Source organism: Myotis myotis, unplaced genomic scaffold, assembly GCF_014108235.1.
Source record: "Myotis myotis isolate mMyoMyo1 unplaced genomic scaffold, mMyoMyo1.p scaffold_m19_p_10, whole genome shotgun sequence".
Taxonomy (NCBI): Eukaryota; Metazoa; Chordata; class Mammalia; order Chiroptera; family Vespertilionidae; genus Myotis; species Myotis myotis.
The window spans coordinates 57,049-125,798 of NW_023416314.1; the positions used below are offsets into that span (position 1 = coordinate 57,049).

The 68,750-nt window shown below is 56.2% G+C and overlaps 3 protein-coding genes across 10 annotated transcripts in view; all 3 read left to right on the top strand.

The window, feature by feature from the left end:
• The first annotated feature begins 3,290 nt into the window (after positions 1–3,290).
• THY1 (Thy-1 cell surface antigen) lies at positions 3,291–8,455 on the top strand. The gene is made up of 4 exons (XM_036323998.1): positions 3,291–3,393; positions 5,624–5,684; positions 6,346–6,675; positions 7,364–8,455. Exons 2-4 carry the CDS (start codon positions 5,648–5,650, stop codon positions 7,474–7,476), a joined length of 480 nt encoding a protein of 159 aa, XP_036179891.1. The 5' UTR covers positions 3,291–3,393; positions 5,624–5,647; the 3' UTR covers positions 7,477–8,455.
• Positions 8,456–28,040: 19,585 nt separating this feature from the next.
• On the top strand, positions 28,041–57,811 carry USP2 (ubiquitin specific peptidase 2). Of its 8 annotated transcripts, none has more exons than XM_036324000.1 (13): positions 28,042–28,180; positions 37,077–37,894; positions 52,650–52,700; positions 53,027–53,150; positions 53,593–53,704; positions 53,813–53,923; positions 54,096–54,160; positions 54,323–54,426; positions 54,512–54,592; positions 54,687–54,765; positions 54,965–55,072; positions 55,462–55,582; positions 56,032–57,811. In XM_036324000.1, exons 2-13 carry the CDS (start codon positions 37,118–37,120, stop codon positions 56,117–56,119), a joined length of 1,821 nt encoding a protein of 606 aa, XP_036179893.1. In that variant the 5' UTR covers positions 28,042–28,180; positions 37,077–37,117; the 3' UTR covers positions 56,120–57,811. The 8 variants fall into 8 exon arrangements, with proteins under 8 accessions (XP_036179899.1, XP_036179893.1, XP_036179896.1 ...); XM_036324002.1 differs by lacking the exon at positions 28,042–28,180 and adding an exon at positions 28,585–29,245 and having other exon boundaries at positions 53,051–53,150; XM_036323999.1 differs by lacking the exon at positions 28,042–28,180 and adding an exon at positions 28,587–29,245.
• Positions 57,812–66,693: 8,882 nt separating this feature from the next.
• The window catches only part of LOC118664181 (membrane frizzled-related protein), a 5,758-nt gene continuing 3,701 nt past the window's right edge, over positions 66,694–68,750 (top strand). Inside the window, exons 1-5 of the mRNA XM_036324010.1 lie at positions 66,694–66,747; positions 66,870–67,449; positions 67,584–67,797; positions 68,414–68,544; positions 68,671–68,750. The exon at positions 68,671–68,750 is cut by the window's right edge and continues 46 nt beyond it. Of these exons, the coding sequence (XP_036179903.1) occupies positions 66,694–66,747; positions 66,870–67,449; positions 67,584–67,797; positions 68,414–68,544; positions 68,671–68,750 (1,059 nt within the window). The remainder of the gene's footprint in view (positions 66,748–66,869; positions 67,450–67,583; positions 67,798–68,413; positions 68,545–68,670) is intronic.

The window sequence follows — 68,750 nt, forward strand, 5'->3', positions numbered from 1 at the left end:
CCTGATGTAAAATCTCTGTCATCAGTGATGCAGCAGCAAAAGTCCCACTGATAATAGCAAACGGCGTCAGAAAGTTTTCTGTCGGACTATCAGTGTACATGTATACATTAAACAATAAATGTATTGCCCTGATTGGTTTGGCTCAGTGGATACAGCGTCGGCCTGCGGACTGAAGGGTCCCGGGTTCGATTCCGGTCAAGGGCATGTACCTTGGTTGTGGGCACATTCCCTTGTGCAGGAGGCAGCTGATCGATGTTTCGCTCTCATCGATGTTTCTAACTCTCTATCCCTCTCCCTTCCTCTCTGTAAAAAAATCAATAAAATATATTTTTAAAAAATAAATAAATAAATGTATTTGTCATCATCATATACTGTGTTTTTGTCACTCAAATGAATTTTATTATTTCTTCAAGGCTCTTCACATACGAACACATTAAGAGATCTCAAGTAGGCATAACATGTTCTCAAAAAATTAGGGTTGGCACACAGAAGAATTTTGAGTCAGAGATTTTGCTGGTTTTGGCACGCACTCACAGAAAGGCTGCCCACCCCTACCTAGGAGGTCACAATTCAATTTCCGATCAGGGCATATACCCACATTCTGGGCTCCATCCCATGTGGGGCCTGCAGGAGGCAGCCAATGATTTCCTCTCATCATTGATGTTTCTATTTCTTTCTCCCTCTCCCTTACTCTCTGAAATTAATAAAAATATTTTTTAAATAAAAAAGAAAAGAATGATGGGATGACTTGTCACCTCTGTGGTTTTACGAAGAACAATCTGATGAAATCAGTGAATGAGAAGAGGGAATAACAGGTAAATTCCCTCAGTCACCCTCAAGGAGCCAGCATTTGAGTGGAGTTCTGATCCCAGGCGCCTCCAGCTGGAGCAACCACACATGGTGGGAGAAGAAAGGTCAGGGATCAACAAACAGCCCGGGTCTGCCAGGACAGTCTGCCTTGGGTTGGCACCTTTCACCCTGCCTGCCTTCAGCATCTCCCTCCTGTCCCATCAGGAAACGGGAGTTTTATTCTCCTCCTCCTCCACCCTGTGCTCCCAGGCCGTCTCATTTGATGAGCCATGAATGCGATCGGACACATGACTGCCTCTCCCTCTGGAGTCCCCGCTCCCCTCCCTGCCTGGAGGCCAGCGCTTGGGGACCCGGAATGTGGGGCAGGTTCTCAGAACTTATCAAAATAGCACAGCCAGGCCTCCTGCCAGCGACACTCAGAGAGGGGCTGTGAAGCGGGAACAGCGCCTGGGGTCTCGGGGGATCGGAGCCCCATCAGCTTTTGTAGTTGATGGGCCTCTGGGAAGCCCATGTCCTGCCAAAGCGAAAACAGGAACTGTCTCCAGCGCCGATCTGTGTGCGCATGTGAAGTGAATGTTCTTAGCCCGGCCTGTGTGGCTCAGTGGTTGAGCGACTATGAACCAGGAGGTCAGGGTTTGATTCCTGACCAGGGCACATGCCCGGGTTGCGGGATTGATTGGCAGGAGGCAGCCGGTCCTGATTCTCTCTCATTATTGATGTTCCTATCTCTCTCTCCCTCTCCCTTCCTCTCTGAAATCAATAAAAATATATGTTTTTAAAAAGGAGTGAGAGAATGGTCTGATAGCAGACCAGTGCCCTGCGGTCCCAGACTCCACGCTGCTGTGAGTCAGCTCTGCTGAGAGAGGGGGCAGGGCAGCGGCATTAACTGCCCCCAGAGCTGCTGCTGTTTACCAGGGCGGTGGCGGGGCTGGACCCCACGAGGCTCCTTCCAGTTAGAGCCCATCACGCTGAGTGCCGGGGCCATCGAAGCCCGGGGTGGGGAGGAGAGTCCCGCTGCCAGCCCAGGGCCGGCTTCCAGAAGGGCCATTACAGTAATGGGCGTGCAGTGGGGTGCGGGCCGCTACGGAGAAATGGGAGAGGAGGAGGCAGGCAGATGGGGGGGCACGGCGGGCCCACAGGCTGTCCTGACCAGAACTCACAAAGTGGCCATGAGAATGCAAATCAGTAAAAGGATCCTTCGTTCAAAAAGTTCCCTCACCTGTGGGAGGCGGCCAAGTGGTCAGCGCTGGCTGTAAACAGGAAAAGCCCAGCCCTCACCAGTTCGGCTCAGTGGCTAGAGCGTCCGCCTATGGACCAAAGGCTCCCGGGTTCGGTTCTGGTCAAGGGCACGAACCTCAGGTTGCAGGCTCCTCCCCGCCCCCGCCCTGGTCAGGGGCATGCAGGAGGCAACCAACTGATGTGTCTCTCACATCGATATTTCTCTCTGTCTCTCCCTCTCTCCCCCACTCTCTCTAAATCTCAATGGGAAAATATCCTCGGGCACGGATTTCTTAAAACATGTTTTTAAAGGAAAAGCACCAAGAGCTTCTGGTGCCATCGGATGGGAGGCGCCCAGGACAGGCGCCCCGGGAGGTGAAAAGCTCGATCCCGCTCCTCCCCGCCCGCAGCTCCACAGTGTTCCCCCCACTAGGCTGGGCCTTGAGAATTGGGGTTCGCCAGCCCAGGTAGACTGGCAACTCTCCCACTTCCTAGCCATGAAATGGGGTGAACCCAGCAGACTGTTGGGGGGGGGGGGTGCCCAGCACAGTGCTTGATGGAGAACAGCAATCCTGCCCTGGTCTGGAGACCAAGCACACAGGGTACTCAGGGACTTGTGGGGGGGAAGAAAGAAGGGGGCAGGAACCTTCTAGAAGGTTCTAGATTTCTGGGAGTTGCCAGCCCAGGAACTGAGCCGGTGCCCCAGAGGAGCCAGCCCCTGAAGGCTGGGTGTTAGGATGGGGGAGTGGGGTGAGGGCTGGGACCTGGGAAAACGGGGTGCAGTGCTGCCCTGCTCCCCAAGGGCCGCTCCAGGGTGGGAAACACCCTGCCATCTTCCTTTGGAAAAAGCCTGTCAAATTCCAACTCCAAAACCTCTCGGGGAGCCTCCCTAGCAGCTAAGCTCGGGCTGAAAGGAAGCAACAAGGTGAGGCCGCTGCCCAAGGGGGCCGCGCGGGCCTCCGCCTCCGCCCCTCACCCCTCGGTTCCCCGCAGGTTCGGAGCCCGGGCTGGAGACGCGGGGTGCGCAGTAAAGGGGAGCCATCGCCCTGGTGTCTGGGCGGCGGCCGGTGCTCCCCAGCCTCACCCCCACCAGGCCCGTCAGCCACGGGTGAGGCCCGCGCGCACACGGCCACCCGCCCCGCCAACGCTGGCCGCCACCCCCTCCCCCTCCCCCTCCCCTCGCCCTCCCCCTCCCCCTCCCAGTCCCGCTCCCCTCGGCCTCTGATTGGCCGCCCCTCCAGCTCCTCCTCTCCGCCCCCACCCCCACCCGGGGAAAACTGCGGCCACCGGGCGGGCGCAGCAGCGGGCGGCGTCTCTCGCGCGCAAAGAGCAGGAGGCCGGCTGCAGCGGCGGCGGACCGAGCAGGTGGGAGCCCGACCCTGGGTGGGACCCGCTGCGGGGACTGGGCACCCGGTGCAGGGACAGGGCACGTGCCGCGCGAGCCCCCGCAGCCCGAGGCGAGGCTGGGAAGGAGCTGCGCGGCGCACGGGGAGGTGGGGAGGGTCGGCGTCCCCGGAGGGGGCGCGGGCAGACGCAGCCTTCGAGCTGGGGTCCCGCCGTGCCTGACTCCCAGGAAGGCCTCCGGCTTTCACCCGCGGGGGAGGGGGCGGTGGCCCCTGGAGCCGGGATGCTGGAGGGCCACCGGGAGGAAGGGCCCAAGGACACCTTGGGCTCCGCTCTCCGCCCAGAGGATCCGAGCCGCGCTCGCAAAGGCCGGGGTGGGAGGTGGGGGGGGGGGGGGGCGAGGGCGTTAAAATCGGGGAAAGGGACCAAGGTGCCGAACGGGAGAAGCTGCCCTGCGACCTCGGGCGGGCATCCGAGTGACGGGGAGCCGCAGTGCCGCGGCGGGCGGGCGGGGCTGGGTGGAAGGAAAGCGCTGGAAAGCGGTGAGGGGGGAAGGGAGAGCTCCGTGGGGGGCGGGGGGGATGAACGAAGGAACAGAAATCAGTGCGGGCGCGGAGAGGGGGTGGCAGAGCCTCGCGGGGGCTGGTCCGCTGAGAGCCGGGCGGAGGAAGTGAGGACAGGCTGCGCCCCTCCCGCCCCAACCCTCCCTGTGGCCCCACCACCCCGCACCCCACCCGCCTCCCCTTCTTGTTCTCGCCGCTGCTTCAGCTGCTGGGTCCCCAAGCTCGCGCCTCTCCCCATGGCTCGGTGTCCGCGAGCCAGATGCCACCTTCCGCAGCACCTCCGGGTCCCTCTCGACGTGGCTCCGCAGCCGCGGGACCCCAGCCTCGCCAGCCGCAGGGCGCCGCGCGGGGGCCCTCGACTCTGCGAACCACGCGCGTGCACGGGGCAGGGCCGCGCGCATTGCAGGCCCCTCCCGAGGCCGCTCCCTGGCGCGCAGGTGCACAGCTGGGTGCCTGCTGAGTCGCCTGCCTTGCCAGCCAGGATTGCAAATATAAAATATATTTTTAAAAAGGCAGGGCGGAGAGCCTAGGCCTCAGACCCCTGAAGCCGGGCTGGAAAACAGGCCCGGGAGTCCTGCGGGGAGAATGGGACATCTGGGAACCTCTTGGTTCCCAGGGGAGCAGCGCCCGCCCCGTCGGAGCAAACGCCTTAGCTGTGAGCCAAGTGTGGTGCTAGCTGGGCGCACGTAGCCGCATGGCCACCGGCCACCGGGGAGAGGGCGGCGGTGTGCCTGTCACTCACGAAGGAGCATCGAGCCCGACATGTGTCATGTTCCTTCATGACATCACACCCGCTGGGTAGCGGACCCAGAGGCGGCCATTCCTTGAGCATCTGGGGAGCACTGCCCGGGAGTGTTTGCACGTTGAGGATTTCCTTCTGAATGGGAACTAGGAAGTCCCCGGGTGAGCAGTTTCTGTCTTAAACCCTTTTCGGTCCAACCTGGAGGCTGACTCGACAGACCAGGCGCTAGGAGCAGGTCCAACGTCGAGGCTGAGGTCGACACTGCAAACCGGTTCAACAGTCAATCCCGTCAATTAATTTGGACCAGACTGTTTGAATCCCAAAAATAAAATTGGACCGCAGAAGGTTGGGTTTCAAGATGAAGAGCTGTTTGGAGCCAGGGCTGGGGCAGCGGCACAGTCCCTTGCACGGAAGGATTGCTGGTTCCATTCCGGGCAAGCACGTGCCTTGGTTGCAGGTCCCTCCTGGCCCGGACACATACAGGAGGCAGTCCATGTCTCTCTCTCTCCCCCTCCCCCTTCCCTCCCCCTCCCTCCCTCCCTCCCCCTTGCAACGTCCTGGAGGTCGGTGGAACAGCAGTGTAAATGAACTGTGCACTTGAAGTGGTTAAGATGGTGGATGGTGTGCTATGTGTACTTCACCACAATTACAAAGTAGGCGTCCCTGCCTTCCTGGAGGGAAAGGATATGCTAGAATGAGAATCATTCGCTGAGAGCCGCCCTAGCGAGTATTCAGCACAAACTCACGTCACAGGGCCTGTCCCCTCCCCCTGCTCTCCCTGAGGAAGGTGGGCACTTGGCATCAAGGGAAGGAGGGTGCGGGGGGGGGGGGGGGGGTGCGGTTTTGGGAAGGCTCTGCCAGCGCCTGATGGCCTGCGTCGCAGGGTCCCCAGCCCCCGTGGCACACCGGCCTCATCTCTTGGCTGACACCCTGTTCCCACCCGCAGATCCTGAACCAAGCCCTCGGCACCATGAACCCCGCCCTCAGTATCGCTCTCCTGCTGACAGGTACTGGGCAAGGGGTGGCTCGGGTTCGAGCATCCTGGCTTCCTTCCTTTGAGAAGCTAGCTTTTTCCTCCTGGCCTGGGAAGGTGGGGACGACTACGGAGGGAGGGCTCTTCTGTTTTTAAAATATATTTTTATTGATGTCAGAGAGAGAGGGAGGGAGAGAGAAATCCATGAGGAGAGAGAACCATGGATGGGCTGCCTCCTGCACAACCACACCAGGGATCAAGCCCACAACCAGGGCCTGTGCCCTGACTGGGAATCGAACCCATGACCTCTTGGTTCCTGGGTCCAAGCGCAACTGCTGAGCCACGTTGATGGGGCAGAAAGGTGCTTTTTCATCCCTACGTCAGCGGAGCCACCTGGTTGGCCTGGCGGCCTGGGGTGGTTTGGGAAACAGTTCACAGAGCCCACCCCGCATGGAGTGGGAATCTCCACGGGGAACCAGGAACCTGCGTCACCTCCCCAGGGTGTCCGGCCCCTGGGGCACGCAGTGGGACCAAGCCTGGGGGCCTGAGGGGGGCTAGGCTCGCAAGGGGTGTGGAGGGGTGCTCAGAAGGCACCCCCTGTGCCCCTGGCCGGGCCCACTCTGCTGTGAGTGTGGAGGGAGGCTTCCTGTGGGGCAGCCCCCACCCCCCGGCTCAGAGGGGGCGCTCTGGGGCAGGCTTGCAGGTGGCCGGCGGCCAGAAGGTGACCAGCCTCACGGCCTGCCTGGAGGACCAGAGCCTGCGCCTGGACTGCCGCCACGAGAACACCACAACCGTGCCCATGCAGTTCGAGTTCAGCCTGACCCGCGACGCCAAGAAGCACGTGCTGTTCGGCACCATCCCTGAGCACACGTACCGCTCCCGCACCAACCTGACCAACCGGAGCACCCTCAAGGTCCTCTACCTGTCCGGCTTCTCCTCCAGGGACGAGGGGCTGTACACCTGCGAGCTGTACCTTCCCGGCCAGCCCCCCAGCTTCTCCAACAGGAACGTCTCTGTGCTCAGAGGTGAGCAAGCCCCTGAGGAGGCCCGGTGAGCCGGGGAGGCTGCAGGGCGAGCAGGAGCAGGCAGCGTCTTAACCTCTCCCCTTCCTGTGCCCTGGGGAATCCCTGCCTTCAGAGAATGGAGGGGGGTGGGGGGGTCAGGGGTCAGTCAGACAGGCCTCCCTCTCCCCACCTGGAAAACGGGGTTGACCCTCACCCACAGTTTTGTCTGTATTTTTGTTAATTCTCACCCGAGGATATTTCCATTGATATTAGGGAGAGAGAAGGAAAGACAGACAGAAATATCAATGTGAGAGAAACACATCAGACTGGTTGCCTCCTGCACGATCCCTGACCAGGGCCCCAGGCGGGGGAGGAGCCTGCAGCTGAGGTACATGCCCTTGACCAGAATCGAACCGGGACCCTTGGGTCTGCAGGCCAACGCTCTATCCACTGAGCCACAGTGGCTAGTCACCCCAGTTTTCCTGTGAGGACACTGAGTAGAGATTGGGTATGATGTTTGTTCAAGGACTCAGGACCCTGCGCATGGGAAAGGTGGTTGGTTCTGCTGGACCAGGTTGGCCCTGGTTCCGGCCGAGAGCCTCATGGTGCCAGCCTCCCCGGGGAGCCGGGCCATCTCCCCGCAGGAGGCGGCCTGGGCCCTGCTCCTCATGCCTGCTCTGCCCTCTCCCCATCTCTTCTCTCCCCACAGACAAGCTGGTCAAGTGCAGGGGCGTCGGCCTGCTGGCCCAGGACGCCTCATGGCTGCTGCTGCTGCTGCTCTCCCTGCCTCTCCTGCAGGCCATGGATTTTGTCTCCCTGTGACCTGTGACCTGTGGCCTGTCCAGACAGCTTCCTCCTCGGGGTCAGCTGACCCCTCCCCCAATCCCTTACATGCCTGGGGGAAATGGGGACCCCACCCTCACAAGGAGTCCCGTGCTGCATGCCATCATCTACCCACTCCCCATGCCCCCCAGCGCCTTCCACCCTCCACACACCACTGGCCTCTCGTCCTTGCTCCTGAGCTGCTGCTGCTTCTGTGTTTTATTCAGGGTTTCCTTCCTTTTCTTGGGGAGTTTGTGAAAATGGAAGCCAGGTTGGGGCCTGATGGAGAGTGAGGACAGGGGAGGGGCTGTGGGGCGGAGGGGTACCTGTGGGGGGGTCATCCCTGCCCCGGGGACCAGAGCCTGGGAGGGGGGTGTGCTTGGGTGCAGAGCCCCCTCAGCAGTCCCGCCCGGATGCGAGGAGAGTGCTAGGGGCACCCTCCCCGCAGCCTGAAGCTGTTCTCTTCCCACCTCGTCCAGTGGAGGCTCAGACCCTGCCCAGCAGCAGTGCTGACAGGGTGGGAGGGGGTGAAGGGAGAGCCCCTCCCCACTCCCCACTCCCCCTTCCCTCCTAAGCACTCTAAGAAGGGGCCTGCTGCCTCTCGCTGCCTCCCCAGCAGCAGAGCGGGCTGCTGTCCCAGCCCCTAAGAATCCCGGATGCTGACCTGGAGGCAGTGAGGGGCCAGGGGAGCCCAGAGCCACGGGATCTGGCCCCAGTGTTTCTCCAGGAGGCAGAGGCGTTTCCTGCCCTCCCAGCCCCAGCTGGTGCCTGAGCCTCACCCCCTGCCCCACAGCCTGCTGTGGGGTTGGGGGGCGGCCAGGGGGGTGCCTGGGGCTGGCCCTGAGAAATGGATTTCCCTGACACCCAGCTCCCCATCTGCCTGGCAGCTCTGCCTCATCCTGTGACTGCATCGTGCCACCCCCGCTTATGACATCTCATTGAGGAAAAAGAAAGTTGCACAATAAACAAACCTCTGGAATCTGTGGTCCCCGCTCTGCTCCCTCCACCCCCAGGCAGCCCGCCCTGGCCCCGGAGGTCTGACCTGCCCCCAGGGGTGCACTGAAGCTGGAGCCGCTCTAACCAACGGGACACCTTTGCCCATATGATGGGCCTTCCCTCTGCTGACTCACCTGCCCACGCATGCCCCTGGCCCTGAAACACGCCAGCAAGGCTTGGAGGTGGAGCCCACTTTTCCTTCTCACATCTGGTTCTCTGAAATGCCCCTCCAGTTACGCCCGCTGCGGGAGGGCATGTGCTGGGCAAGGGGAGGAGCAGGAGTGGGCCCAGTAGGTGCTGCCCATCGCCAGGGGGAGGGCAGCATCTCTCCCGCCCTCCTAGGCCTGGAAAGGGAGGGGGGGGTGCCGGAGCCCCTCAGCTCCCTCCCCCAAGAGGCCATGTGCAGGCTGAACAGCACCCATGTCCTGGCACAGGTGCTAGGACAGGGTCGCACCGGGTTCCAGGTTCCCCTAGCTGGCAGCCTGAGGCACCCCCCACCGCCTTCCCTGCTGGGGCAGGAACCTGGGGGAGGTGGTGCAAAGACCAGAGGCCCACTCACTCCTTGTTCAGCTCTGGGTAAAATGGTTCCTCTGAGCATTTGTTAAAAGGCCCAGTATCTAGCCCGGCCAGTGTGGCTCAGTGGCTGAGCATCGACCTATGAACCAGGTCACGGTTCGATTCCTGGTCAGGGCACAGGCCCAGTGTGGGCGTGCAGGAGGCAGGTAATCAATGGTTCTCTCTCATCATGGATGTTTCTATCTCTCCCTCTCCTTTCCTCTCTGAAATCAATAAAAAATATAAAAAATAAAATATATTAAAAAGATAGGCTTTAAAAAATTAGTATTCAACACGACTAAACTGGACACTTAAAAATGGTTAAGATAGTAAATTTTCCATGTGTTTTTACCACAATAAAATAAGTGGAAAGTCAAATTCATAGAAACAGCAACAGGGCTGGTGGCCGGGGCAGGTCGGGGGCGGGGATGGAGTGGGAGCCACCGTTGAGGGCACAGCGTTCCCGTTCTGCAAGCTGAGAGGAGTCTGGACAGACTCGCAGTGACAGTGACCCCGACGGTGTGTGCACGGCCGCGCTGCACTCGGCGTCATGTGTGTGCTGCGCCCGGCTGCACGCTTCCTCAGGGCAGCAGCCAGGGCGCACGGAGCTCATCCACCACACAGAGTGGGGGCTGCCAGCGCAGAGTGCGACCTCAGGACGTGCTATGGAAAGGCACACGCAGGGCCCTCTGCCAGGCCCCGCGCTCCCCAGGGGATAAGGCAGGAGGAGGCGTTAACACGAGAGACAGACTCCACTACTTTTTTAAAAAATATATATTTATTGACTTTTAGAGATGGAGCAAGATAGAAACATCAATGATGAGAGAGAATCAATAACCAGCTGCCTCTTGCACGCCCTCTACTGGGAGTGGAGCCTGCAATCCGGGCATGTGCCCTGGACCAGAATCGAACCCAGAGCCCCTCAGGCCGACCCTCTATTCACTGAGCCAACCCGGCCAGGGCTAGAATTCACCATGACCTCAGAGGCCCTGTGGGCCCTGGCTTTCCTCTCCACTGACACCTTGTCCATGCCCTCCCTGGGCCCACAGTGTGCGCCCTGACCTCCCTGTGCTGGGGCCGCTCCTGCTGCTCGTCGGGGGCACTTCTTCCCACCTTTCAGGCCCCGCTCCCCTCCGTGGGCCCATGGCTCTCCCTCGCACGCTCTCCTATTGCCTCCGACATGTGAATGACCCGAATATGCAATCATCTGATTTACGTATTGGTTTCCTGGCATGCTATTGAGGAAGAACAATAGAAGCAAGAAATCAGGAGGAGCCCTAGCCGGTTTGCTCAGTGGATAGAGCGTCTGCCTGAGGACTGAAGGGCCCCAGGTTCAATTCCCAGTCAGGGCACATGCCCGGGTTGTGGGCTGGATCCCCAGTGGGGGGCGTGCAGGAGGCAGCCAATCAATGATTCTCTCTCATCATTGATGTTTCTCTCTCTCCCTCTCCCTTCCTCTCTGAAATCAATAAACATATATTTTTAAAAAATCAGGAGGATATTGCAGTAGTCCAAGAGATGATGGTCATCTAGAAAGAAAATGTGGCAGCAAAAGCAGAGAGAAGTGGTGGCTTTGAGATCTAGAGCATTAGAGCTGAGAGGACTGGTGAGATCGGAATACGGCCTATGGATTTACCAATATCAGTTCCCCAGTTTTGATATTATGCTACAGCTATGTGAGATGTTACTACTGAGGGAACCTGGGGGAAGTATACACAGGATCTCTTTTTGCTATTTTTGAACTGCCTGTAAATCTGTTATTTTTAAACTAGAGGCCTGGTGCACAAAAATTTGTGCACTCGGTGGGGAGGGGGGTCCCTCAGCCCGGCCTGTGCCCTCTCGCAGTCTGGGACCCCTTGGGAGATAACAACCTGCTGGCTTAGGCACGATCCCGGGTGGCAGAGGGCAGGCCCAATCCCTAGGTGCAGCCCCTGGTCGGCTCAGAGCAGGGCCGAATGGGGAGTTGGGGCGCCGCCCCCTGTCATGCACAGAGCAGGGCCCATCAGGGGGGTTGGGGCTCCGTACCCTGTCACGCACAGAGCAGGGTCGATCAGGGGGTTGGGGCGCCGCACCTGTCACACACAGAGCCGCAGGGCGATCAGGGGGTTGGGGAGCTCCCCCCTGTCAGGCACAGAGCAGGGCTGATCAGGGGGTTGGGGCGCCTTCCCCTGTCACGAACAGAGCAGGGCAGATAGGGAGGTTGTGGCCCCGCTCCCTGTCACACACAGAGCTGCAGGGCAATCAGGGGGTTTGGGCGCTGCCCCCGTCACACTGATCCTGGTGCCGGGAGGCCTCTCAGCTCCGCTGATCCCAGTGCTGGGAGGCCTCACAGCTCCGCTGATCCTGGTGCTGGGAGGCATATTACCCTTTTACTATATAGGATAGAGGCCTGGTGCACGGGTGGGGGCCGGCTGGTTTGCCCTGAAGGGTGTCCTGGATCAGGGTGGGGGTCCCCACTGGGGTGCCTGGCTAGCCTGGGTGAGGGGATGATGGCTGTTTGCAGCTGGTCACAGACCCTTCAGAGTGGGGGTCCCCACTGGGGTGCCTGGCCAGCCTGGGTGAGGGGATGATGGCTGTTTGCAGCTGGTCACAGACCCTTCAGGGTGGGGGGTCCCCACTGGGGTGCCTGGCCAGTCTGGGTGAGGGGCTGAGGGCTGTTTTCAGGCTGGCGGGTGACTGAAGCTCCCAACTGCTCCTTTTTTTCTTTTTTCTTTTTTTATTCTGGGCCAGCTTTAGCTCTGGCTCCAGCTCTGAGGCCTCAGCTGCTGAAAGCAGGTATCTGGTTTGTTTGGGTTCTATAATCGAAACACTGTATCAACTCCAGCTCTGAGATCCCGACGGGCTGAAAGCAGGTTTCTGGGGTTTTGTTTAGTTTCTATATTTGTAACAATGTTTCAAACTGCAAGCTCAGAGGCCGGCAAGGCAGGCGGGGAACGTTGGTTTCCTCCATCACTGAAGCAAGCAAGCCTCATGTTAGTTTCAAGCTGCCTGGCTGCCGGCCACCATCTTGGCTGGCAGTTAATTTGCATATCTCACTGATTAGCCAATGGGAAGGGTAGCGGATGTACGTTAATTACCATGTTTCTCTTTTATTAGATAGGATGAGTTTTTGTTGTTGTTGTTAATCCTTACCTGAGGATATTTTTTCCATTGATTTTTTTAGAGATTGTAAGGGAGGGAAGGTGAAAGAGAGAGAGACATCAATGTGAGAAACACATCAATTTGCCTCCCACATGTGCCCCAACCAAGTGTTTTTTAATTCTCAACAATCCTCCCCCCAAAAAAAGCCAAGTATGAACTCCAGAGGGAGGGGGAAAAAGAATTCCAGTAGCACATTACATGGCTTACCTGTGAATAATATTTATATAGTCATCTACTTATATAAAAACCATGGGTGATGTTCGTCACATACAGATGAACAGTGACCGAGCAGAAGGAAGTCAGTCCTGGGAGCGTGGAGGTAGAACTTTCTAAAGTGTGCACCTCAGTGGGTGAACCTGAGTGGGGCGCTGAAAGGCTTAGAAAAGACAGACAAGAGACTGAAAGCCGGGTCTTGGTGGGACGCTGCTTCTCTGAGAGACAGTGACCACGCCCACAGCCGTGCCTTTAGTTTATAGCAGATGCTACGAGGCAAAGTAAGGGCGTGACCAAGATGTTTACAACATTCTCCTGGGTTTCAATCCTACTCAACTACATGCACCTGAACTCTATCAAGCCCACATAACTCAGGCACGTGGGGCCACGTGTTCCAACCATAGGTTCAAGCTTACAACTACAGCTGTTGGCTATAATTGTGCTGGGAGGGCCCTGCCCTCCAAGCTGGGACTTGCATGTGGCAGTGAGAGGACTGTGCCCTCTCATCAGTCCAAGGCTTGAACGTGTCCAAAACACTGTAGCAGCTCCCCACAACAAAGTTTTAATTCTGCTTCTTTGTTACTAATGTTGTGGCCCCACTCCATAACAAAGAAACAAAGGAAAATTTCCCCATCGAATTTCTGAATAGTATTACTCCTTCGGGAATTCCCTGTCATAAATTAAAATTGAAAGTGGGTGCAATCATCATGCTATTGAGAAATCTCAATAGTAAATGGGGTCTTTGTAATGGTACCACATTTATTATCAAAAGATTATGACCTAACATTATCGAAGCTGAAGTATTAACAGGATCTGCAGTGGGAGAGGCTGTTCTGATTCCAAGAATTAATTTGTCCCCATCTGACACTGGCCTCCCATTTAAATTGATTCGACGATGGTTTCCCGTGATGCCAGCATTTGTGAGGACTATTAATAAATCACAAGGACAAATTCTAGACAAAGTAGGCATATTCCTACCTGAACCCATTTTTGCACATGGTCAGTTATATGTTGCTTTCTCTCCAGTTTGAAGAGCATGTGATGTTACAGTTAAAGTTCCAAGTACTTCATCACAAGGGAAATTAGTCAAGCACTCTGAAAGTGTTTTCACTCTTAATGCGGTGTACAGGGAGATATTAGAATAAGTTGAATCACTGTTGTTTTTATATCAGGTTTTGGCATTTTTATATCATGCCTCTGTTATATACATTTTACTAATTTCCTTTCATCTCTCACACTTCTATTATAGAGAAAGGGCAAATAGCAATATTAAAATATCTCTGCTAATTAATTCCCTTTTTTAAAAATATATATTTTATTGATTTTTTACAGAGAGGAAGGGAGAGGGATAGAGAGTTAGAAACATCGAATAGAGAGAAACATCGATCAGCTGCCTCCTGCACACTCCCCACTGGGAATGTGCCGGCAACCAAGGTACATGCCTTTGACCGGAATCAAACCCGGGACCCTTGAGTTTGCAGGCCAATGCTCTATCCCGGTTCGATTCTGGTCAAGGGCATGTACCTTTGTTGCTGGCACATCCCCTGTGGGGAGTGTGCAGGAGGCAGCTGATCGGTGTTTCTTTCTCATCGATGTTTCTAACTCTCTATCCCTCTCCCTTCCTCTCTGTAAAAAATCAATAAAATATATATTTTTTAAAAAGGGAATTAATTAGCAGAGATATTTTAATATTGTTATTTGCCCTTTCTCTATAATAGAAGTATGAGAGATGAAAGGAAATTAGTAAAATGTATATGAAAATAAATATATAAATGTATTAATAAACAGTACCAAAAGGATATAACAACAACAGAGGCATGATATAAAAACAACAAAAACATGATATGAAAACAACAAAAACATGATATAAAAACAACAGTGATGCAAACAATGACTGATGAGAGGGCACAGTCCTCTCACTGCCACATGCAAGTCCCAGCTTGGAGGGCAGGGCCCTCCCAGCACAATTATAGCCAACAGCTGTAGTTGTAAGCTTGAACCTATGGTTGGAACACGTGGCCCCACGTGCCTGAGTTATGTGGGCTTGATAGAGTTCAGGTGCATGTAGTTGAGTAGGATTGAAACCCAGGAGAATGTTGTAAACATCTTGGTCACGCCCTTACTTTGCCTCGTAGCATCTGCTATAAACTAAAGGCACGGCTGTGGGCGTGGTCACTGTCTCTCAGAGAAGCAGCGTCCCACCAAGACCCGGCTTTCAGTCTCTTGTCTGTCTTTTCTAAGCCTTTCAGCCGCCCCACTCAGGTTCACCCACTGAGGTTGCACACTTTAGAAAGTTCTACCTCCACGCTCCCAGGGCAGGTTCCTGCCTCAAACTCCGCCCTTACAGGAAACAGCTCCAGGAAACAGCTTGGGGGAGGGCACAGTCGTTGCCAAGACAACCCCTGTAGGACTGACTTCCTTCTGCTCGGTCACTGTTCATCTGTATGTGACGAACACCACCCATGGTTTTTATATAAGTAGATTAAAATTGATTGGGGTGACATTGGTCATCATAAACATATAGGTTTCAGGTGTGGGTTTCTCTGTGACAAGATCTGTATATTGCACTGTGTGCCCACCACCCAAAGTCAAATCTTCTCCTGTCACTATATATTGGGGCCCCTTCTCCCCGCCACTCAATCTTATTTTTTTTATCAAGGGTCTTCAACTGCAAAACTTGCTGCTGTTTTAGCAATTTGACTCTCAAGGTTGGGGAGAGAATATTGTCCAAGCAGGAGAAAGATAAAAGAATGGAGCTCCCGCCCTAACCTGTTTGGCTCAGTGGGTAGAGCGTCGGCCTGCGGACCGAAGGGTCCCAGGTTCGATTCCGGTCAGGGGCATGTACCTGGGTTGCGGGCACATCCCCAGTGGGAGGTGTGCAGGAGGCAGCTGATCAATGTTTCTCTCTCATCGATGTTTCTAACTCTCTATCTCTCTCCCTTCCTCTCTGGTTTGCCCTGAAGGGTGTCCTGGATCAGGGTGGGGTCCCGCTTTGGTGCCTGGCCAGCCTGGATGAGGGAATGATGGCTGTTTGCAGCTGGTCACACCCCCTTTCAGGGTGGGGGTCTCCACTGGGGTGCCTGGCCAGTCTGGGTGAGGGGCTGAGGGCCGTTTTCAGGCTGGCAGGTGACTGAAGCTCCCAGCCTCTCCTTTTTTTCTTTTTTTTTAATTCTGAGATTTATTTACCTTCTATGGCTGTCACTGGAACTGATAGCCAGCTTTAGCTCTGGGGCTCGGCTCCAGCTCTGAGAACTCGGCTGCTGAAAGCAGGTATCTGGGCTTTGTTTGGCTTCTATAATTGAAACACTGTTGCAGCTCCAGCTCTGAGGCCCAGCTGGCTGAAAGCAGGTTTCTGGGGATTCTTTAGCTTCTATAATTGCAACATTGTTTCTTAGAGTGCAAGCTCAGAGGCCGGCAGTGGCAGGCGGGGAACCTTGGCTTCTTCCGTCACTGGAGCAAGCAAGCCTCCTGTTCGCTTCAGCTGCCTGGCTGCTGGCCGCCATCTTGGTTGGCAGTTAATTTGCATATCTCACTGATTAGCCAATGGGAAGGGTAGCGAAGTTACGGTTAATTACCATGTTTCTCTATTATTAGATAGGATATAGGATGTCCCTATTTACCCCCACTTCTCTCTGGCCATCACCATAATGTTGTCTGTGTCCATGGGTTGTGCATATATTTTCTTTGACTAATCCCTTCTTTAAATTCACTTCTTTAAATTTTTATTTTCAGATAAGTACTTATAACTGCACTATTATATATTTTTTATTATATCATTTATAATTAAGATATTTTTTAATTGAACCCTTGTAAATTTAAGCACAATTTAATAAATTATGCTAGAAGTATTAGATTTTTCATGTAATGCAGATACATTTTAATTAATATGTTATTAACTTTTAATTTTTTAATATTTTAATTTGAAATAATTTCATATATGTAAAATAACTATAAAATACTACAGCATATTATATGTACCCTTCACCCAATTTCTTAGGTGTTAATAATTTAAACATAACCATTATACAACTAACAAAATTTGGAATATATTTTTCTTATAATCTCTTTAATGTTACTTAATCCATTTACTTTGTTTTTGTTCATCTTCACCCAGGGATATTTTTCCATTGAATTTTAGAGAGAGTGAAGGGAAAGGGAGAGACACATTGATTGGTTGCCTCCTGCACATGCTCTGACAGGAACTGGGGATCAAGCCAGCAACTGAGGTACATGCCCTTGACTGGAATCTAACCTGGGACCCTTCAGTCCAAGGGCTAATGCTCTATCCACTGAGCAAAACAGGCTGCAACTTAATTCATTTACATTTAATCTATATGTGTCTTTATATTTAAACTGGGTTTTGTTTTTGATTCACCCTCATAGTCTATCTTTTAATTGGTGCATTTATGCCACTGACTTTCAGGGTGCTTACTGATAGAGTTACTGCCATATCAGGTGGCTTCTGGGGCTTCCAGGGCCCGCCAGCAGCCCGGGACTGGATTGGGTCCCAGGCAGCAGGCAGGCGGCTCCTGGCGTCACCCACGGGGGCCTGAATGGCGGCTCACACTGGAGGCTTGCGCTGTCCTGCCCTGCCTGGAGTATGCAAATTAGACGCCATCTTTGTTGGTGATTAATTTGCATATCTCGCTGATTAGCTAGCCACTGGGAGGCGGAGTGAAGGTACGGTCAATTACCATGTTTGGATTATTAGCTAGGATTTAATAATATTAGATAGGATTTTTAGATAGGATTTTTTTCACTGTTTTTTTTAATTTTATTTTCTCGTTTAAAGTATTACAAATAGTAGTACATATGTCTCCTTTTTTTTCCCCAATTGACCTCCCCCCGGCCTTCCCTCCACTCCCTCCCCCTCACCCCCCGCACATGCCCTCACCCCCCTCCTAGTGTCTTGAGTCCATTGGTTATGCTTATATGCGTGCATATAAGTCCTTTGGTTGATCTCTTACCCGCCCCCAACACTCCCCAGCCTTCCTGCTGTAATTTGACAGTCTGTTCGATGCTTCTCTGCCTCTATCTTTTTGTTCATCAAGTTATAATGTTCTTTATTATCCATAAATGAGTGAGATCATGTGATATTTATCTTTCACTGACTGGATTATTTCACTTAGCATAATGCTCTCCAGTTCCATCCATGCTGTTGCAAATGGTAAGAATTCCTTCTTGTTTACAGCAGCGTAGTATTCCATTGTGTAGATGTACCACAGTTTTCTAATCCATTCATCTGTTGATGGGCACTTAGGCTGTTTCCAAATCTTAGCTATGGTAAATTGTGCTGCTATGAACATAGGGGTGCATATATCCTTCCTGATTGGTGTTTCTGTTTTCTTGGTATATATTCCTAGAAGTGGTATTACTGGGTCAAATGGCAGTTCCATTTTTAAATTTTTGAGGAAACGCCATACTGTCTTCCACAGTGGCTGCACCAGTCTGCATTCCCACCAGCAGTGAAGGAGGGTTCCTTTTTTCTCCGCATCCTTGCCAGCATTTGTCATTTGTTGATTTGTTGATGATAGCCATTCTGACAGATGTGAGGTGGTACCTCATTGTTGTTTTGACTTGCATCTCTCGGATGATTAGTGACTGAGCATGTTTTCATATGTCTCTTGGCTTCCTGAATGTCCTCTTTTGAAAAGTGTCTACTTAGATCCTTTGCCCATTTTTTGGTTGGGTTGTTTATCTTCCTTTTGTTAAGTTGTATGAGTTCCCTGTAAATGTTGGAGATTAAACCCTTATTGGAGGTATCATTGGCAAATATGTTCTCCTATGCAGTTGGCTTTCTTTCTTTCTTTTCTTAATATATTTTATTGATTTTTTACAGAGAGGAAGGGAGAGGGATAGAGAGAAACATCGACGAAAGAGAAACATCGATCATCTGCCTCCTGCACGCCCCCTACTGGGGATGTGCTGGCAACCAAGGTACATGCCCTTGACTGGAATCAAACCTGGGACTCTTCAGTCTGCAGGCTGACACTCTATCCACTGAGCCAAACCAGTCAGGACTGCAGTGAGCTTTCTTGTTGCTTTGTTGATGGTTTCCTTTGCTGTGCAGAAGCTTTTTATTTTTATGTAATCCCATTTGTTTATTTTCTCCTTAGTCTCCCTTGCCCTAGGAGCTGTGTTGGTAAAGATATTGATACGACATATGTCTGCAATTTTGCTGCCTATGGAGTCTTGTAGGGTTTTTATGGTTTCCCGTCTTACATTCAAGTCCTTTAGCCATTTTGAGTTTGTTTTCTGTGTATGGTGTAAGTTGGTAGTCTAGTTTCATTTTTTTGCATGTATCTGACCAAATTTCCCAGCACGATTTATTAAAGAGGCTGTTTTGACTCCATTGTATGCTCTTGCCTCCTTTGTCAGATATTAATTGAGCATAATGGCTTGGGTCAATTTCTGGATCCTCTATTCTGTTCCATCGGTCTACATGTCTGGTTTTTGTGCCAGTAGCAGGCAGTTTTGAGAACTGTAGCTTGGTAATATAGTTTGATGTCTGGTATTGTGATCCCTCCAACTTTGTTCTTCTTTCTCAGGACAGCAGTGGCTATTTGGGGTCTTTTTTTATTCCAGATGAATTTTTGGAGAGTTTGTTCTAGATCTTTGAAATATGCCATTGGTATTTTAATAGGTATTGCATTGAATCTATAGATTGTTTTAGGTAGTATGGACATTTTAATGATGTTGATTGTACCAATCCATGAACATGGGATGTTCTTCCATTTGTTTATGTCTTCCTCTATCTCTTTTTTCAACGTTCTGTAGTTTTCCGAGTACAGGTCTTTTACATCCTTGGTTAAGTTTAGTCCTAGGTATCTTAATTTTTTTGGTGCAATGGTAAATGGGATTTTTTTTTCATTTCTCTTGTCTGTGATTTCATTATTGGTGTATAAAACAGCCATAGATTTCTGGGCATTAATTTTGTATCCTGCTACATTGCCAAATTCATTTATTAGGTCTAGTAGTTTTTTGATGGAGTCTTTGGGGTTTTCTATGTATAGTATCATGTCATCTGCAAATAAGGATAGTTTTACTTCTTTTCCAATTTGGATGCCTTTTATTTCTTCTTGTCTGATCGCTGTGGCTAGTACTTCTAGTCCTATGTCAAACAGGAGTGGTGAGAGGGGGCATCCTTGTCTTGTTCCTTTTCTTGGGGAAATGGTTTTAGTTTTTTTGTTTTGTTTTGTTTTTTAAATATATTTTATTGATTTTTTACAGAGAGGAAGGGAGAAGGATAGAGAGTTAGAAACATTGATGAGAGAGAGAAACATCAATTCAGCTGCCTCCTGCACATCTCCTACTGGGGATGTGCCCGCAACCAAGGTATATGCCCTTGACCAGAATCGAACCTGGGGCCCTTTAGTCTGCAGGCCAACATTCTACCCACTGAGCCAAACTAGTCAGGGCTGGTTTTAGTTTGTATATATTTTTTTAAAAGAATGGAGTTCCAAATGAGGCAGGAGCAATGGAAATGGGGAGAGGAATCTTTGGGGAAAAGCAGCAGAATCAGTAAGATATATAGCCCTTCCCCTAGCTGCAGGGGGTATGGTAAGAGGATACTGTTTGCTTCCCTTTTGCGCTATAGCTCCCCTGTAAGCAGCCAAGCTTTTGTGCCAGGCCTCAGTAAGTGGGAAGATGGGGGCAATTGCCGAGGCCTGGACAAAAGATGTGGAGGAAACATCTTGGGTAAAGCCAGGCCTCCCATCGCCACCACCACCAGCACTACCAGCACACAGGAACCCAGGAAAACCATCAGAGCACAGCCCGGCCAGCGGGGCTCAGGGGTTGAGCATCGACCTATGAACCAGGAGACCACAGTTCGATTCCCAGTCAAGGCACATGCCCGGGTTGTGGGCTTGATCCCCAGTGGGGGGCGTGCAGGGGGCAGCTGATCCATGATTCTCTCTCATCATTGACGTTTCTATTTCCCTCTCCCTCCTTCTCTGAAATTAAAAAAAAAAGTAAAAAGAATTAAGGGAGGGGAAAGTTGGAAACTAGCAAATTTCTGGCTAGGAAATTGGATAGAAGATGGTGCAGGCCATAGATGTGAGGAATACGGAAAGGGGAGCAAACGAGTGGAAATGATGAGTTTAAGGTTCGGACATGTTGAGGTATCCCCACCGATCAGGGGACGATGGTTTGTGCAGACTGTGGCTTTCCTGAGCTGCCTTCTGGCTCCTCTGCTTACTACCTGAGGCCTGAACATTTATATCTGTTTCTCCATGTTTGAAAACGTGGGGCTGTCAGTGGCACCTGCCGGGAGGAGTTGCTGAGTACTCAGTGAGTGGATATGCATGGATGTCACAGGCTGAGTGTGTAACATCACTCGCACTGATGGGTGAGTCACAAATGCGAGTGATGTTAGACTGGTGCCAGGAGTAAGGTCTCCCCGAAAATACCAATTTGACATCATCAGTCCCTTACTCCTGAGCACCAGTGTAAATAAGGGGACTCCTGTATACCCACCACCTGCAATAAGCTACGCTGGAGACGGAGAGGAGAAAGGAACGCGCGAGGACAAGGAGAACGAGAAGGAGCTATCAAGAGGAAACCCGGTGTGGCTCAGTGGATAGAGCATCAGCCTGCAGACCAAAGGGTCCTGGGTTCAATTCCCATCAAGGGCAGGTACCTCGGTTGCAGAATCCTCCCCGGCCTGGGCCCTGGTCAGGGTTCATGCAGGAGGCAGCCAATCCATGTGTTTCTCTCATATCAATATTTCTCTTGGTCTTTCGCTCTCTCTTCCACTCTCTCTAAAAGCCAATGGAAAAATATCCTCAAGTGAGGATTAACAAAAATAAATAAATCAAATAAGAGGCGGGGGAGAGTTGGGGACTATTGTAAGTCTAAAGGAAAGTCAGTAGACATGACAGCTGTAAAGATGCAGGACTCTGAACCTGAGGCGGAGCTGTGCACATGACAGGTGAGCAGAGACACTCCCACACCATGATTTCAACCTCCAATGGGCCCTGGATGCGGCCTGACAACCCAACTATGTTTCCACAAGCCAGCCCCTCTCCCTCTCCCTTCCTCTATGAAATCAATAAAAATATATATTTTTAAAAAATAAAAAATAACTAAAAATAAAAAATATCCTTGACCTCACTTCTTCTTTTGGCTCCCACCCAACATCTCTCCTTCCTTTCCCACAAACTCCTCCGAAGAGTTCTCATCGTCCATCCCTCTCCCATTCTTTCTTGAACTCACCCACCATCCAACTTTCACGCCATCACTCCACCCAAACCAGTCTTGCCAGGTCGGGTCACCAACAACCTTCTAAATCAATTCTCAGACTCTCCTCCCTCACCGGCATGCAGCATGGGACACACCGATCCTTCCTCCTCAGGAAGATTCCTGCTGTTGGCGTCCACATACCACCACCTCCGCCTGGATTTGTTTTTTCCCTACTTCATTGGCTGTGCCAGTCTCTCTGGTGCTTCCTGCTCACTTCTAAAAGCATGTACTGTTGGGCCCGGCTGGTGTGGCTCAGTGGTTGAGTGTCGACCTATGAACCAGGAGGTCAGGGTTCAATGCTGGGTCAGAGCACATGCCCAGGTTTCAGACTGGATCCCCAGTGTAAGGTGTAGGAGGCAGCCGATCAATGATTCTCTCTCATCCTTGATGTTTCTATTTTTTTTTAATTAAATCTTTATTGTTCAGATTATTACATTTGTTCCTCTTTTTTCCCCCCATAGCTCCCCTCCACCCGGTTCCCAAACCCCACTCCACCCTCATCCCCCACTCACTGTCCTCATCCATAGGTGCACGATATTTATCCAGTCTCTTCCCGCATCTCCCACACCCCTTTCCCCCCCAAGAATAGTCAGTCCATTCCCTTTCTATGTCCCTGATTCTATTATAATCACCAGTTCATTCTGTTCATCAGATTATGTATTCACTTGACTTTTAGATTCACTTGTTGATCGATGCGTATTTGTTGTTCATAATTTGTATCTTTACCTTCTTCTTCTTCCTCCTCCTCTTCTTAAAGGATACCTTTCAGCATTTCATATAATACTGGTTTAGTGGTGGTGAACTCCTTTAGCTTTTTCTTATCTGTGAAGCTCTTTATCTGACCTTCAATTCTGAATGATAGCTTTGCTGGATAAAGTAATCTTGGTTGTAGGTTCTTGCTATTCATCACTTTGAATATTTCTTGCCACTCCCTTCTGGCCTGCATGGTTTCTGTTGAGAAATCAGCTGACAGTCGTATGGGTACTCCCTTGTAGGTAACTGACTGTCTTTCTCTTGCTGCTTTTAAGATTCTCTCTTTGTCTTTTGCTCTTGGCATTTTAATTATGATGTGTCTTGGTGTGGTCCTCTTTGGATTCCTTTTGTTTGGGGTTCTCTGTGCTTCCTGGACTTTTAAGTCTATTTCTTTCACCAGGTAGGGGAAGTTTTCTGTCATTATTTCTTCAAATAGGTTTTCAATATCTTGCTCTCTCTCTTCTTCCGGCACCCCCATAATTCGGATGTTGGTACACTTGAAGTTGTCCCAGAGGCTCCTTACACTATCTTCGTATTTTTGGATTCTTTTTTCATTTTGCTTTTCTGGTTGGGTGTTTTTTGCTTCTTCGCATTTCAAATCTTTGACTTGATTCTTGCGATCCTCTAGTCTGCTGGTGGAACTCTGCATAATATCCTTTATTTCAGTCAGTGTATGCTTAATTTCTAGTTGGTCCTTTTTCATAACCTCGAGGGTCTCACTAGATTTCTTGAGGGTCTCACTACGTTTATCGGCGGTCTCACCAGACTTTTTGAGGGTCTTAATAAATTTATCGGCGGTTTCTAGAAAATTCTTGAAAAACCTTAAAAGTGTGGTTTTGAACTCTATATCCAGTCGTTTGCTTTCCTCCATTTCTGTCATTTGTGACCTGTTTCTTTGTCTCGGCATTTCTTATGCTTCCCTGTGTTGGTAGAGTGGCTTTGTGTGCTAGGTGTCCTATAGGGCCCAATGGCTCAGCCTCCCCAATTACCTGAGGTGGACACTCTTGGTGCACCTCTTTGTGGACTTTGTGCACAGTCTTGCTGTAGTTAAGCCTTGATTGTTGTAGGTATCACTGGGAGGAATTGACCTCCAGGCCAGTTGGCTGTGAGAGTCAGCTGTGTCTACGGTGGGAGAACTTCTGTGCTGAAGACACCCTTATGAGGCAAGACTTGCTTCAGTGGGGCTTTGGTGCTCACTGAGTCTTCCCCCTGAGTGTGTCCCTTATGGATCTGAGGAGTTGTAATTGGATGGTCCCACTCTGACCACTGGGTACACTGGCTCTTGGATCTAAGGAGGTGCTAATTTAGCCTCTGCCTGAGGCTACAGAGCAGGAGCTACAAAGAGATCTGCAGATTCCCCTTCCTTGTTTGGGGTTTGGAGGTGCCCAAATGAGGCCCAGCTGTGAAGCAGTGCAAGCTGCTATGGGGCCTTGGGCCTTCTCTTGGAAGCTCTGGGTCTGTCTGGCCCAGCTGCAGTTTGTTAGGTAATTTTCAGATTGCAAAGGGCCAGGGCATTCATATGCAAAAGCCTCTGCCGCAGCTTGGGTGGGGTGTGGTCTCAGGGAATAAACAGGGCGGAGCAAGCAGCTATGGCTGATCCTCAGCCCTGCCCTAAGGGGCCCCGCATCTCAGTGCCCCAGTAATCGCTGCAAGCACCTTTGAGAGAAAGCCGCCCTCGAGTTCCAAGTTCTGCCCTCTGCCAGACAGTCCAGTTTCTCCCTGTATGAGTCTGGGTCCCCAGAGAGTCACCTGGAACTAGAGTTCAGAGCAGTTGGGGGCTTGTGACTCCCTCCCGATTCAAAAAGACAACCGCGTCCTCAGTTGCCAGCTGTTTCCACGTGCTCCTCCGTACCTCTGCACTTCTGCACCTCCTCTGAGTCTCAGTGTACTTTTCTCTTTCCTTCTAGTTATAGAATTTCCACTCAGCCAGCCTTCCGTGGTTCTGGATGATGTCTGTTTTGTCTTTTAGTTGTATTTTTGAATTTGTTGTGGGATGCAGCAATTTCCGGTGTTTACCTATGCTGCCATCTTGGTTTCTCCGAGCTCATCCTTGATGTTTCTATCTCTCTCTCCCTCTCCCTTCCTCTCTGAAACCAATAAAACTATATTTTTTAAATTCCTATATAATAAAAGGGTAATATGAAATTGACCAAACCATGGAACGAGCAGTCGTATGACACGCACTGATCACCAGGGGGGAGATGCTCAATGCAGGAGCTGCCCCTAGCCCGCAGGCTCCAATCGCCTGATCAGGGCCTGCCAGCCAACCTCTCGGTCCCTTCCCCCGGCGGGTAGGCTCTGATCACCCGCTGGTGAACAGGGAACCAGGGGTGGGTGTCGGCAGGGGGCAGGGCCGATGAGCGGGCAGAAATAGCCAACCTCTTGGTCCCTCCTCCTGGCCAACAGGCTTCGATCACCCGATGGCGAATGGGGAGCCAGGGATGGGTGGTGGTAGATGTGGGTGGCACCAGGCCAAGGCCCCCACCCTGCCGGTCACCCCATACACAGAGGGCAACTGGTGGCAGGGGCCGGGGCCGGCAAGTGGGCAGGATGGCCAATCTTTTGGTTCTTTTGGTTCTTCCCCCACCCCCTCACTCCCAGCCAGCAGGCTCCAATCGCCTGCTGGTGAACGGGGAACTGGGGGTGGGTGGCAGCAGGGAGTGGGGCCGGCTGCTGGCAGCTGGGGAAGATGGCACTGATCACAGGCCAGGCCTAGGGACCCTACCATTGCATGAATTTTGTGCACTGGGCCTCTAGTATAAGAATAAAATAAAATCATAGACTGTTGGAAAGCTCCAAGATTCTGTCCTTGCATGTTTGTTTGTTTGTTTAATTTTTTTTTTTTTTTTTTTTTACAGAGAGGAAGGGAGAGGGATAGAGAGTTAGAAACATTGATGAGAGAGAAACATCGATCAGCTGCCTCCTGCACACCCCCCCACTGGGGATGTGCCTGCAACCAAGGTACATGCCCTTGACTGGAATCGAACCTGGGACCCTTCAGTCCGCAGGCCGACGCTCTATCCACTGAGCCACACCAACCCTTGCATGTTTTTTTTTATTTATACTTGTTCCTGGGAATCTTCTAACCTCATGGCTTTAAATAACAACCATTAGCTGATGACTCTCAATTTTGTATCTTCAACCGATATTTTGCCAAACTTGTACATCCAGCCACTTTCTTTACACCTTAACATGACTGATAGACATCTAAGACTTAAATATATTAAACCAAGCTCCTGACCTCCCCTCCCCCAAACCTGCTTCCTCCACAGCCTACACCCTCTCAATGATCAGGCCAACAATCCCCCCCTTTCTTTCATGGAACTAGCCCATCAGAAGACCCTGGAGGTTCTACGTTCAAATACAACCAGCCCGCCGAAACCGGTTTGGCTCAGTGGATAGAGCGTTGGCCTGCGGACTGAGGGGTCCCGGGTTCGATTCCGGTCAGGGGCATGTGCCTGGGTTGCGGGCACATCCCCAGTGGGAGATGTGCAGGAGGCAGCTGATCGATGTTTCTCTCTCATGGATGTTTCTAACTATCTCTCTCCCTTTCTCTCTGTAAAAAATCAATAAAATATTAAAAAAAAAAAATACAACCAGCGCTGGCCGGGAAGCTCAGTCGGTCACAGCTGGTCCCATACACCAAGGCTGCAGGTCCGATGCCGGTCAAGGCACAGATAAGAGTCAACCAATGATGCCTAAGCAAGTGGAGCGACAAAGTGATGCTTCTCTCTCAAACGTCGTCACACGGCCTTAGAGCCACGGCGAAGTCCTTCCCTTAGCTCTGACCTCATCTCTCTCTCTCTCTCTCTCTCTCTCTCTCTCTCTCTCTCTCTCTCTCTCTCTCATCACTCCAGCCACAATAACCTTGCGGTTCATCCTCAAAAGTGGCAAGTATGCTTCCACCTCAGGACCTTTGCATGTACTATTCCTTCTGTGTTCAACATTCTCCCCCAACACATCCAGATGGTTCTCCCCTCACCTCCGTCAGCTCATTAAATTGGCACCTGCTCCTGGGGGCCATCTCTGACTGCAACTGAACCCCGCCCTCTCCCCTCCCGGGGGATAGCTATCACTACCATCTAACATACTGGAGGGTATACTTATTTGATGATTGTCCTGCTTCTACTAGAATTCAAGGATTTTGCCTGTTTTGTTCACTGCTGTATCTTCAAAGCCTAGAAGAGTGCCTGGCACGGTCAGTCACCCCCTGTAAAATGTGATCTAATCAGGGCCCCAAGGAAACAAAGGGCTGAGATCCACATTCTCGAACCTTAAGGTTAGTCTGAAACAACAAGAGACACACCCCTTCTTACTTGGAGCAGAAGGAAGAATGAATTCAGATACATATCTGAATTCATTGCAGGCAAAAATTTAAGTATTTTTCTCCTCTAATTTGTCCGGGAAACAGACAACACAGGGACTTCAGAGGAGTGGCAATGAACACAAATGCCAGCTGGGCACTCCTGCCAGTGGGTGGAGCCACCCAAGGCTGCTGGGCTTCCTCCTGGTGGCCTAGGGCAGTGGTACAGTGCGATTGAAACTTCATGGCCCATGCGCAGAAGTCGGTTTTAGGAAAGGAGATCGACGAAACAAGTATACAAGATGAGTGCGGATGGGAGAGTTGGAAGGGGTCGACCTCAGCAAACGTACCTCAATCAGATTGAGGACGTTTTTAGCAAAGGCCAGCTTAGGAGCACCCTAATTAAGTTAATAACAATGTACCTACCTATATAGTTTAAGTTTAAAAATTTGGCTCAAAAGAAATTTCAATCGTTGGCTCTGTTGACTAATGAGTTTGCCGACCGCTGGCCTAGGGGAAGGCCGAGGGCGGCGCTTTGCTTGGTTTGATGGTCCAGGGAAACGGAAAACCTGGATTTGTCTTGACGCCCCTTGGCCTGGCTGTGCGGGTTTCCTCACCCTGGGGAGAGGAGGAGGGTCGAAATGCAAGTTCCGCCTCCGCTTTTTCTTGGAAGACCAGAGTCCCGAAGGTGGCCTCAGCACCTCCCTTCCTTTACCCACTGGAGGAGTCAGCACCAGGCACTGCTCTCACGGTAGTGAAAGGGGCAGAGTGTCTTTTAGGGGCAAGGGGGCTGAAGAGCAGGCCCTCCTCCCTGACTACAGAGCTGACACACACGCCCCAGGGTGCAAGCTCTGGGCCTCTCCCCACCGCCCCCTCCTCCTCCCCACGGCCCCCCACTCCTCCCCACGGCCCCCCTCCTCCTTCCCACAGCCCCCTCCTCTTCCCCACGGCCCCCCTCCTTCCCACGCCCCCCTCCCCATGGCCCCCCTCCTCCTCCCCACGGCCCCCCACTCCTCCCCACGGCCCCCCTCCTCCTCCCCACGGCCCCCCACTCCTCCCCATGCCCCCCTCCTCCCTGCCTGTTCCTGCGTCCCTGCCGCCCACCGTCCTGCCCTGGGGTCGCTTCTGGTCTAGGTCTTCGTGCTCTTCCGCCTCCAAACTTGGGGCTCTTCCTCCACGTGGCCCGGTACCACGCGTTGCCAGGGAGACCCTAGCAAGGCGGGCGCTAATGACGCCACAATAGGCCCAGCCAATCGCCGTGCGGCGTCTCGGTGACGCGCGAGGCGGGGCTTCGCTGCCCGGCGCGAGGCGGCGGCTGCCCGCTGGGTGGCGCCCATTGCCCGGGGAGGTCCTCGCGGCCCCGGGCCGAGGTGCGGGAGGCGGAGGTGCGGGAGGCGACGGAGCGGAGGCCGGGAGCTGTCCGCGCTCGGACCGGCCCGGGGCACCCGCGGCCCCATGCTCGTGCCCGGCTCGGCGCGGCCACCCTCGGAGCAGACGCGGGTACGTGCCACCTGCCGGGCGGGGAGGCCGGGGCGGAGGTCGGCGCCTCTGAGGCTCCGAGCGCTGAGCGCCCGGGACCGCCGGGCGGAGCGGGCCCTGGAGACCCGGTAGAGCGGCTGCCGCGCGGGCGGGGCTGCGTGCTGGCCGGTGGTTCTCAGGACGCGCGCTCTGGCGGGTCGGGGTCCCAGTGCCCTGTGCCCGGTGCCCTGTGTGTGGCCTGAGAGCCGCCTGGACACTGACTCCCTCCTCCTGTACAGCTCCCGGGAGGGGGTGCCCAGCGGAGTGGGGTGTCGGGGTGGGGGCAGCAGTGCAGTGATGGGGGATTCTCCCCCATCCCGAACCAGAAGCCGGGGCGGGTGGGGGAGGGGTGCTCCAGGGCAAGTCACCGCCCAGGGAAGCCCCGGCCGACCCGTCCGGCTGGTCTCTGAGGACTGGCCACCTGCTGCCCGCCCGGCTGCCTCTGGGATGGGGCTGAGCCCCGCCCTGTGGCTCAGGGGCTGAGCGGCGACCTCTGAACCGGGAGGTCACCGGCTGGATTCCCGGTGAGAGCTTGATCCCCAGTAGGGGGCGTCCAGGAGGCAGCTGATCAATGGTTCTCATCATTAATGTTTCTCTCTCCCTCTCCCTTCCTCTGAAATCAATAAAAATATAAGTTAAAAAAAATAGAATGGGGCTGAGTTGCAGACTGGGGTGATGATCACCTCCCCAGGCATGGCGTGTGAAGGTCCCCCAAGTGGGACCCCGTACAGTGGAGGGCAGGAGAGCTGGTTGAGCTGGGGTTGGGCACCCGCACTCCTTTGATGCTACAGATGCTGCCAAAGGAGTAGTCACCAGGCCTGGAATGAGGGCCGGGCCAGGGCGTCCTCTGAAGTGCATCACCAGGGCTCAGCTGAGTCAGGGCCTCGGCCACGACAGGGTGAGGCACAGCCTGGGGACTCCCCAGTTCATAGGCAGAGCCTTCGAGAAACAGACTGAGCCGAGGCCGAGAGGTTGAGAACCCCGCTCCTTCCGCCGTGGCCCTGCCCAGCCCAGCTCTGCGGCCTTGGACACGGAGCGCTCGCGCAGGTAGAGTGAGCCGCGGGAGCAGCTGCGCTGGCTGGGTTTTCTGGGCCGAGGAGGAAGGCGCCCGTGGGCCTGGCCGCCTCCGGTGGGTGGCGGGAGCGCTGGGAGGATGGCACGCCGCGTTGGCCCTGGCCGGTGCGGGCACAGACCAGCTCAGGAGAGCGGGGCGCCTCCTAGCACCAGGGCAGGGTGCTCCGAGGGCCAGCACAGAGGCTCTGTTCTCCCTAAGAAGGCTCACCTGGAGGTGCTGCTGGAAATACGACCACTAATTGTAACCATAGTGGAACTAGTCACTATAATAATAATGACCACCTCTCGAACTCTTACTACGTGCCAGGATATTGACATGTTTTATTTAACCCTCACCACTGGGAGATATGGCATTATTATGATGACTGTTAGCCCTAGCCAGGTTGGCTCAGTGGATAGAGCCTCGGACTGAAGGGTCCCGGGATAAGTTCCAGTCAAGGGCATGTACCTCAGTTGCAGGCCCCTCCCTGGCCCTGGGCAGGGCTCATGCAGGAGGCAACCAATCGATGTGTTTCTCTCATATCGATGTTTCTCTCTCTCTGTCTCTTCCCCTCCCTTCCACTCTCTAAAAATCAATGGAAAAAATATCATCGGGTGAGGATTAACAAGAACAACAAGAAATACCACCACTAACTATGATGATAGTGGAAGTATTCAACACAATAATAATTATATTGTCACATTAGGAGGCTGGGGTGCGTGTCCCTGACCAGGCTGTGGGCCAAGGGCCATGGCCAGGGCTAGCCAGAGGCCAGGGGACATGCAGGAGCTGGACTGCAGGAGGAGGCGGCCTCCCAGCCCACCTCGTGCCAGTCCGTGTTGTGCCGGGGCTCTGGTTATGCCAGGATGTTGCCATGTGTTTTATTTAACCCTCGCACTGGGAGGTCTGTTATATGCTGACTATGACTCCTGTTTTGTGGATTAAATAACTGAGGTTCCGACAGCCTACGTGACTTGTCCTCTGTCTCAGAGCCACTGGAAGGGAAGGAACGGGGCTGAGAGCCCAGGCTGGGAGCTCGCTGTAAAAGGGTTTGGGCTGGAAGTCTGGGCGCCAGTCTCTTCGCCTCTCGGAGTCTGTGCCCTTGAACGAGGGGCTGTCACCTTGAGGTCTTCATCTCAGAAGCACGGGAGTCGGGCCGTACTGTGCTTCTTTCTTCCTTGCCTCTAAGTCTGTGACTGGCACCTGCTTCTGCATATTTTGCGTCCATCCCATCCCCATCCTACTGCCCCCTTTCCAGTTGTTCCACCTGAAATCTGAAATCCCCCTTCAGTTTCACTTCAAAGTGTCCCCCATTCAGAGAGTCCTCTTGGGAGTCCTGGTCTGGCCCAGCCCATTAGGGCAGCCCCTGAAGGGAAGCCTGTCGCTGCCCCTTTAATTCCCCCTGGGCTTGGAATGTAGTGAGTGGAGCTAGCTGGCCATGGCTGTGAGGTCAGATAAGATGCTATATATATCAGTCAGCAACCTGAGCCGGGTTACCAGCCCAGAGGCGTACTCCAGGGCCACCAGGGCTCGCCACGCGCTCCGGCCCAGCCGGGGAAGGGAGCCCCCAGATCCTGCCCATTGCCCCCCAGCACAGGTCAGTAGCTGCCCCTTTAATATCTGAGCTTCACGGGGATGCTGAATGGAGGGCCCTGGACTGTTTGGGGGAACATTGGAGAGACGGCCACCAGGCCTGGTGGCTGCTGTGGGCAAGACCAGAGGCTGGAGGTCAGGAACAAGACAGGATGGAGTCCTGGAGGGGCGAGGGAGAGAAAGCCGCGCCCTGGGAGGAGGCCCGGGAGAGCAGAGCGCCCCGCAGAGGTGGCGGGAGGGAACTTCAGGATTTCAATTCTGTCTGGGGCCCATTTCCGGTGCCTTTTCTTAGCCCTGTAGAGATGCCTACCCTCTCCCAACCCCAAATCAAAGCATTACCCAATGGGAATACTCCCCTGGGCCCACCCACTTCTTTTCAGCCAGTCAGGATTCTTGCTGTCATCTTCAATCTCTCTATTTTACCTCTTCTCCCACCCCTCTCCCAATCCTTGGGCACCTCCTGGGAGCCGGAGAGACAAAAATGGCTCCAAATTCCCTTCCATGACCCCTGTCAAGGCCTGTAAAACTATTAGGCACTATGGGTGGGTCACTGGCTGCTCCCCTCACAGCTAGAGCTGCCAGGGACAGGCGGGGAAGGAGTGGCGGGCCGAGGCTCCTGGGCCCGAGAGGAGCCCACAGGTCTCCCGGGTGATGTGAGCACAGGTATCCTCACCCCAGGCCTCCACTCCACCTGCGTCTCCACACCTGCCTGGGCAGCCTGAGGTTCCCACACTCCCGCGGGTGCCCAGCCAGTGCCCGGACAGCTGGAGGGAGGGTCAGGGGGAGGTGAGGGGAGACAGGGCCCCTCTCGGCCACTTTGCCTTTTGTGTCAGCACATCAGCAGGGCCTCCTGCCCTCGCCAGTGGCCATGGGATGCTCTGACGACACTGCTGGGCAGGGCTGGGTGGTTCTCACGCACCTGCCCTGGCCACCTGGCAGGGGGTGAACCTGGGTCCTGTGGAGGCCTGCCTTGGGGACCCAGCCGTGGGCTTTCCATCTGGGAGCTGGCATGCCTTCACCCCAGAGAGCAGGGCACAGCTGGGCAGAGCAGGGCCAGGAAGGCTGCTGGGACGTAGGACGTTCCCTGTCCCCTCCTGGATGCCAGGAGTGCCCGGGATTCCTGGGGAGCAAGTCCTCCCCTGGCCTGGCAGGTTCGGGAACCTTGCACGTGAGCAACAGGAAATGACAGTGACTGATTGCAAGGGGGTTGGCTGCCCCGGGGCTCGGTTTCATCTGCACCCCTGACTCATCTGGCCTGGCTGCTTTGGGGAGTGAGCCCAGCGGCAGGAAGGTGGGAGGGTGGGCGGCCACATGTCCCTGACCAGGCCCAGGCCGAAGCCGTGGCAGGCTGGCCCCGGGGGGGGGGGGGGGGGGCTGCAGGAAAAGGCCTCCCAGCCATCTCGCTGCCATCAGCCCTGCGCTGCCATCAGCATCGTGCGCTCAGGTTGCACCTGACTGTCACTCCCCTGCAGTGGAAACTCAGGGGCTGCTCCCCGGAGGCTGCCGCCTCGCCTCGGCCTGGCTGTGGCCAGACAGTGACGCCTGGAGCCCCCCCACCCTGGGCCAGCTCAGGGAGAGCAGAGGGCAAGGTGAAGTGGGGGCCAAGGTCAGGGCGGCTGTGACAGGCAGAACCCACATCCCCCCAGCTCTGCCCCTCCTCCCAGCGCGGCCTGGGGACCCGTGTGACTGCACAGGAGCAGGCGATCAGCACCTACTCCTGGGGAGGAGACGAGGCCATCGCAGGCTTCCGGGAGCATCAGGGAAGGGTTAGGCTTTAGTAACTCCAGGAATATGGGTGCTTCATTCGAATGCGCCATTCTTTATATTTCTTGTCTATTTATTTTTAAATTTTTGAATAAAAATACTTTTAATTTCAATTTAATGTAAAAAATTAAATCTTCAAATGATGTTTGTGGCATTTATTCATTATTATTATTATTATTATTATTATTATTAGAGAGAGAGAGAAAGAGAAAGGAACATCGATGTGAGAGAAACGATGAGAGAGAATCATTGATCATTGCCTCCTGCACTGCCCCCACTGGGGATTGAGCCGCAGCCCAGACATGTGCCCTGACCAGGAATCAAACCAGTGACTTTTTGGTGCATCAGACAACACCCAACCAACTGAGTCACTGCGGCCAGAGCAAGGCATTTATTCTTCCAAAAGAATTCAAGCTCAGCACTGCGCTGAGATGTGGGGGACACGTCTGAAGGCGTGTGGCGAGGCTGAGTGCTGGCGCTGAGGCTGCGTGTGCAGTGCTCAGCACAGCCCCTGGCCCGAGGGGGGCAGTATCTGTTGGGGGGCAGGGGGGATGGTGCTTGGCTCACCTGTCCTATCAGGAGGCTGAATGCTCTGTACAGAGGAATGTTGCTGCCCCTCCCAAGAGGGGGAAACAGCAGAGTGGGGAGCCGAGCAGGGAGAGGAGATGGCCCGGAGGAGGAGGTGGCTGGCACCTGGGCGGTGCCTTCTGGAGCCACATGCCTGTACTTGCCAGCGCTGGGCACACGGGCAGAAGCCAGGCAGCAGGACCCCCCACTGGGCAGGGACTGGGAGGAGGTTGCCCCAGCCAATCAGCATGTCTCCCACTGCCCCATGGAAAGGCCATTCTGCTCAGCCTGTTCCTGTGGCCCTGTGAGTGCCAGTCCTGCCCCTGGCTTGTGTGGCAAGGATACCACCGGGGCCTGGCCTGGTCTCCCACCCAAGGTGCGGGATGCAGCCTCCGGGGTCAGCCCTACCAGGTAATGCCGGGAGGAGCGGGGCCCACCCCAACCTGTCTGCTCCCCTGGAAGGCACTAGCACTTGTCTCAAGAGTGAGACAGCAGGGCGGGGCGGGGCAGGGGAGGGGGATAGGCCTGCTTCAGGCCTCAGCCCAACAGGGACCCTCTGCCAGACGTGTGGACTGTGAGCCAGACAGAGCTCAGTGCTGGCAGGCAGCTTCCAGAAGGCTGTGTGTGGGAGCAGGACACCCCCCACCCCCCGTCCCCGGGGCAGCTTCCAGGGGTGGCGAGGTCTGCCAGTTGCTCACCAGATGGGAGCAGACGGAAAAGCAGGGATTTAGGAGCCCCCCTGGGACTCTGGGGCCAGAAGGTGTGGTCTACCTCCAGCCCCAACTCTTCCCAGGGCTGCTCATGAGCTGTCCCAGAGCTGTCCATCTGTCCGTCTGTCCCTGTCCCTGTCCCTGTCCAGGCTGCCCCTAGCTTGGCGACAGCCCTTCTGCACCGTCAGCAGCCAGGAGAGGTCATGAGCTGGGCGCTGCACAGAGAGCCAACTCCCAGGAGCCTGGCGTGGGGGAGGGAGACAGCCCTGGCCCGAGGCAGAAAGGCATGGGAGTGGCAGGTCCTATCTGCTTGGCAGCTCAGTGTCCTGGAGCCCAGCTCCCGAGACCTGGAGTTTCTGTGACTGTGAATTATTGATGGCGTCCTCATCAATAGTGAAACAGCCCGACTGGACTGGGCCCCAGCCCCTGGGCCTCTGTCTGTTCCTCCCCAGCCCCAGGCCTCTGTCTGTTCCTCCCCAGCCTCCCGCAGCTCTCACGCGCTTCCTTCTCTGCACCCCAGAAAGTTAAGTCGATGCGAGGAAGGCTCATGGTTTCCCCAACCCTGAATAAGGGCTTCCTGCAGCCACCCTTCCCTAGAAAGGTGTGGAGATTGTGCTGGAGGTGGGAGCACAGCGGGCCAGGGAGTATGCGTGAAGGTCGGGGTCCAGCAGGTGGGAGAAAGTTAGACAATAGATGTGGGCCGGATTTGTCGGAGGCAGCCTGGGCTGGAAACTGCCGGAGGTCTCCAGAACCTTAGACGTTTTGTTCTGGAGCCCTGTGAACATTGCCATCTGCGATCTCCCCCTGCACTGACCCCAAGCCTGGCATGGACCGAGTTTCTAGTGCCTCTGCCAAGCCCTCGGTGTGTGGGGCTTGGCGCCAGCTCCTCTCTGCCCTAATGGGCTGAGCTGCAGGCCTGGCAAGCTGCAGGCTGCCTCCTCTGCAGCCACATTGCTGCCGCTGCCTCCTCTGCGGCCACATTGCTGCCGCTGCCTCCTCTGCGGCCACATTGCTGCCTGCCTCCTCTGCGGCCACATTGCTGCCTGCCTCCTCTGCGGCCACATTGCTGCCGCTGCCTCCTCTGCGGCCACATTGCTGCCGCTGCCTCCTCTGCGGCCACATTGCTGCCTGCCTCCTCTGCGGCCACATTGCTGCCGCTGCCTCCTAAACAGCTACCCCCGAAGAGGGGGTACAGGTCACTGGGGGCTGCGGGAACCTGAGTGCTCAAGGCTGAGGTCAGAAGCCACCGCAACTGGGAGGGACCCAGCCCTGCCTTAACTTATTCCAGGCTCACCAAGGGCGGGGTGGACAGGCTGCCTGGGGGCGGGGGGGGGGGGGGGGGTAATAGCTGTCCTGTGGAGGGCTTTCCCGTGTCATTATCTCACTTAACTCCTCACAACAGCCCTGTGAGGGAGGGAGGATGGCAATGTTATACTTGCTTTACGGTGAGAACGCTGGGACTCGAGGGTCGGAGCGTGAAATGATGAGGGCAGAGTCACCCAGCTAGTCCATCACAGGGCGTCACTGCCCGCGCCTGCACACACTGCTCCGAGGGTCCTGGGCGGCTCTCCACACACCCCCAACCCCAAGGGCTCCCGGTGGCCCTCAGGAAAGGGGCCTGATCCTACCTGCTGCTCTCTCCAAAGCCTCTGTGCCCTCCAGCTCCACTGCAGATAAAGCCTGCGCTTTGGGGGTGAGGAAGGGACTCTGGGGGTCCCGAGTGAGCCTGCGTTTGATGGGAGGCGTAAATCAAGGTCATGTGTGAAGAGCACTGGGCTGGAAACCTGAAAGGCCTGGGTTCGCATCCTGGCTCCGCTGGTCTGTGTTCCTTCACCAGATCTCCCCAGCGTGAGCGCCTGGGGCAACATGGCGTGTGCCACCGGCAGTGCAGATGTCAGCCTCTAGAGCAGCGGTTCTCAACCTGTGGGTCGCGACCCCTTTGGCGGTCAAACGACCCTTTCACAGGGGTCACCTAAGACCATCCTGTATATCAGATATTTACATTACAATTCATAACAGTAGCAACATTACAGTTATGAAGTAGCAACGAAAATAATTTTATGGTTGGGTCACAACATGAGGAACTTCAGTTCCTCATGTTCTCAACCTTCAAGGGCCAGAAGGTTGAGAACCACTGCTCTGGAGTCTAGGGCCGTGGTCGGCAAACTGCGGCTCGGCAAACCGCGGCTCTCGAGCCATATGAAGCTCTTTGGCCCCTTGAGTGTGGCTCTTCCACAAAATACCGACTTCTGCGCATGGGCCACGAAGTTTCAATCGCACTGTACGCGCGCCCACACGTGGTATTTTGTGGAAGAGCCACGCTCAAGGGGCCAAAGAGCCGCATGTGGCTCACGAGCCGCGGTTTGCCGACCACGGACGGGTCTAGGGGCACGTCCTCCTCACCAGGAGCAGCTGGGCATGGACCTGGCAGGGCCGGGAGGCCACGGGGCTCTGATCCACTTAGAGCAGGAGCCTCCGCTCAGGGTGAAGGTGGGTTCTGCCACTGCAGCAGGTGTGGGGGGCTCGGGGATGGAGTGTGGAGGCCAAGGTCAAGCCGCCTCCCAGCACCCGCTCGCTCTCCTCCCCACCCGCTCCCTCTCAGGGGCCTGCTTTTCCTCGCCAGGAATCTGGTCCAAGGATCCTCTGGTCTTTCCGCTCAGACCGTCCGATTCCAAAGACTCCCACTGTCCCATGAGTCAGATGGGAGTGGGATGGTCTTGACTCTTGCACTGTCCAGGTTCTCTCAGAGGGCGAGGGCGAGGGCGAGGGCAGTGCAGCCTCCCGCCAAAGGTTCTGCAGAGGCCGAGGAGGAGCGCTGGACTGGGCTGGGGTTGTGTGTGTGGCTGGAGGCTGCAGAGGGCAGTTCCTGCTGGCATGTTGGTGTTCGGAGGGGGGCACTCAGGGAGGCCACGAGGTGCTGAGACTGACTGCCCTGGTGGCTCATCAAAGCCAGTCCCCTCTGTGCTCTCCCCGAAGTGTGAATGCCTGAATGTTGCAGACCTGCACGCCCACCTGTGTATGCACCATGCAGCGGCATGTTGCTCAGCGGCGGGCCAGCCTCTTGTGGAAAGGGACTGTGTGGTCCCTAGTTGAGATCCAGGGTTCCTTCCGGAGGTGGAGGATGGGGGAGCAGGAACGTTAGGAGCCGACCCCCGGCAGGGCCCTCTGATGACCTTTCCTTGTCTTTCAGCCCATGAGGCTCCCGGTCCCCACTGAGCACAGCCCTGAAGGATGTCCCAGCTCTCCTCCACGCTGAAGCGCTACACGGACTCAGCACGCTACGCAGACACCCCTTACGCCAAGTCAGGCTATGGCTCCTACACCCCCTCCTCCTATGGCGCCACCCTGGCTGCCTCCTTCCTAGAGAAGGAGAAGCGGGGTTTCAAGCCGGGCCCCCCGGCCAGCTTCCTCACCCGGCCCAGTACCTATGGCCCTTCCTCCATTCTGGATTATGACCGGGGCCGCCCCCTGCTGAGACCAGATGTCCTCGGGGGTGGTAAGAAGGCAGAGAGCCAGGCTCGAGGCCTCGAGCGGCCAGTAGGGAGCGGACTCAGTGGGGGCAGTGGATTCCCATATGGAGTGACCAGTAGCTCCCTCGGCTACCTGCCTATGAGTGCCCGCAGCCAGGGGCTGCCCCTGACGCAGAAGAAGTCCAGCAGTCAGCTCGACCTGGCCAGGGACTTCTCCAGCCTGCGGGCCTCGGAGAGCTACCGCCTGGACCCCGGGACCCTGGGCCGCAGCCCCGGGCTGGCCCGCACCCGCCGGGAGCTGTGTGCCCTGCAGGGCCTCTACCAGGCAGCCAGCCACTCGGAGTACCTGGCCGACTACCTGGAGAACTACGGGCGCAAGGGCAGCACCCCTCAGCTTCCTGCCCAGGCTCCTCCCTCGCGAGTCCCTGAAGTCCTCAGCCCCACCTACCGACCCAGCGCCCGGTACACTCTGTGGGAGAAGGGGAAGGGCCTGGCCCCTGGGCCCAGCCGCAGCAGCTCCCCAGGGCAGGACACCACGGTGAGTTTGCCCCTGGGGGACCCAGTGAGGGGCTGGGGAGGGGCCACTGACCGGGAAGAGCCAGGCTGCAGGAAGGATTTCCATCTGCTGACGATCCAGGCAGAGGGCTTCTCCCCGAGCCTCCTGGCCCAGCCGCTGCTCCTGCCGCCCTGGTGGGGACCAGCCGGGCATGGCTGGTGCCCTGATGGCTCCTGCCCTGCTCCAAAGTTTCCCGTTTCCCCGGGAAACCCACTCAGGATCTGTGCCTGTGAGGACAGTCCAGCAGTGCTCCTGGAAATACCCAGAGACCCCCACATACTCCACGGTCCTTACCCCACAGGCCAGGGCCTCGTGCAGGCCTGGCCCCCTCCTGTGGGCTGCTGAGGCCCCGGACCACCTGGTCCCTGTGGTGCGAGGCCTCTGTGCACATCACGTCTCTCCTGCTCGGGCTCTCTCCCAGCCTGGAGGCCCACTTAACAGGTGGCCTGTTCACTGGGGCAGGTGGGCCTGATCACTGGGGCAGGTGGGCATGTTCACTGGGGCAGGTGGGCCTGGTCACTGGGGCGAGGGATTCTCCACTGTTTGACGCTGGCTGGCTCAGGCCCAAGTGCCTGGACAGCCTCCGTCTCCTGTGTCTTTGGAAACATTTTTGTCTCTGGCTCTAGACAAGCTAATATCTGGGCCGGGTGAAGGTGGGGCTCTCCTGGAGACTGAGCAAAGGCTGGCAGCATCTCCCTCGCATCTAATCCCTGAACACTCCTTCCTGGGGACACAGACTTCATTTGGTCTTGTCTGTGGTCATTGGTAACCTACTAAATGGCAAGTGCTCTGGGGATGAAAAAGAAAGGATGTCTCTAGACCCCTCAGCATGTACCAGAGCAGCACAGAACTCTGCAGGATGGAGGGTGAGTGAGTGGATGAGTGGACAGATGGGTGGATGGGTAGGTGGATGGGTGGGTGGATGAATGCTAGATGGATGGGTGGGTGGGTGGGTAGGTGGATGGGTGGGTGGGTGGGTGGATGAATGGCTAGATGGATGGATGGATGGGTAGGTGGATAGGTGAATGGATGGATGGATGGATGCATGGATAGAAGGGTGGATGGATGGGTAGATGGATGCATGGATAGGAGGGTGGATGGATGGGTGGATGGATGGATGGAAGGAAGGGTGGACGGATGGGTGGGTGGATAGGTGGGTGGATGGATGAGTGGGTGGGTGGATGGGTGGATGGATAGATGGATGGATGGATGGCTAGATGGGTAGATGAATGGGTGGGTGGGTAGGTGGATGGGTGGGTAGGTGGGTGGGTGGATGGATGGATGAAAGGGTGGATGGATGAATGGGTGGGTGGGTGGATAGGTGCGTGGGTGGATGGATGGATGGATGGATGGATGGATGGATGGATGGATGGCTAGATGGGTGGATGGATAGATGGATGGATGGATGGATGGATGGATAGATGAATGGATGGATGGATGGATGGATGGATGGATGGATGGATGGATGATGAGTGGATGGGTGGGTGGGTGGGTGGATGAATGGATGGGTGTGTGGATGGATGGAGGGATGGATGGATGGATGGGTGGATGGATGGATGGATGGATGGATGAAAGGGTGGATGGATGGGTGGATGGATGGATGGATGGATGGATGGATGGATGGATGAAAGGGTGGATGGATGAATAGGTGGGTGGATAGATAGATGGATGGGTGGATGGATAGATGGTTGGGTGGATGAATGGATGGGTGGGTGGGTGGATGGATGGATGGGTGGATAGGTGGGTGGGTGGATGGATGGATAGATGATGGATGGATGGATGGATGATGGATGGATGGATGGATGGAAGAGTGGACGGGTGGATGGATGGATGGATGGAAGAGTGGACGGGTGGATGGATGGATGGATGGATGGATGGATGGATGGATGGCTAGATGGGTGGATGGGTGGATGGGTGGGTGGTGGATGGATGGATGGGTGGATGGGTGGGTAGATGAGTGGATGGATGGATGGATGGATGGATGGATGGATGGATGAAAGGGTGGATGGATGAATAGGTGGGTGGATAGATAGATGGATGGGTGGATGGATAGATGGTTGGGTGGATGAATGGATGGGTGGGTGGGTGGATGGATGGATGGGTGGATAGGTGGGTGGGTGGTGGATGGATGGATGGATGGATGGATGGATGGATGGATGGAAGAGTGGACGGGTGGATGGATGGATGGATGGAAGAGTGGACGGGTGGATGGATGGATGGATGGAAGAGTGGACGGGTGGATGGATGGATGGATGGATGGATGGATGGATGGATGGATGGCTAGATGGGTGGATGGGTGGATGGGTGGGTGGTGGATGGATGGATGGGTGGATGGGTGGGTAGATGAGTGGATGGATGGATGGATGGATGTGGGTGGGTGGGTGGATGGATGGATGAATGGATAGATGGAAGGGTGGATGGATGAATTGGTGGGTGGGTGGGTGGGTGGATGGATGGAGGATGGATGGATGGATGGTTGAGTAGGTAGATGAATGGCTAGATGGGTGGGTCGATGGATGGATGGACATATGGATAATGCATGGATGGATGGGTTGGTGGGTGGGTGGATGGGTGAACAGATGGATAGGCTAGCACAGTGGTCGGCAAACTGCGGCTCGCGAGCCACATGCAGCTCTTTGGCCCCTTGAGTGTGGCTCTTCCTAAGCCTTAGGAGTACCCTAATTAGCACATTGCGTACCGCATAGAAGTCTCTAAGACATACGCCAGGGACCGCACGTTTTTGGGCAAACTGCATGTTATTTAAATCATCATAATGCACTTTAGGTGTTGTTTTTCAATAATTGTAACATTTTTATTTACAACAACAAACAATTAAAGTTCCTAGTCCTTTTTTAACGTATGGTACTGCGTAAAACATTTTCCTCTATGAAGAGGGACCAAACAAAATTTACATAAGTGTCTAGATTCGCTCCTTTTTCCATGGGCGCGAAACACGAGAAAGCTCCTGAGCGGCACGAAATGTGTTAAGTTAATAACAATGTACCTACCTATATAGTTTACGTTTAAAAAATTGGGCTCTCAAAATAAATTTCAGTCGTTATACTGTTGATATTTGGCTCTGTTGGCTACTGAGTTTGCCGACCACTGGCTAGCATGAAGGCAGGAGAGTTAGGTGTGTCTCCTTTATGTGCTCTGCCCATACTCCTAAGATGCGTGCCTTCTTGTACTCTATCGCTCTCTCACAGTAAGAAATGCTGAAGTTATTTTAAAATCTGACCCGCTGCCTCAGTCCTACCCCCTGGTTAGAACTCTCTGCTGGGTTGTTTTGGTTCGTTAGGTGGGAGACCGCAGTCCTGTTCCCACCAAAACTAAGTGCTTAGGGCTTGGAGCTTTTCCCGAGATGAGAAGGTGTTTCCGTCGTGTTGGTTTCTAGTGTACGAAATGCTGTCTGCTGTTCTGTATTTTGTATTTTGTTCTGTGTTCTGTATTTTACTAACTGTATGGAAAGTTGTCAGTAAAGCCTTTGTCAGGATGGATTTTAAAAAAAGATTGCTTCAAGTTCAAAACCAAGTAAGAAATGCCTCTGAGCAGAGTGCACTCAGGGGCGGGCTTCAGGCCACAGACCCGAAGCGTGGAATCGCTAACGTCTGGAGAGGACAGCTTTGCTAACCTGACTAGAGAGTCTTGGCCCCGGGAGGCATCTGAAGGACCACGGAGAGATAGCAGCTGGTGCCCGGGGTGGGTGGCTGCGCCGGGGCTGGGGTAGGAGTGAGACATGGTAGAGCTGCCGAGAGACAGGTGTGCACTCTCAGAGGAACAGCTGCTGGGGTGGGAGTGTGTCTCACCTCCACGGGCATGGCTGGCGCTGCCCATCTCAGGGGTGACTAGAACACGGCCCTCTGTGGAGGGGCCCAGGTCCTAAAGGCTTTGGGAGGAAGCGGCATCTCCCGCTCTGGGGTGAGAACACTGGGCTCTGCCTCCTTCCCACACAGCACATCCCAACCTCCCAGGAGTCCGTGCCCTCCCGCCATCCCAAGCAGACACCAGGCCCCTCACCCAGGCCAGGCTGAGGGAAGTGCTGAGAGAGGGCCTCAGGGGAGTGGCCAGTTGCCCTGGGGACACTGAGGCACCCAACAGCCCTCCTTCCTTCAGAACACCTCACCGCCCTCGAGCAGTGCCAGCCATGCCCTGCCACCAAGCCAGTGCCTCACGCGGAGCTCACGGAGAGGCTGCGGCCAGGAGAGCGGTGATGTGAGGCCTGGCTCCCCCTCTCCTCGCTGCTCAGCCTGCACTTTGCTGCGATGAGAACAGCCCCGCTCAGGGGGCCTGGCCGCCGCTTTCTAAAACCAGTTTCTGGGCGCATCTGCATTGAGGGGCCCTCCCTTCCATGCACACAGTCCGGGCGCTCAGCTCCTAGCGGTGTGACCCCAGAGAAACTCCTCGCCTTCTGAGTCTGTTTCCTCTTCACAGATTAGCATGACGAATCACAGGTGGTATAGGAAAGGGCCTGGCGTGTAGCGGCTGTGCAAGGATGTCCATCCCCTCACACCTTCCCAGGGGCCACGAGCTGTGTGAGCTAGTGCCTGCCCCAGGGCATTCACGTTTAAGGGGGGGAATAAGTTCTTTTTTTTATTTAGTATTTTTATTGATTTCAGAAAGGAAGAGCGAAGGAGAGAGAGAATCATCAATGATGAAAGAATCATTGACCTGCACCCCCCTCGACTGGGGATCGAGCACGCAACCCGGGCATGTGCCGTGACCAGGAATCAAACTGTGACCTCCTGGTTCATAGGTCAGCGCTCAACCCCTGAGCCATGCTGGCCAGGTTGGGCGGGAAATGAGTTCTTAAAACAGTGGCAATGGGACCTGCCCTCCTTGTTTTCAGGTGTCATAGGTGGAGGGTGAGGGCAAGGGCGAGGGCGTGGCCAGGACGGGCTGCGGCTGCTGGAAGCTGCATTTGCCGCTTTACCTTGACCCCTCGTCCATAGAAGGGGCGGCCACACCAGCCTGCCCGCCTCACAGGGTGCCACAGGCTGAGCGGGCTGAGCGCGGGTAATGGGCGTGGAGGAATGTGAAGCCACTGCAATGTCGATGTCGGGGAGTCCCTGTAAACTTTGGGGGAAGGGACAGGAAGGGGCATCTGGCAGCCCCCCAGAGAGGGGAGGGAGCAGCCTCGGAGGAGAGAGGTAAGGGGGCATCCCCTGGGCCTGGGGCGGCCAGCCGGCTTCACCACAGCTGGCTTTCCGCAGGGAGGTCAGAAGGTCAGAAGCAGGCTGGCCAGGGCACTGCAGCCCTAACCAGACTCCCTCCTGGTGGCCAACATGAACTTGGAATATCACAGACTCAACTGAGCACAGGAAGGACAGGGTGGGGGGCGGCATGAATTCTGAATGACCCCTCCTGCTGCCTAAGCACCAACCAGATGCCAGTCCACAGGGCATCGCTCAGCCAAGGGCAGTGAGGGCTACCCCAGGCTCCACCTTCTGTTTAAAACGCAGACACATTGGAGAGGGAGGATGTGAGGGTTTAAAAAACTGGTACTGTTTTCACTACCCCCAGGGGGCGATCTACACCAGGTGGCCTGGCCCTGCAGAGACACCAGAGCCCAAGTACCCAACCTGGTCTGCCCCCACCCCTCCCCCGCCCACCTCTCCTGTCCCTGGGCCCAAGGACACGCTGTTCCCGCTGAGCCCTGCCAGGGCTGCTTTAACGCCACAATCCGCCCTAATCCTCCTCCACGCCACCCCGCCAGCTGCTCCCTCCCCGCCCTGGCATTCTGCCTTCAGCCTCAGCCCTGCCTGCAACCTGCCCTGCCCAGGCCACGCTCTCCGGTCCCCAGGAAGAGCTAGGGGTGGCCCAGGCCTCCAGATCAGTCGCCAGGCCAGGCACCTGCTGTTCAGAGGCAGAGCAGGACCCGAGGCTGGGATCCTGGCCTGGCTGGTCTCCCCTGCACCCGTACCCTCTGCCCTGGGCCCTAAAGCACTTGGGCCCGGGTGTCCTAGGTCCTGTTTGCCCCGGGGGCTGCTGACTCATCTCTTGAAGCTCCGGGTCCCAGCTGTTCGGTGGCAGGCAGATTATATAAGCTGAGGGCATGTGATTTGTCTCTCTCGTGGGACTTTGGACCTGACCGCTGCCTGCAGTACCGGGGAGGGGGAGAGGGGGGCGGGGACCACCCGAGCTCCTGAAGGAGGGTGTGACCCCCCTCGCCCCCAGCTGCCTTGCTGTTCCCCACTCGCTGCCGTCCTATTTGTGCAGCTTGGCTGTCCTCACCCTGTTGGCTGCCCTGAGGGGCTGGACTCCCCGAGGCTTGAATCTGTGTTGACAGCATGGAAAGGTCCCTCAGAGGGGACCCTGAGCCAGAGGGGGCCCAGGGCCAGGGCCAGGACCAGCTGCGGGGAAAGGGCAGGCGGCTTGTGGTTTGTGGTCAGAGCCTGCAGGACACCGCGGGCTCATTCCTGGAAGGCCAGCGTGGGCTGTGGCCTGGCAGTGGCCCTGTGCAGCCTTGCCCAGCTGTGTCCCCAATCAGTGCCCAGCCCCATCCTCCCTGCCTCCCCCCCTCCCCCCAGCCCAGGAGTTTCCGTGGTGCTGGTGGAGCTGGGCCAGGCAGAAGTTAGTCCGGCCTGGCCCAGGCCCCCTCCCTGGAGGTGCCACTCCACTAGCCATGGGCTGTAGAAATGACCATCATGTGCAGGGCCCAGCGCTGTTCAGGGCCCTGCACCCTCTGACCTCAATGGAGACATAAAACTGGCGCCCTAGACAGAGGTACAAGCAAGAGAGGGAAGTGTGTGGGACCTCCGGAACCGGCTGGTTTAGGCCAGACTGCCGGAGGTTCCCAGGCGTAGCTGTGGCCTCCTGGGGTGTGAGTGATGCCAGGAAGCAGAGCTTCCCACTGGCCTTCCCGTCCAAGGGCACGTGTGGACTAAAAGCTCAGCCCCCAACAAGGACCCGGAACCCCTACAACCAATCAGCCACCAGTCTGCCCGCAGGCAGGGCAGCGAGAACGGGCTGTGTGCAGGAGCCGCCGCTGGCCTGAGACATTGCCTGGGCCTGAGCAAACCCTGGCCCAGCTGCCCACTGAGGCTTGCAGAAGCAGGCTACATGCAGTCTTTTTCATATACATGTATGTATACATATATCTCCTCTTGATCCGCTGCCTCCTGCAGGCCCCACCCTGGGGATCGAGCCCTCAACCCAGGCATGTGCCCTGACGGGTAATTGAACCGTGACCTCCTGGTTCATAGGTCGTCGCTCAACCACTGAGCCAGGCTGGCGGGCGGCACAGTCAGTCTTGCTCTCACAGAACTACCTCTGGCTTCATTTATGCTCCATCCAGGCCAGAGAGTATTCGAGGGGGAGAAAATGACTTGTGCTGCCAGGGGCAGGCAGCCTCTGAGCGCGAACCCTGCTCCACCAGAGTCAGGGGGCCAGAGCCAGATTCAGATCAGGAGACTAGTCCCCTCTCAGGGTCCGCTGGGATTGGTTCCAGGGCCCCCCCCCCCCCCCCCCGCCCCATACCGAAACCCACAGATGCGCAGCCTCTTCCATCAGGGCATCGCGCTCCCACTGACCTCTGCCTACATGGAGCTGCGGCAGAACGCGCCCACATCCTTCACTCACGGGATCAGCGTAGCGCCCTGCACATTGCAAATTCAAGCTGTGCTTTTTGAAACTTTCTGACATTTTTTAAAAAATATTTTAAACTTGAAGTTAGTTGAGTCCGTGGGTGTGAAACCCACAGATACAGGAGGCTGGCTGTATATCCTTTACCTCTTCCACGTCCAGAAATGGCCCTGGCTGGTGTGGTTCAGTGATTAGAGCGCCATCCTGTGCCCCAAAGGGTCTTGGGTTCCATTCCCAATCGATTGGTCGGGGCGCGTGCCTGAAGCAACGGATCAGTGTTCCTCTCTCTCTCTCCCTTCCTCTCACTCTAGAATTAGTGAGAAACGTCTTCAGGAGGGTTAGGAAATGGCACTAAAGAGAGAGAGTCTCCAGGGGGCTTGGCTAGTAGAGGAATGAGCCACAGTCTGCTGGTGGTGCAGACCTGCTTAGCAAGATGACTGTGTGAACTCTCTCCCTCCTCCGAGCCTTCTCAGAGGCTCCAGGGTGAAGGGCTCCCACCTGCCCCGCCCCAGCCCCCAGCCATGCCCACAGCCTCTGCACCCAGGAAGAGGGGCAGCATCTGGCAGGAAGCAGTGGTGTCCTACATGCAGCAGGTACAGCGCTGGCTGCGGTCAGAGGGAGGCGGGCCCTCTGCTGCAGGGGCGGGTGCTGCTGGAAACTGCCCCCTGCAGCACCCACTTCCGCATGCAACTCAGACCCACCCACTGGCACAGGCTTGGGGGACTCCCAGGATGCCCGGAGAGCCTGGCCTGGCCCCCTTCAGAAATGAGAGCACTATTTATTACGAACCCACAACCCTGTCCATGAGGCGCTTCCAGTGATGGCACAGTCCCCCACAATCAGACCGTCCCCCAGTCTGAGACACGACAGCAGAGAGAGATGTCCGGGTACCAGCAGACCGTGGGATGCCGCTGCGGGGCTCAGAGCTGGGGGGCGGGGGGCCATTACGGAGGCTTTGGAGAAAAGGAAGCCGCCTCTAATTTATAAGGAGGCAAGCAGCAGCCCAGGAAGGCCAGGCCAGCATGAGTTTTGCTGTAGGACAGGCCTGGCTTCAAAGCCCCAGGCTGACATTTATTAGCTTGTGGTCCTGGCAAGTCATCCGACTCTCAGGGCTCAGGGTTCTTTGTGAAACAGAGGCCATAGTTACTGCGCATTGTGTTGTGATGGACCTCACTGCGATCGTTTATCCACAGCACTTAGCCAGCGCCTGGCCTTCAGTAAGCGGCAATCAGAGGCGGTGCTGGGGCAGAGAGAGGAGAGCAGGCTGGTGGTGACCGCGGGGGGAGCCACGGACATAGCTCCACAGACCGGACCGCTCAAGGCTCCGGGCCAGAGGCGAGAACCGGGAGGATGCTCGGTGTCTCAGGGAAGAGATGCGACGTGACCGCGTGTGGGTGAGCGCGAGGGCTGTGGTTAAAAAGCAGGCGCGCAGAGAAGGGCTGGCTGTGTTTTGTCCAGGGGCCAGGACAGGTCACTGGGGAGCACAGTGACGGGGAGACCACCCCTCTGAACGTCAGCGCCCTCTTTTATCACCAAGTGGAAGCAGGTCCTGCCTCCCGCCCCCAACACCATCATTAGCATGAAACTGCCGCTTTCGGGGCGGCCTGGACACAGTCCTCAGGGCTTTAAGCCTGTGTGCAGGGTGCGTGTGCATGCGGGGAAGGGCATGCGGGAAGAACAGGCCCCGCTGGCCTCCGAGGATTTGAGATGCTAAAAATACTGGCTAACAGTAGCCGGCCCGGGCAAAACTGTCTCTAAGCAGATTCCGGGCGGGTCCTGGCGAGTAAGGGGTGGAGCACCGGAAAAACGCCGGACCCCTGACCTTCAGGCACCGCCAGCCTGGGGTCGGAGTGGTAGCCTCACTCCCATGCCAGCTGGGCACCCCCTCCCCCCCCCACACACACCATTGTTTTTACCCCCACCTCCAAAACACAGGGCAGAAACTGCGGCTCTGGGAGAAAGGGAGTGATTGCGGAGAAGAGGCCAGAAAAGGTCCTTACCTTCGGGGCCTTATAAAATAGGAACATCGCCTCTTAACACCGGGCCGAGCGAGGGCAGGGGGCGGGGCCTTGGAAATCTGCCCCCGACCTGGGCTCGCGCACCCTCGCCGCCTGGCGCTGGGCTCCCAGCGGGCGGAGCGCCCCGCCCCGCGCTGCACAGCCGTCTGCGCGCTCGAGCGCTCTCCCGGGCGGAGCGGCGCGGACCCGCAGGGCTCCCGCCGGGACCCGCCCGCCCACGTGTCGGGCTGTGCGCCGCCGCGGGGGGCTCGCCGGCTGACGGACACTCAGTTGGGGCCGCGTCCTCTGCCGCCTCAGGGAGTTTCCTGAGTCCCATCCCCAGGCCGGTGCGGGGCTCCGCGCCCCGATCCTGCCCTCCCTGGGGTGCAGGTCTCCGCGGGGGAGGGGAGCGGGGCGGGGCGGGGGACGCGGAGCGCGGCGGAGGCGGGGCGCGCTGACGTCGGTCCGGCCCGGGAGCCGCCAGTCGGCTGGGCTCGGGGCCGGGCTCGGAGGCGCGGGCGGTTGGCGTTGGCGGCGCGCGCCCGGAGGTTGGGGCAGGAGCGCGGGCGGCGCCGCAGCGGTTACCGGCGGCCGGGTCGGGCGGTGCCCCCGCGCCCCCCTGGCCCCCGAGGCGCGGGCGGAGCCAGCATGCGCACCTCGTACACCGTGACGCTGCTCGAGGAGCCCCCGGCCGCCCCCTTCCCCGCCCTCGCCAAGGAGCTGCGGCCGCGCTCCCCGCTGTCCCCGTCGCTGCTGCTCTCCACCTTCGTGGGGCTCCTGCTCAACAAAGCCAAGGTACGGGCTGCTCCCGGGACCCCGCGGGGCCGGTCCCGCCTCCTCCCCGGGCGCCCACCCCCGGGCCGAGTCCCCGCGCGACCTTGGCCAGGACGGCTTGTGCCCGCCCCCACCTCCTCCCGCGGCTCCGGGCAGGAATCCCCGCCCCAGGTGGCCCCCCGCCTCCTCGCAGCCCCCTCCCCTCCCGGAGGGCCGGGCCCGGACTCCCCGCGGCCACCCGGCGCCAGGTGACTCTCGCGCTCTCTGTTCCCGGCACCTGTCGACGCAGGTGCAGGAACGCGTAACCTTGACTGTTCTTGGCCTGCGAGGGCCCTGGTGGCCGGCTCGCTGGTCTCCCCGGAGGTGTTGACTCTGAGGCCAAAACCAGGCCAGAAAGGCTGGTCGGAAAGCCTCCCCCCCCCCCCCATCCCAAAGGGCTGGGAGCGGATCCTTTGACCCTGTGGAGGGCAGAGGAGTTGCAGGCCCGTGAAAAGGGCCACTTCCCTTCTCTTTCCAGTTGTGCTAAGTGGGCGCTGGGTCCCTCAATGAGACAGACGCCCTAGAGAAGCTGGGGTGCAGGTTGGGCACTGCCTGCCTTGGGGAGAAGGGCCAGAGCTTGACAGGCCTCACTAACAGGCCGGCTCCATGTTGGTGGTGCGCCCGCTGCCCCTGCCAGGGCCACTCTGGGCTCAGCCGGGACTCAGGCTGACCCCCGCAGAGCACCGGGAAGTAAGCAGGAAAGCCCTTCACTGGGGTCTGGAGGGTGAAGACAAACCTCAGGCTGCCTTTCTGACACGGTCCCTATGCCCAGCTCTTGCCCTACGTTCACCCGGTGGGCGCCTCCTGAGCCCCTACTCCTTCGCTGGAGGGCGAGTCGGGCCGTGTCCTGCCTTTCTGGAACAGTGGCTCTACTGAGTGAAACGAGGTTTGCGATGCTAACGGGAGGGAGTTCCTGATCCAGACTCCACGTGAGCCTCTGCGTGCGCCTGGCGTCCTCTCCGGGGGCAAGGCCCCTGGCAGTCTCCCAGCTCCTCCAGGTCCAGCTTCTCCCCCCAGCTGCCGGGCAAGGTTGTTTCCCGGGAAAAAGGTCACTCCCGGGACGTGTTTCTCTGTGGGGTGGAAGGTGCTGGCCTTCCCGGAGCCCGTGCCTGGTGGCAGAGGGACACCTGGCTGGGCACACAGCAGGGCCTGGCCGCAGCCTGGACCCGGGGTGCCCAGCTCAGGCCTCCCTCTGCCCAGCCCAGCGCCGTGTTCCCGCCTCCTACATAGAACGCTTAGAAATTGGCATGTGGTTTTGAACTCAGAAAATTTTATTTTTTCCAAAAAGAAAAATATATATATTTTTTTACTCATTTTAAGGAGAAAGGGAGAGGGAGAAAGAGATAGAAACCAGTGATGAGAGAATCATGGATCAGCTGCCTCCTGCACTCCCTCCACTGGGGATGGAGCCCGCAGCCCAGGCATGTGCCCTGACCAGAATCTACCGTGACCTTCTGGTTCACAGGAAAACACTCAACCACGGAGCCCCGCCAGCCGGGCTGAGCTCAAGAAGTTTTAGAAAAAGGCACAGCACCTCTGCCCATATCCCACCCCCACCCCCAAAAACACTGAGTCCTCGCAGTGCCTTAAAGGAGCTCCCCGTGCACAGGCATTAGCAGGACTAGTTCCCCAAGAATAGTCACTGAGTCCTCGCTGGTGTGGGTCAGTGGATAGAGCATCGGCCTGCAGACTGAGGGTCCTGGGTTTGATCCCGATCAAGGGCACATGCCCAGGTTGCCAGCTCGATCCCCAGTAGGGGTGCGCAGGAGGCAGCCAGTCAATGATTCTCTCATCATTGATGTTTCTCTCTCCCTCTCTCTCCCTTCCTTCTGAAATCAATAAAAATAATTTTTTAAAAAAAGGCCCTGGCTGGTTTGGCTCAGTGGATAGAGCATCAGCCTGTGGACTGAGGGGTCCCAGGTTCGATTCCGGTCAGGGGCATGTTCCCAGTGGGGGGTGTGCAGGAGGCAGCTGATCAATGTTTCTCTCTCATCGATGTTTCTAGCTCTCTATCCCTCTCCCTTCCTCTCTGTAGAAGGTCAATAAAATATATTTAAAAATAAATTAAAAATAAAAAAAAGAATAGTCACTGGGCGATGACAGGTTCTTCCTGACCCGACCCTCCCTCCGCAGCGGGAGTTAGAGTGTCCACACCTCAGATGCCTCCCCGCCGCCCCTGGTCTGAGTGACCACTTTCTCAGCAGAGGGCCCCCTGGTGGCCGTGGCCAGGGCCACCAGTGGTAGCGTGGCTTTGCTTCTGCAGCCTGTTTGGGCAGATGTTGTCTGAGGTGCAGCGGGTGAGAACTAGCAAAGCTCTGCCCACAGCAGGTGTGAGCGTGGCCGTCCACACGCCCGGGCCTCCAGGCTGAGCTCAGGATGCCCGCAGGCTGGTGCAGCGGTTTCGCGGGGCCCGGGGAGCTCTTGCCCAGGTCATCCTGCCAAGGCCTCTGTCCAGGGGCGCTTTCCGTTGTGGGCCTCTTCGGAACCTCGGGGTCCAGACAGTCAAAGATGCTGTGTCTGGGACCACAGACGCTCGTCCCAGCCAATGTCTTCAAGAATGCTTGCCCCTCCCGCTGCCAGCGGGCTTTTCTCTTGCTGCCGTCGGCGGCGGCCTCTCTTCTGGATCTGTCCTTCCCTGCCTCTCCCTGTGTCTCAGCATGTGTGCCCTGGGAAAAGCCTCCTTCAGCCCCCGCCCCTCCCCCTGGAGGTGACAACCATGGGCTTTGGCTGTCAGCACAGGGCATGAGTTATTTTGTTTTTTTATTTTATTTTTTTTTAAATGTATTTTATTGATTTTTTACAGAGAGGAAGGGAGAGGGATAGAGAGTTAGAAACATCGATGAGAGAGAATCATCGATCAGCTGCCTCCTGCACACCTCCCACTGGGGATGTGCCCGCAACCCAGGTACATGCCCTTGACCGGAATCGAACCTGGGACCCTTCAGTCGGTAGGCCGACGCTCTATCCACTGAGCCAAACCAGTTAGGGCTTGTTTTTTTATTTTTTAATCTTCACCCAAGGATATGCTTTGAGAGGGAAAGGGAGGGAGGGAGAGAGAGAGAGAGCAGTTGTCACCCATACGCGGGGACTGAACCCACAGCCTAGCTATGTGCCCTGACGGAGAATCGAGCCCACGACCTTCTGGTGTATGGGATGACGCTCCAGCCAGTGGGCCGGGCATGAGTCATTTTAGCTGAGCTATTCCAGGCTCCTGTTGTGGTCAGGTGAGCAGGTTGAACATGCCCCAGCCAGGGTCGCTCCAGAGTTGCCTGCCCCGGCCTCCACTCTGAGGGGGTTGGCGGGGCAGGCTCATCTGCAGGCGGCTCCTCTAACCCTTGGAGCCTGAAGGTTTTCTGATTCCTTGGAGGCAGGGCCAGAACTAGCCGTGGACCTGGAAACACCATGCGAAGAGCCCTTCCCCGCCGCCCCTCCCCTCCCCTCCCCCTGCCACACACCTGTTCCCTCTCTAACCTCACCACTCCCACAAGGGTGAGGCAAGAGCAAGAGCGGCGCCTGTAGGCAGCTGTGTGCTTCTGCAGCCGCAACCTGCAAGCACAAGCTTCCCTCCCCTCTGGGGGCCGCTGGGATGTGGGACCAGCCAGGCGGGGAGGCTCTCCCAGGCTGCCGCCAGCCGAGCTCACCTGGACAGAACCCGCGGCTGTTCCTAATAGCAGACTGACCTCCCTCCCACCCCCCGGAGATCTACACTCAGTGAGAATGGCTTCCCATTGAGCTTTTCCTTGTGGCGCCTATGACGACAGCCGCTTTAGGCATCTAGGACACAGATACTTGAGACAGTGTCTGGATTGGGGACCTGAAGTTTCTTGTAATCAGGACTCAGATATGTCCCCAAATATATGAATTCTTACTCTCCAATATGGCAGAGAATGGAGAGTAACTTAAACCCTAGCTGGTTTGCTCAGTGGATAGAGCATCGGGTCCCGGGTTTGATTCCAGTCAAGGGCAGATGCCTGGGTTGCGGGCTCCATCCCCAGTAGGGGGCATGCAGGAGGCAGCTGATCCACGATTCTCTCTTATCATCCATGTTCCTTTCTCTCTCCCTCTCCCTCTCTGAATTCAATAAAAAGCTTTTTTTTAAAGAGTCCCTTAAAGATGGGGGAGAAGGGAATAAAAGAAAGCAACGCCCTAAAGATATTTCTGTGCACTGGAAACGGCAGGCGTTCCCAGTCTTCTTGCCTACGAGGTGTGTAGACTAACGGTGAAGGGAGATACATGGGGCCCGGTGCTCCGGCCCGGCGACGGCGACGGGAGCATGAGAGCCTCGCCGCCGGCCTCTCTGCCTCTGCCTCTGCCTCTGCCTCATGTGCCTGTGTCCTTGCTTGCAGAACTCTAAGGGCGCCCAGGGTCTGGCTGGCCTGCGCAACCTTGGGAACACGGTGAGTTCTCAGCCCACATCTTTCCTGGGCCACCCCTGCCCTCCCGGCTGGGAGCCCCTGCCCACAGCAGGAGGTGCTGCGCCTCAGCCTCGCCGCTTCCCTGGGCCTTTCTCCCCAGGACCGCTCACGCTCCCCGCCCACCTCTGTCCGGCGCCCACACCCCTTTCTATACCCTCTGGGCAGGCACCAGTGGCATCACCTGTGCCAACAGCGGGCATTTGCCTCACCTCCGCCCCTTTCACTCACTCACCAGGGGAGGAGCTGGCGGCTGAGGGAGGGCCGCTGGGGGGGTGCCGCAGGGCCCCCCTGACGCGCGTTTCCTGCAGTGCTTCATGAACGCCATCCTGCAGTGCCTGAGCAACACGCGAGAGCTGCGGGACTACTGCCTGCAGCGGCTCTACCTGCGGGACCTCGGCCACAGCAGCCACGCGCACACGGCCCTCATGGAAGGTGAGCCCGCCCGCACAGCCGCTCCCCTGGACGCCTTTCTGCTCCGCTGTTGCTACACTAGGAGTTGTGTTTTCTTTCCTTTTTTTTTAAATATATACTTGTATTGATTTGTATTTGTATTGATTTCAGAGAGGAAGGGAGAGGGAGAGAGAGAGAAAGGAACAGCAGTGATGAGAAAGAATCGTGTACCGGCTGCCTCCATGCCCCCACTGGGGATCAAGCCCACAACCCGGGCCTGTGCCCTGACCGAATCAAACCTGGGACCCTTCAGTCCTCAGGCCGACGCTCTATCCACCGAGCCACACCAGCTTGGGCTAGTCGTTATGTTTCCTACGCACCTCTCCCTTTCCCTCCCGGCTCCTCCTCCCTGGGACCCTGGTTTTAGAGCTGGTTCTAGAAAATGCCTCGCCCGCCCTCCACCCTCCCGCTCTCCTCCTGATAGAGTTTGCCAAGCTGATCCAGGCCGTATGGACTTCGCCTCTCAATGACGTGGTGAGCCCCTCAGAGTTCAAGACCCAGATCCAGAGATACGCCCCGCGCTTCGTGGGCTATAAGTAAGGGCCTTGCCAACAAGTTTCCTCACACGCCCCCGCCCCCCCCGGGAGGGCTGGGGCAGCTCCTGGGCCAGGAGGGCTTGCTCACTCTCTGTTCTGGGGGCTCAGTCAGCAGGATGCTCAGGAGTTCCTCCGCTTCCTTCTGGATGGGCTGCACAATGAGGTAAACCGAGTCACAGTGAGGCCTAAGTCCACCCCTGAGAACCTCGATCACCTTCCGTAAGTAAGAGGAGGAACATGGGGAGCAAAACTGGATGGACTGGAGGTGTTTGCCTACGTCCTCGGGGCAGTGACTTGAGGAGAAGTTTGAATAGTAGGATAAGATTGATAGACCCTACACGGATCATGGTTTGACCTCTGACCCCGTTGCCTTCCCCTCTCTGGTCCCCAGTGATGACGAGAAAGGGCGGCAGATGTGGAGGAAATACCTGGAGCGGGAAGACAGTCGGATTGGGGGTGAGTGCAGGGGACGCCGCGCTTCCGTCACGTGCGTTAGCCTGAGTGGAGCACACCAGCCCTCAGGACCCTCCTCCCAGGCGCCCTGTCCTGCGTGGGTCCTGGGAACCGGGGAGGAGCCGTGAGGGGGCCGCACCCGCCCAACCTGTGTCCCCTCCCCAGATCTCTTTGTGGGGCAGCTGAAGAGCTCCCTGACCTGCACGGACTGCGGCTACTGCTCCACGGTCTTCGACCCCTTCTGGGACCTCTCGCTGCCCATCGCGAAGGTAGGCACCCCCTGGCCCACTTGTGAGACTCTCACCGGGCCCTTTGGTGCCGTTGACCTCTGACCTGTGCCTTTGCCCCTGCCAGCGGGGTTATCCCGAGGTGACCTTAATGGACTGCATGAGGCTCTTCACCAAAGAGGACGTGCTCGATGGCGACGAGAAGCCTGTAAGTGGCCTCCCGTGAGGCACCGCTTCCGCGTCCGGGGACACCGTCCCCTGTGGCCGCCCGCCCGGTGTCACCGCGCTCTCCTGTCTTCCAGACGTGCTGCCACTGCCGCGCCCGGAGGCGTTGCCTAAAGAAGTTCTCCATCCAGAGGTTCCCCAAGGTCCTGGTGCTCCGTATCCTTAGGACCGTGCGTCCCGGAGACCGGCTCGGCTGGCGGCCAGGCCCCGGGCAGGCCACAGCGGGCAGAGCGGTCTCGGGGCCTTTCTTTTCATGTTTGCTCTTCTGTCCCCAGAGGGGTGCCCGCCGTCGGGACCGGCCGTTATTTTGACTCTGTGCTTGTACCCTGTCTGTCCTTGACACGCTTCCTCCCAGATCTGAAACGGTTCTCCGAGTCCAGGGTGCGGACCAGCAAGCTCACAACGTTTGTCAACTTCCCGCTGAGAGACCTGGACTTGAGGGAATTCGCTTCAGAAAACACCAGTGAGTGTTTTTTTAAGTATTTCTTTTTATTGCTTTCAGAGAGGGAGGAAGAGGGAGAGCGAGATAGAAACATCAATAGTGAGAGAGAATCATTTATCAGCTGCCTCCTGCATGGCCCTACAGGGGATCAAGCCTGCAGCCCGGGCATGTGCCCTGCCCAGGAATCCAACAGTGACCTCCTGGCTCATAGGTCGATGCTCAACCCCTGAGCCACGCCGGCCGGGCAGTGTTTGTCACAGGGAGGGAGGGAGGGACAGGGCAGAGGTACCTGCCATGCAGATGGGAGTCAGGAGGAGGGGAAGCTGCTGGAGAGGGAGTTTGGAAACTGGGAACCAAGGCAGGAGGGGAGGGAGTGCCCGGGGGCTCGCACACCTGTGCTCCCTTCCCAGACCATGCTGTTTACAACCTGTACGCCGTGTCCAATCACTCCGGAACCACCACGGGCGGCCACTACACCGCGTACTGCCGGAGCCCAGCCACCGGCGAATGGCACACGTTCAATGACTCCAGGTGAGACAGACCTGCGCCCCCGGCAGGCTGCCCGGCCCGGCCTGGCCCTTGCCCATCTGCGTGGCTTCCACCGAGACTGACAGAAAGTCAGAGCCAGGGCCCTAGCTGGTGTGGCTCAGTGGGTAGAGCGTCAGCCCATGGACTGAAGGGTCCCGGGCTCAATCCCCAGTGAGAGGCATGCAGGAGGCAGCCGATGGATGATTCTCTCTCATTATTGAATCTTTCTCTCTCTCCCTCTCCCTTCCTCTCTGAAATCAGTAAAAATATATATATTTTTAAAAATTAAACAAAAAACAAAGTCCAAGCCAGGAAGCCAAGTGGCACGTCTGCTGCCATTTGAAGCCTAGAAGATGCAGATGAGGGTGGCACTGGGCGGGTCCCAGAGAGCAGGGCCGCCCGCAGCCCCTCAGCACCCCGCCTGCCGGGCGCTGACCCCCCTCTCTCCGCAGCGTCACCCCCATGTCCTCCAGCCAAGTGCGCACCAGCGACGCCTACCTGCTCTTCTACGAGCTGGCCAGCCCGCCCTCCCGCATGTAGCGGCAGAGCTACCCCCTCTCCCTGCCGCGGTGGCCCTACGCCCGACGACGTGTTTTTTTAAAAAAACAAACAAGCAAACCTGACAGATAAGAGAAAAATAAAGTACGTAAAGCTGCGGAGCAGGAGTGGCTGCGGCCTGGGCGGGCTGGAGCCCGCGCCCACAGCGAGGACCCCAGGACCCTCGGCTTCTCCCGGCGCATCGTTACGCCTCTGGTTTTTCCCGCGTGAAGTCAGCAGCAGTGGCGCGTGGGAGAGGACCCTCTGCTGCCTGCTCCTCCGAGAGGACGGCGCCCCCGGAGCCGGGCACCCCCCGGGACCCTGTGCAACGACCGTCCAGAAGCAAGAGACACCCCAGGAGCCAGGAGCCCGCTCAGCGCTAAGTCCCGGACAGACCAGGGCGCATCTTGGAAAAAAGCTGTTGTTGGCTTTTAAAAGCCCAGTTTTTTGTGCCGGCCCTCACTCAAGTGTTCAGACTGGAGACGCCCTCTGCTCCCCTCTGCCCAGCAGGGGCGGCCGGTGGTCTTCTCTCTCTTCAGATACACGTTTTCTAAGCTCGCTAGGCAGGCGTCCAGGCCCACGCACGGCACTGGAGGCCTGGATCTAACGAGTTTTGGTTTTTAGGGTTTTTGTTGTTTTCTTTCTTTTTTTAATGTTTTGGATGGAATCTAGTTGCCTCTAAGAATTGTGCCTTATAGCATTTGGGGACCAGGGGCGTGACTGTCCCTCCCTGAAATATCCCACAGCCACTTCCCTTGGCCCCACACCATGTCTGGACTGACTGGGGGAGGTCGGGCCATGCCCTTAGCCCCCGGCTGGCTGGCATCGCAGTGAGATGGAGAAGAAAGGGGGTGAGAGGATATTTCTTGCGATGTAGTGTATCAGGTTCCCCTGCCCGCTTCCTCCCCTCACCCCCCCGCACCACCCATCACTCCCAGCTGTTTGAAGGACAGCTCAGTCCCTGTCCCTAGAGCTCCTCCGCCTTTAACTTATTCCCTCTTACCCTGCGTTTTCTCCCTGACCTCCGCCCGCCCCGCCTTCTCAGAGCCTCCTGCACCGTTTCTCAGGGATGCCCGCACCACCCTCCCCGGGCACCAGTGCCCAGGCCTGCCCGGGGGTGTGCCCAGGGTGCTGAGACGCCTTGCCTCAGCCCCGTGATGTTTTCCCAGGGGCAGGGTTTGCCTTGAGCAGTCGGCAGACTTCGGTGCTGCCCCAGGGAGTCGGGCTGCTCCTGCACCAGGCAGGGAGCTCTCTGCACCACTTGTGCCAGGAGCCGAGCCAGCAGCTTCCCGGTGCTCCCAGGAGGAGGCGTCAGGGAGAGACCCCGCACTTCGCTGGCCTGGCACCCTTCTCTAGGGAAGCCCTGTGGCCCTGAGCCAGGGGCGGCGGACACGTGTTTACTGTGTAAGCAAGAGGAGAGCGGCGAATGCACACGGGGCCTCGTAAGGAATAAAGCCCAGCGTGGAGGGAGCCATGGTCTGTGACGCAGTCTTGGTCGGGAGGCTGTGGACTCGGAGAGCCTGCGCGTCAGAGACCAAATCCTCCACTGCCCCAACCAGAGTGCGTTCAGGTCCTGGGAGGCGGGCTGCCCACCTCTTAGTTTACGCGCTTCTATAAAAGCTGAACCAGTGCACATTCTGAACACTGTTCATCTGGACTCGCTGATAAACATACTTACTGATATTTTAAATGCCACACTTGTTTATGCTCCATTCTTTTGAGCAGGGCATTCAGGGCGAGGTGTCACGTCTCCATTTCTAAAGACCCCAGCGAGGTCTCCAGAGAAGAGGCCCGCCTCACAGCCTCAGCTCCTGTGCCTGAGGGCGTGGGTGTGCCTGGCGGTTGTTTCTCCAAGGGGACGGCTTTCTCTTTTTCTTTTTAAATATATGTTTTTATTTCTTTTTACAGAGAGGGGGAGAGAGACATTAATGATAGAGAAACAACATGGATCAGCTGCCTCCTGCACGCCCTACACTGGGGATCGAGCCCACAACCCGGGCCTGTGCCCTGACTGGGATTCGAACCATGACCTCTTGGCTCATAAGTCGATGTTAAACCCCTGAGCCACACTGGCCGGGCAAGGGGACTGCTGCGTCATTGCTGTGGGCGCTGGTGCTTCTCCGGACATGGGACATGCGGTCTGACCCCTGACGAGCTCAGATGCCCCCAGTGGAGGCTGGGAGCAGAGTGGCTCCTGGGTGTGGAGGGGCCAGAGCTGCTCCGTGACCGACGGGCAATTGCAACTTGCTCCGCTCACACCTGGAAACAGCTGCCCTGGCAGGAAAGGGTTTGTTCTCAGGTGCCCTTTCGATGCCTCACCAGGTAAAGAGGTGGCCGCTTCGGGGTGTGCAGGCATTGCCTCCGTTGGCTTTATCTTCTCATAGTTCTATCCAGATGCTCCATCTCCGCACTGAGCTTAGGAGAGAGAAGCTGCAGTGTCTGCCCGCTGAGCCCCACTGTTTTCTCAGGATGTTTCCCACTGCCATTCCCTCTCCGCAGAAAAATCAGGGCCTCGCCCGGCCGGCGCAGCTCAGGGGTCGACCTATGACCCAGGAGATCACAGTTGGATTCCCAGTCAGGGCACATGCACCGGTTGCAGGCTCCGTCCCCAGTGAAGGGCGTGCAGGAGGCAGCCAGTCAATGATTCCCATCATAGATGTTTCTGCCTCTCCCTCTCCCTTCCTCCATAAAATCAATATTTATATATATGTGTATATATATATATATATATATATATACACATATATATATATATATTAAAAAGTAAAAGAAAAATCACGGCCTGCCCATTCCATCCTTTCTGAGACAGGAGCACCTGCTGTCAGACACACCTAACAGGTGAGGTGGCGGCAAGCACATTTGTTCTGGGATTTGCCACGAGTGAAAAAGAGGGACTGGAAAAACTGATTCCCACTCGTGTTTCTCCCTGGGAGCTCCCCGCCCTGAATAAGGTTCTAAATGCTGCTGATTTACCCAAACCCCAGGGAATAGGGTTGCCCACACAATGAAGGGGGAGGCTTAGAGGGAAGTGAACAGGTAGCCCCATCAGTGTCAGTGGCTATGCCTCCCCTTTTTATATATATACTAGAGGCCCAGTGCACAAAAATTTGTGCACTGGGGGGGGAAGGGGGTCCCTCAGATCGGCCTGTGCCCTCTCGCAGTCTGGGACCCCTCAGGGGATGACAACCTGCTGGCTTAGGCCTGCTCCCCGGGGGATTGGGCCTAAGATGGCAGTCAGACATCCCTCTGGCAGCCCGGCAGTCCTCGGGGGATGTTTACTTGCCAGAGGGGTGCAGGCCTAAGCTGCAGTCGGACATCCTTAGTGCTGCTGAGGAGGCAGGAGAGGCTCCCACCACCACCACTGTCCTGGCAGCCATCAGCCTGGCTTGTGGCTGAGCAGAGCTCCCCCTGTGGGAGTGCACTGACCACCAGGGGGCAGCTCCTGCATTGAGCACCTGCCCCCTAGTGGTCAGTGTGTGTCATAGTGAACAGTCATTCCCAGTCGTTCTGCTGTTAGGGTCAGTTTGTATATTACCCTTTTATTATATAGGATACTAGAGGCCCGGTGCATGACATTCATGCACTGGGGCGGGGGGGTCCCTCAGCCCAGCTTGTGCCCTCTTGCAGTCCAGGACCCCTAGGGGGATGTCCTCCTGTGGGCCTAAGCTGGCAGATGGACATCCCCTGAGGGGTCCTTAGCACTGCTGTGGAGGTGGGAGGGGCTCCTGCCACCACCACTGGGCTCACCAGCTGTTAGCCTGGCTTCTGGCCGAGTGGTGCTGCCCCTGTGGGAGCACACTGACCACCAGGGGGCAGCTCCTATGTTAAGCATCTGCCCCCTGGTGGTCAGTGTGTGTCATAGCAACCAGTCGTTCCACCGTTTGGTCAATTTGCATATTAAGGTTTTATTATATAGGATATTTTTATTGATTTTAGTGAGGAAGGAAGGGGGAGAGAGAGAGACATCAATGGTAAGAGAGAATCACTGATCGGCTGCCTCCTGCTCACCCCACACTGGGGATCAAGCTCACAACCCAGGCATGTCCCCTGACTGGGAATCAAACTATGAACCTTCTGGTTCATAGGTCAGCACTCACCCACTGAGCCAGGCCAGCCGGACTGTGCCTCCCCTTTGAATCGTCGTTCCCTGGAGGTGGGAGCACCTAGGAATTCCTGCGTCTCCCAGGGGAGAGCGGATGGGCTGTGCCCACTCTGCCCTTGTCCCTAGCTCTCCCTTCTGTACTCAACCTGAGGTGCTTTGTCGTCCCCATGGCAACAGGTCCTGGTTCTACCAGATCCCAAACAAAATCTGTCCCCGTTGCTTTATCCATCAGCTTTGCGTCCTAGCAACTGGGGTTTCTCCCCCCCCTTCTTTGCGTGCCTCCCAGCAGCCTGGGGGGGGGAGGGGGCTGCAATTGCTCTGTGTGAGCTTCCACAAGGCCTCCCTCTTTCTGAGCCTTCATCCTCCTCTGTGACTTCAGGAGATCAGACTAGTGGACCTTAAAGGTCTCGGCTCACATGTCCTCATTTTGAGTCACTTGTCTCTAAATCAGCGGTTCTCAACCTGTGGGTCGCGACCCCTTTGGCGGTTGAATGACCGTTTCACAGGGGTCGCCTAAGACCATCCTGCATATCAGACATTTACATGACGATTCATAACAGTAGCAACATGACAGTTATGAAGTAGCAACAAAAATGATTTTATGGTTGGGTCACAACATGAGGAACTGTATTTAAAGGGCCAGAAGGTTGAGAACCACTGCTCTAAATACATGCCCCGAGTTCTAAGGAAACATATGGCTCTGGTTCCCTGGTTCCAGTTCATGAAGTTACTATAGAAATACAAGTGTGCAGCCCTGGCCGGTGTGGCTCAGTGGATAGAGTGTTGGCCAGTGGACTGAAGGGTCCCGGGTTCGATTCTGCTCAAGGACACACACCCAGTTGTGGGCTCGATTCCCAATGTGGGGGCATGCAGGAGGCAGCCAATCAATGATTCTCTCTCTCCCTCTCTCTTCCTCTCTGAAATCATTAAAAATATATTAAGTAAATAAAATACCAGTGGGCAAAAGCAGATTTACAGTTGTGAGTACACAAAACAGTTTATTTTTGTATTCTTATTATTGCATTATTTATTTGTATTTCACCTGTAAACCTACTTTTACCCACCCCTCTGTAAAAAATGATATGTGAGCATATATGATGGGACTAGTGCTCAGAAAATGCGTGTTCTTTCGTTTCCATGAGGCTGTAGAGTTAGGGCCGTGGAGGTGGCCTTGTCCACGGTCTCCTTTTGGCAATAAGGGTGCAAGCAAGAGAGGGGCAGACCCGTGCGGGAAGGGAAGGAAGCAAGGCGCCAGGAGGAAGCCAGCGGCCTGGGGCGCCTCCCACACCTGGGCGCCAGCAAGGCCTCTTCCTTGCCCACCGCCTCTGGCCCCCAACTACTCTACAGGGTTTACAGAAAGGGCGTGGGGCATGGACAGGAAAGGAAAGGAAAAGGACGAAAAATGGGAACCCAGGAATCCGCAGACCCAGCCGGGCAGCCCAGCCCTGCTCCTTGTCAGCGGACGCACTGGGGCCTCAATTCATCTGAAAAACGGGGACAAAAACAGCTCTGACCTCGCCCAGGGCCGTTGTGAAGGCCAAACAAGACCAGGGGCGGAGGGGTCTGCTCTCAGTGTCGGGTCCCTCCGCCTGGCTCCCCCGCCCCCAACACGCTCGCGGAGCAGCCATGGCAACGGCGCCGGTGCCGCCGCCACGGGGTCGCTGAGGATGGCGCGCACCCCAAGCCGGAGAGGAGGCTCCTGCTCGCCCCGCCTCCCGGCGCCTCGCACTCGTCCCGCAAACGGCCTGTTTCAAGACCCGTCTGCCCACGCCATCCTTGCTTCCAGCCGCTCCGGCCGGCCGGGCCCCGGGGCTCGGCCCACCGTGCTCGGCTCCTCCTTCCTGGAACTCCCCACCCCACCCCCAGGTTCTGCCTATTCAAACATTTTTCAACCCTTAAACTTTAGACAAAATGTCTCCCTCTTCCAGGAAGCCCCCCCGCCTGCCCCCCGCAGAGAGGGAGCATTGCTGCTTCCGCTTACCCAGCATCTGATTTCTGGTCTTCTCACCCAGTAAACTGTCTTCATGTCTGTCCCCTAAACCCGCGGTCCTCAGGGGACCCCTTTACACTTTTAAAATGATTGAGAGCCCCAGCCCGGCCAGGTTGGCTCAGTGGTTGAACATCAGCCTGTGAACCAGGAGGTCGCGGTTTGATTCCCCGTCAGGGCACAGGCCCGGGTTCAGGGCTCCATCCCCAGTGTGGGGCGCGCAGGAGGCGGCTGATCAATGGTTCTCATCATTGATGTTTCTCTCTCTCTCTCTCTCTCTCTCTCTCTCTCTCCCTCCCTCACCCTTCCTCTCTGAAACCAATAAAAATATTTTTTTAATGATTGAGAACCCCAAATAACTTTTTTTTTATTGATGAGAGAGAGAGAGAGAACAATTTGTTGTTCCACTTATTTATGCATTTATTGATTGCTTCTTGTATGTGCCGTGCCCAGGGATTGAGCCCGCAACCTTGGTGTATTGAGACGATGCTCTAACCAACTGGGCTTCCCAGCCAGGGCCCAGAGAATTTTTGTTTATATAATATCTACCAATATTTACCATATTAAAATTAGAACTGAAAGGAGTTTAAACATTTTCTTATTGATTTTTAAATAACAAATTTTAAAATAATAGTAAATCTGTCCAGATAGCTCAGTCAGTTAGAGCATCATCACAATACACCAAGGTTGCGAGTTTGATCCCCTGGCAGGGCACCTACAAGAAGCAACCAATAAATGCATTAATACGTAGAGCAACAAATCCATGTTTCTCTCTCCCTCTTCCTCTCTACAACCAATTTTTTTCAAAGTAATAACAGCCCTACCCAGTTGGGGTCAGTGAATAGAGCATCAGCCTGGGGACTGATGGGTCCTGGGTTCAATTCCAGTCAAGGGCACATGCCTGGGTTGTGGGCTTGATCCCCAGGAGAGAGCATGCAGGAGGCAGCTGATCAATGATTCTCTCTCATCATTGATGTTTCTCTCTCTCCTTCTCTCTTTCTCTCTGAAATCAATAAAAATCTATTTAAAAAAATAAAAAAATAATAACAGTAAACACTTTCTCTACTAAGATAAATAATATTTTCTATTTTTTCAAAAACTACATTTTACAAATCAAAAAGAAAATAATGTCCTAGCCAGTGTGTCTCAGTGGACAGAGCGTCAGCCCGCAGACTGAAGGATCCCGGGTTTGATTCCGATCAAGGGCACGTACCTTGGTTGCAGGTTCCCCGGCCCTTTTTAGGGCTCATGCAGGAGGAAACCAATTGATGGGTCTCTCTCACATTGATATTTATCTCTGTCTCTCCCGCTCCCTTCCACTCTCCCTAAAAATCAATGGAAAGATATCCTCAGGTGAGGATTAACAAAAAAAAGAAAAGAAAAGAAGGGAAGAAAGAAGAAAGAAAGAAAAAGGAAGGAAGGAAGAAGAAGGAAGGAAGGAAGGAAGGAAGGAAGGAAGGAAGGAAGGAAGGAAGAAGGGAGGAGGAGGAAGGGAGGAAGGAGGGAGGAATGAGGAGGAAGGAAGGAGGAAGGAATTAAGGAAGGAAGAATGAAGAAAGAAGGAAGGAGGAAGGAAGGAAGAGGAAGGAAGAAAGAAGGAAGGAGGAAGGAAGGAAGAGGAAGGAAGAAAGAAGGAAGGAGGAAAGAAGAAGGAGGAGGGAAGGGAGGAGGGAGGAAGGAAGAATGAAAGAGGAAGGAAGGAGGGAGAAAGAAAGGAGGAAGGAAGGAAGGAAGGAATGAAGGAAGGAAGGAAGTTAGGAAGGAAGGAAGGAAGGAAGGAAGTTAGGAAGGAAGGAAGGAAGGCGAAAGGAAGGAAGGAAGAAATGAGTAAGCAGGGTAACACTGTTTTACATTTTTCCAAATCTCGTGAGGTCCGGCTTGCTGATCACAGCTAGGTTCCCCTCTCCGGCTGCACGCAGTGTCCTGAGGGCACACACACCCAGCCTAGGGAACTGAACATGGAAAAGGTGTCAGTGCTGCTACGGAAAGACCTTTGACCTGGCACATCCTCCGTGCAGTCCCCACCTGAGGGCTGGGCCCGGACAGAAGCAGCCCGAGGCCCCACGCGTGAATGCGTAGAACCTGGGGGTGGGGCATCCCCTGAGTGGGAGGGCTTCTTAGGGTCACAGAATCGGCCTCCTAGGTCTCTCTTCTCTTCATTTGATCCCCACTTTGTTTCTCCTTGTGCCTCGCCTCCAGGGTGGGATGAAAGAGAGGGGCCAAAAGACCAGCACTTTGTTTGTTAATTCTCCCCGAGGATATTTTTCCATTGGTTTTTAGAGAGAGTGGAAGAGAGAGGGAGAGACAGGGAGAAACATCAATGTGAGAGAAACGCATCAATTGGTTGCCTCCTGCACAAGCCCGACCAGGGCCCTGGGAGGAGTCTGCAACCCAGGTACATGCCCTTGACCAGAATGGAATCTGGGACCCTTCACCCTTTGGTCTGCAGGCTGACGCTCTATCCACTGAACCATACCAGCCAGGGCAAGACCAGCACTTTGGATTCACCTGGCCCCACATTCCACTCTGGTCTCTGTCCAGGTGTGAGCGTGGGGAGCCACCTAACCCTCTAAGCCTTGGTGCCATCTTTTGGAAAGTAGTTGTGCTGCCTCATCGAGGGACTAAAAGAGAGAAACTGCGGGTCCAAGCTCTGCCAGGGCCTGACACCCGACAGACAGTCCACGGGGGCTGCCGGTGGTGTCAGCTGCCTCCCTGCCTCCCACCTGCCTCCCTCAGGTGAGCCTGGCTGCACAGGCCAGGGCAGCCGCCCTCACTGCTCTCCCTGAGGGCCCTGGGCCAGGCTGGAGTGTCCCAGAGAGCACCTGCTGGCGAAGGCGCGTGGAGGGCGCTTGTTGCAGAGTAGCTTCCTGTCCGCGGCCACTGCAGACCCCCAGCATCTGAGAGGCCGCTCTGCCCATCTGCCCGAGGCCTGGCGCCTTCTGCTCCCTGCCCCTCCTCCCTCAGGCTGGGGGCCCCAGGAAGAGGCAGTTTCCCCCTCACGTAGCACAGCCCTGAGCAGCCGTGTTCTGCCCGTCAGGGCTCATCTCCTTGTCCCGGGAGCACATGGGCCTCCACAGGCCCGGGCGTGGCCATTCCCTGGCCACCCTGCGAGGGAGGGCGTCACACCTGGTTTTGTCCAGGTACTTAGGGCTCATAGGCCTTGAAGCTGCCAAGCAGCCCCCTCAGCCTCCTTCCCCCCTAGCACCCCACAGGCTCACCCCACACTCCCTTGGTCTCTCTCTCTCTCACACACACACACACACTCACACACACTCACACACACATACATACACTCATACACACATACACACACTCACACACATACATACACTCATACACACACACACATACATACACACACATACATACACTCATACACACATGCATACATGCATACACACGTGCACACATACACACTTACACACACATACACACATATACACACACATGCACACACACTCACATACACACATACACACACACACTCCCTTACACACTCTCACACATACATACACACATGCACACACATACACACACATACACACACTCACAGTACACACATACACACTCACATACACACACTCACACACACACTCACACATACACACACACGCAGACACACACATGCACACACAGAGACACACTCACACTCACACATACATTCACACACACGCGCGCACACACATACACACACACTCACATACACACTCTCACACACTCTCACACATACACACACTCACACATACACACTCACACACACACATACACTCACACATACACTCACACACATGCACACACATACACACACATACACACACTCACAGTACACACATACACACTCACATACACACACTCACACACACACTCACACATACACACACACGCAGACACACACATGCACACACAGAGACACACTCACACATACATTCACACACACGCGCGCACACGCACACACTCACATACACACTCTCACACTCACACATACACACACTCACACACACACACACATACACTCACACATACACTCACACACATACACACACATACACACACTCACATACACACACACACTCACACATACACACACATTCACACACATACATACACTCATACACACACACATTCACACACTCACACATACACACACACTCGCGCACGCACACACGCGCGGCACCCAATTTCTCCTGTGGGATGTGCGCAGCCTGAGTGCCTTTCAGGCGCTGCCCGGGGCCCAGGCATGGCCCTCAGCTGAGTTGGATTAAGGGGCCGGTTCAGGCCTTTGCAAATTCCTTCCAGCGGCCGCCCCGTCCCTGACACAGAGCCCAGCGGCCAGGGGCCGGGCCAGCCTGCCAAGGGCGGCCTGGGAGCCGGTCCGCCTGGCAGCCGCTCCCCGGAAGCCCAGGCTGCCCCTTGGACAGGGGCTTGGGGCCAGGAGCGGGCCCTGGGGCTCAGGCTTCGGCAAGGCCTCAGACGCCGCCAGCCCCGGACATGAAGGGCCGCACAGACACCGTCCTGCATGTGGAGTCCGCAGAGCCGAGCCAGGTAAGGACCACCGAGGGCCGCTCTTCCAAACCCCACTGCCTGCCCTGCCTGGCAGTGCCCCTGGGCACCCCTGCCAGGCGGTGCCTCCACCTGCCCTCAGCCCTCCGGCCTCTCCCTTCCAGACTGAGTTCTGCAACCCTGCCTTTGAGCCCGAGTCGGGGCCACTGTGCCCTCCGCCCGCCTTCCGGGAGGATGCCCGCCGTCGCACTCGCACGCCCTGGCACGGTAGCCGTCTGGGGGGTGACACGGGAGGACTGAGAGGCCGGGGGGGTGCTGAGGAGAGGGGCACAGTCCCGCCCTGTCTGCCCACAGGTTGGCGTCCCCGAGGGCTGCCGCCCGACTGGCACCTCTGCGGGCTGTGCGCCCTGCTGCTGGCCAGCCTGCTGCTGGGGCTGCTGGGGCTGCTGGCCTTCCTGCTGGCCCGTGAGTGCCCAGGCCCTGCGGGGAGAGGGGCTTTGGAACGGGACTCCGTGGGCTGTGCCACTTGTGCCCCGGGATCCAGCCCCTTTGAATCCTCCCCCTCCCCCTTCCTGTTTTCAGAGCTGCAGGCTGCACCCCCATCTGGAGCCTCCTCTCCTCCGCTGCCCACCAGGGGCCTCATCGCCACTGGCACCCCCTCCACCACAGCCACCACCCCCTCTCAGGCACCGAGGACCCCTAAAGGGCAGCGAGAGGCAAGCCTGAGCCTCACACCCCAGGCCTGTGAGTGCCACAGGCCGACCTTCCAGGGGGCCATGAGCCCGGGGGCGGGCGGGGGGAGGGCTTGGAAGAGGCACTTGGGCCAGGGAAGGGCCTCTCTCCCATTGACCTCTGAACTCTAACCGCTGTCTCCGCAGCCTGTGGGGGCCTCCTCCTGGGACCATGGGGCGTCTTCAGCAGCCCCAACTACCCAGACCCCTACCCGCCCGACACCCACTGTGTGTGGCACATCCAGGTGCCCGCAGACCGTGCGATACAGCTCAGGATCGAAGCTCTGGACATGGAGAACGTGGCCTCCTGCCTCTTCGATCGCTTGGAGATCTCCCCCGAGCCAGAAGGCCCCCTCCTCAGGTGGGTTCCCCTCCCCCCAGGAGGCCTCGCCTCTGTCCTGAATCCTGTCCGGGGGCAGCACCGGGAGCGTCAGTGGTAAAGGCCTGATTGGGAGGAAATTGAGTCTCCACAGCTGAGCCCAGCTCTGCTACCCTCGTGCTCTATGACCTTGGGAAGGTCACTTCCCTTCTCTAACCAGTTTCCAAATCTGTAAAATGGATCCCCTACCTCCTTTCCCATCAAGAAATGTTGCAAGGCCCAGGCGGTGAGGCTCAGTGGATAGAGCATTGGCCTGCGGACTGAAGGGTCCCGGCTCAATTCCCAGTCAGGGCACATGCCTGGGTTGTGGGCTCGATCCCCAATGTGGGGCGTGCAGGAGGCAGCTGATTCATGATTCTCTCTCATCATGGATGTTTCTATCTCCCCCTCTCCCTCTCCCTTCCTCTCTGAAATCAATAAAAACATTTTTTTTAAAAAAAAAGGAAGAAATGCTGCAGGGATGGGTGCCAGGTGGGAGGAAGCCCAGAGCTTCCTGGGAAATGACAGGAGCCTTTCGGACCACGTTGGCTCAGTACGCAGCCCTGGCGGGCTCCATCCTGCCCCTGAGCCTCTCTCACCCTCACCCGGCTTCTTGCAGGGTGTGTGGCAGGGAACCTCCCCCCACACTCAACACCAACACCAGCCGCCTGCGCGTGACCTTCGTCTCAGACAGCAGCGTGGAAGGGCGAGGCTTCCAGGCCTGGTTCCAGGCCGTGGCTCCGGGGCGCGGTGAGTGTGTGCCCGCGTGGCCCCCGCTGCCTGTCCCTGGTCCCTTCTCTCCCCCAGCCGCTCCCAGCACTGGCAGGATGGGGAGGCTCTGGCGTGTCTGAATCAGGATGCCCCCACACCCCCCAGGGAGCTGTGCCCAGGATGAGTTCCCCTGCGACCAGCTCGCCTGCCTGCCTCCTGGCTTGGTGTGCGACGGTTTCGCCCAC

Coding starts and splice junctions, on each gene's coding strand:
- USP2 (XM_036324000.1), top strand. CDS start 37,118: ATGTCCCAGCTCTCCTCCACGCTGAAGCGCTACACGGACTCAGCACGC. Junction 53,705..53,812: donor CCGCGCTTCGTGGGCTATAA/GTAAGGGCCTTG, acceptor CTGGGGGCTCAG/TCAGCAGGATGCTCAGGAGT. Junction 54,161..54,322: donor GGAAGACAGTCGGATTGGGG/GTGAGTGCAGGG, acceptor TCCCCTCCCCAG/ATCTCTTTGTGGGGCAGCTG.
- THY1 (XM_036323998.1), top strand. CDS start 5,648: ATGAACCCCGCCCTCAGTATCGCTCTCCTGCTGACAG. Junction 5,685..6,345: donor TATCGCTCTCCTGCTGACAG/GTACTGGGCAAG, acceptor GCTCTGGGGCAG/GCTTGCAGGTGGCCGGCGGC. Junction 6,676..7,363: donor GAACGTCTCTGTGCTCAGAG/GTGAGCAAGCCC, acceptor CTCTCCCCACAG/ACAAGCTGGTCAAGTGCAGG.